The sequence below is a fragment of the Pogona vitticeps genome, chromosome 10 (genome assembly GCF_051106095.1).
Source record: "Pogona vitticeps strain Pit_001003342236 chromosome 10, PviZW2.1, whole genome shotgun sequence".
NCBI lineage: Eukaryota > Metazoa > Chordata > Lepidosauria > Squamata > Agamidae > Pogona > Pogona vitticeps.
Window position 1 is genome coordinate 25,726,863 of NC_135792.1, and position 59,987 is coordinate 25,786,849.

The window sequence follows — 59,987 nt, forward strand, 5'->3', positions numbered from 1 at the left end:
TATAAAAAGTGGTGGCAGTCTTAAATTAATTAAAAACCGCCATAGCTGCTTCTTATATAAAATCCTGGAAACATTTCACTGGTGAGGATGCAGAGAATTCCCCAAGAGATCGTAAGTCGGCCTCAGAAAATTCCTCTTCCCGGGGCACCAGGAAAACAACATCATTTGTAAGTTAATCTAGGTCTAGCGAATGTCTGAGTCGGAGGCAACTACATGGCACGTAACGAGGACAACAAAGTTGGGTGCAGAATTTGTTCTTGATTTAGAATGAAAAAGCCAAAAAGGTGTGTGTGGGGGGGGGGAATTGTTCTGCTGATAAATTTATTATAACTAGATCTTCAAATGGTTTATTGTTATATGAACCTGCTGACCGACCATTAACAAGGAACTTCTTCTGGATGTCCAGAGAAGAAGGGGGGGGGGAGAAGGCGCAAGGTGGCCGGCCGATCTGCCCCGGAGGAAAATCCCTTCCTGACCTCAAAAGGGGTGATCTGTGCTACCCTCAGCCTGGTGACCCCCTTCTCTCCCACGCTTTGGTCTCAATTGGTGTCCCGCTGGTCCTTACCCCTTGTGGATCTGAATGACAAGGCTTCCGCCTGGTCCTGATGAGAAAAAATAAAGACAGCCCCCAGGTTCGTGTGCAAAATCCAACCCCGAAGATGATTAAACCATTTAATTCATGAATTATGTGTCTTCGAGTCGATTCTGATTTAAGGCAACCTTTTCCGGGTTGTTGTTTTTTTTAGGTCCAGAGTACTCAGAGGTGATTTACCATCCGCACCCTTGGTGGAGGACTGCTCTACGACTGTGCAGGTTTCCCCAAAGCTACGCAGGCTGGCTTTTCTCCCGGAAGGCACCATGGGGGATATTAAACCTCTGAGCCAGAGGCCTAACTCTCTGAGCTATCCAGCCAGCGGTAAAACCTGTACTGGGCCACTAAAAATACAAGAAAGGGGTGAGTTTTCAAGTATCCTTTTAGGCTGGGCTTTGCAGAACCTGGAAACAGAAGGAGAAATCGGAAAGTGAAATCCTGTCTTGTTAGTTTTTGTTTTCCCTTAGTAACATTTCTTGAACACTAGCTCCCTCTAGTGCTTGACTTGCACGGGACACCTGCTGAAAAAAAGCATAATAACCATTACCCTCTATTTGGCTTCGCTGCACTTTCTTCCTGTCTACCATGTTGCTGAAGCAAAAATAAAGTACCACAGATTGTATCTGAAAAGAGATGAAGGATAACACAGCAGACACCAAAAGTCTTGTGGTATATTATGATGAGAAGGTTTTATTTGGCATAAGCTTCAGTGTACTTTAGCTCAGTTCTTCAGACGTAGCCGAAGGAGGCGGTAGTCCACGAGAGCTTTTGCCAGATGAAATCTGCCAGTTTTAAAGGTGCCACAGGATTGTTTGGTTGATTGCCTGCAGCGCCCTAAAGGCTACCTCCACAAAGTACAGTGGGCTGCCTCAGTTGTCCCCTGTGTTGTTGGGAGAAAGCAAAACAGCGAGAGAGCATATATATATATATGCCACTTTCAAAAGTCAAATGAGGGGAAGGAGAGAAAGAGAAATGCAGGACTGGATAGTGCCTGAGAGGGCAGCTGGCTAAAGTCTGAAGGAGGGCCAGAGGGAGCCTTGCCCCCACCAGAGTTTCCCTCTCCTGCTTTGTGGCCTCCTTTGGACCCACGAACGGGGCAGGTTTCCTGCGACACCTCTGCCAACCCATTCAACCAACTCTGCTTTGTTGCCAAGGTCTTTTTCCTCAGGAAAGGGCTTGGCGCCTGTTTAGCAAAAACATGTTTCCACCATGAGTCATGTGGGGTCAATGCGCGCAACATGAGCTCCCCATTCAATCCAAACCGGTGTGAGTCTCTGTGCCACTGAGCCATAGCCCTGAGCAAATAGGCGGGGACCGGCATGAACAAAAAACCACGCCTGCAGACTTCAGGTGGGAGGACTGAGGACTTGGCAAGAAGGAGCAATGGCGGAGGCCCATTTCTGTAGCGTCCTGGTCACTGGGGCCAACCGGGGTATTGGACTGGAACTGGTGAAGCAGCTCCTGGGGCTCCCGAAACCGCCCCAGTGGGTTTTTGCCACTTGCCGGGACCCGCAGGGAGCCGGAGCACAGGTGAGCGCCGGGGAATCTCCATAAGCGTCTCATCTTTTTTTTAAAGGAAAAAAATTCTTACAGACAGCAAATTTTAGGATGCGAGAAAAAAAACCTGAGCACTCCCCTTGTGTTGTCCCTCGTGTTGCATCGCCTCCCTTTGCTCCTGCTTTCCAGGTGTCACCGTGAGGGTCTGGCCTCCCTCTTCTAGTGCCGCTGTTTTCTCCTCTGGCGAGGCACCGTGAATTTGCTTTTCTGCAGTTGCCGTGGCTCGGAAGTTGTTTTCCTCCCCAGGGTCTTTGGAAGTGAGATGTTTATGCAAAAGAACAGGACGGATAGATACACTCTCTCTGTGTGTATATGTGATAGCTATGCTGAGAGTTCTGCCAAATTCCGTGTGTGTGTGTGTGTGTGTGTGTGTGTGTGTGAGAGAGAGAGAGAGAGAGAGAGAGAGAGAGAGAGAGAGAGAGACTACGACACCTACAATCCCTTGACCATCATGGGCATCCTGATGGGAGAATGACTGGGGTCGCAATCCCAACAAATGGAGGGGGGGGGCCTTTCCAAAAACTGATTTAAACAGTGAGCATTTCTTGGCAAGGTGGCTTCTGCAGTTTCTCGTTCCAAGCTAGAGACGGCCCTCCGGTCGGTTAAATCTCTTTCAGGGACGCTCAACAGGTTTTACAAGTTGACCCCCTGATGTCGGAAGTAAGAACCCCAGAGTCTGGTGGGAGCTTCCGCTCAGGTAACTCTGCGTAGGATTTTAGGAAAGGTTCGGTTTTTAGCCGCCCGTGCTTTCCGAAGAAGCGTCTAACAACAGTGTCAATGCTTTCTTTGAATATAAATATGAGAGGAGGAGGATAATGTGCAGTCAAGTCAATTCTGACTTATGACAAAGTTTTCAGGTTTTTCCTGGTAGAGAATGCTCAAATGTGGTTTGCAATCCCCTTTTTCTGTGGGATGCCCTGGGACTGCGCAGCTTGCCCAAGGCCACCCGGGCTGGCTCTTCTCCCAGGAGGCCCAGTGGGGGAATCGAACTCGCAGCCTCTGGCAGCCAGATATCTAAACCACAGACTTACCCAACCAGATTTATATAAATATGAGAACAGGAGGATATAAGAAGGTTCATTCACATCTTGAGAGTGTGACCATGGATTTCCCAGAGCTTGAAAAAAAATTGTTTTGGGAATACAGTTCCCAGAAAGGCTAAGGGATTCTGGGAATTGTAGTCAAAAAAGTAAAATGACCAAGCTCTGGGATTCTTTTGGCAGCTGTGGCCTGTCCAAGTTGCCACGGTAAGCTCCTTCACTTCAAAAGTTACCCTGATGCATCACATCGCTGCGTCTTGTAATCGCAGAAATCTCTTTTTGGTGCCCAGAAGGGGGATGATGGGTTTTGTTTTCCTGGTATTCAGTCAAAAAAAGCAACCATCCTTTTTGGCTTTATTTTATTGGGGGAAGACAGGCGTCTGCAGAACAAATGTGTATGGCTTGCCAACGGTGGAGTAAATCCTTTAGCAATTTTTAAAAACCAGATTAGTTAAAGTTCAATAACAAGTCAAGAAAAATAAGAATTGGAAAGGAAAGTTGGAGGGTCATCTCTTTTTCCAGAAGAATTCAGAACTGCTATTTTCCCTGGTGTTTTTTTTTCCCCCTCCAGGAACTGAAAAAACTGGCTTCCAAACATGCCAATCTCGTGATACTGCAGCTGGGTAGGTACAATCCGTCATTCTTATGCATTGTTCACAACTTGAACCAGATTCGCTCCTGGAAGCTGTCGTCCAAAAAACCCTAAAACGTACAGCTTCTTATCCGGCTGCTGCCTCGTTCGCTGGATTTTATGGGAGTGGGAGGGGCGTATCACGTCCTTCTTTCTGCCTTTGTTTCCCTGTTGCTTCCTCCGAAATTTTCCCAGGTGAGGGGGCAGCCGTCCAAGAGGAAACAAGGGGTGTCTTCTCACGGCCAGCTTGAGGAGCACAGCTTTTGAAAAATGCCCAGGGTGGTGCCAAAGAGGTGCCCGGCAGCCAGGGTGCGCCTGCAAGTTCTCTCCACCATTGTTGGCATGACTTTGCTCTGGGTGGTTCGATGTGCAGAAATCACGGTGCTCTCCGGCACCATTTAGGGCAGGAAAGATCATGGTTCCTTGATTCGGTGCTCCTGTCATAACTCGTTCGGACTCTCCGCCCTGGTGGTTATCTCTGTTCTTCTGAAGCCTTAAGTTCCTCCTCCAGCCTCTGGAGAGGTCGGGAGTTCAAAATGGCAGAGGGGAAATTTGGGAAAAGAAAAGGGAACCAGGTTGGTTTAAAACAAACAGGAGGGACAGGAAGGCAACCCTTGCAGGCAGAGCTGAAGGGAAGAGAGGGCCAGGGAGGGAGGGAGGGAGGGAGGGAGGGAGGGAGGGGAAGGTAAAGGGAACTCGGTGACATCCCATTATTCTCCGGTTGTAGACTTGGTGGGAACATCTAAGTGGTCACTGTGTGGACCAGCTGGGCATTGGTAGAAAAAGCTGCATTGAATGCTAATGGAGAGGAGGTGTGTTGTTGACGCTATGGGTGCTGGTCAATAGGCGTTTGCCAGGACCAGTGTTTCTGATCTTCAAGACAAAGCTCATGTTGAAAATCTACAGGATGCTCCACCCACCCTACGAGCTCACTTGTGAGATACTAGGGGAGCCCTGCGGGAGCTGATCAAAGGCCCGCCTAGCCCCACGTTCAGTTCACAAAGGCTGACCATCGGCTGTTGTGAAACCCACACACGTGATGTGAGCACATCAGCCCTCTCTGGTCGATCCTCCTCCACTGCTGCTTTTCAGAGGCATGCTGACTCTAGGGCAGGAGCAAGCCAGCGACAGCACCGCCTAACCACACCAAGGGCCTCATCCTAGCTGCCCGTGGAAGGTGGTCTCACCCCATAAAGAAAAATCCCGTTCTGTTGTTTCGGCAGAGGCTACAGATGAAGGAAGCATCAAGGCTGCAGCCAAGGAAGCCGAAGCCCGCCTGGCAGGGAAGGGGCTAACTTTGCTGATAAACAACGCTGGTGTCATGCCACCAAGCACCCTGGATTCAGTGACCCAGGAGGACATGCTGAGCGTCTACCATATCAACGTTCTGGGGCCAATGGAGGTGACCAAGGTAGAGTCATGTCTCGCCCTTTGTGGGCTAGGGATGCTGTTTCTTAAGCTCAATGGGGTATCCCTATGGTACCGCTTCCCCGATGGAGTATTTTTAGGGTAGCAAAGGCCGTGATCAGAGGGGGCATCAAACAGCAGGTCCAAACGGCACTGTTTCTAGTGCAAAATGTGAATTTTGGATTCCGTGTTGGCCACCAAGGGTGTTTCTGCAAAAATTGACTCTACCCGGGGAAGAGAATCGAATTGCACCCATGCCGAGAAGCCTCTGAGAACAGCCACCACCCCCTTTTCCATAGGTGACTCTGCTGCCCTGTGCGGTGAATAATGTTTCAGAGCCACTGTGCAGCTTAAAGGCCACACAGGTGGCAGGACACAGAACCCCCATGGCCGCCCGTGCCGGGTGATCTCAGCTAGCTTGTCTTCATGGGGGCCCAATTCTCAGCTCATGTGTCATCAAGTCGATTCTGCCTTCTGGTGATCCCTTTTTAAGGGTTTTCCAGGTAGAGAGGACTCAGAAGTGCTTTACTCTTCCCTTCCTCTAGGGGGCAGTTCTGGGACTTCTTGGGCAGCTGGCCCAAGGCCACCCAGGCTGGCTCTTCTCCCAGGAGACACACAGTGGGGAAACCAAACTCCCAACCTCTGGCTCTGCAGCCAGAGCGAAACCACTGGACTATACTAGCACTTAATAGCTTCGTATTTCCTCCATAATTAGCCATTTCTTCCGCATTTGATGAGATGGGCTTTTATTGCAGATGCAGAAGGGCTTCTCCTCTTTGCAATCCGTAAGGCTCCCTGCACGTTCGTGGCACGACCATCAAAAGCTCGGGAAATATGGTTCTGCTCCTGGGGATTTTAGGATTTGCAGTCCAGAAAAGGAACATTTCCAAATTATAAAGTTAAACAAACAAACACGTATGGTCTTTGTACAAAATACAGAAGTAAGAGTAGGTGTGCACTAGGGATAAAAGATGGGGGATCCTATTGTTAGATCATGCAAATATCCAAGCCCGGCAGATTTCCAAATTCCTGCAGGCGCCGCTTGCGGAGAAGCAGAAAGAGAAAAAGGCAAGATCGTGCCGGGCAGAAAGGGAAGCTTTGGGGCCCTGCTCAAGCCGTCTTTGCCGGTGCAAGAAGCGACTCAGTCCAGTTGTGCATTTCTCCGTAGGCGTTTCTACCCTTGCTGACTGTGGCCGCCCAGCGGAGCAATGAGAAGGGTCTGAGTAGCCGCCGGGCGGCGGTTATTAACATTTCCAGCATCGGTGGCTCCATTGGGAACCCTCCCAGCTTCCAGACGTTTCCAGTCATCGCTTATCGCTGTAGCAAGGCAAGTCCACGAGAATATGCGTCTGTCCCACTTCATGAGAAACATGACAGCCCTAGAAGAGGGGTTCCCAGCGCTGCTTCTCCAGATGTTCCCCCCATCCTCACCCTTTGACCTCTGTTCCTCTGCTTTTGCCTCTTTCTCCAGACGGCGCTAAACATGCTCACGCGGTGCCAGGCGCTGGAATACAAAGGCCGGGGCATTCTGTGTGTGGCCATCCATCCAGGCTGGGTGAAAACAGATTTGGGAACAGACAAGGTACCACCTCTGAGTATTAGACCCAATGGCAGAGGGTGGGAGAGGAGTCGGAAACACAACTTTAAGGTCAAAGAAGGGTAGCCTTCTTTAGATGCTGCCGCTGCATTGGATTCTAAACCCGTGTTTCTATTCATGTTTGAGCAATCATCCTTGCAAATGAAGCCTGTGTTTATCTCCCAGCGGCCAATCACAAAACTGGGCAAGCTCATTTGAAAACTAAGGAGTCCTGAAAAACATTGCTAAGAAACTCAGATGTCTCTCTGCATTTAAGGAATTCCCTTTCCTAACAATGAGCTGTCTATAATGGACAGTTTGACTCTTATAGGACTTTATATTTACAGGCAGGATACTAGCAGCATTGTTTGAATCGATACTATGAAATCCAGCCTTATTTATCCAAGTGACCAGGAAAAAGGCTCATCGGGGCCCGTCCCATTGATACATTCCCATTCTTGGCACTGTGGCACAGTTCTCTTTTGTTCCACAATCTAAGACTCTGCTCCTTGACTGAGCAGGTGCTAGCTTGTTTCAAAGTGCAAGCGATTCATCTTTCATTGTGAAAAGCTGGCTCTTGAAGAGTGCTTGCCGTAGTACTTCTGCCCCTCTGACTCTCTGACACCTTGATGATTGTAGGTGACCTCAGAGTACCCCACCACCATCACCACCACAGTAGACTGCGATTTCTCCTCTCCCTGCCTCTAGAAGAATCGTAGCACCTTAAAGACTATCAGATTTATTTCAGTTTGAGTCTCCCTGGAAGCGGCTACGGTGGGTTTATACTGCAGTGGCCAGCTGCACTCACAGAGACGGAAGGGGGGCCTCTAAGGCCATCAAGCCTGACCTGTTGCTCAAGGCAGGAATCCCAATCCAAGCAGATCAGACAGAGGGTGGCCCAATTTTCTCTTGAGGGCCTCCAACGTTGGGAGTGCTCACCACCTCTGAAGGTTTTTCATTCCATCGTCATACTGCTCTAACAGTTAGAGGTTTTTTCCTGCTATTCAGCCTAAATGTGGCTTTCTATATGCCTGGAGCCCATTATTACCTGTCCTATTACAAGGTCTGTGCGGCATAATTCCTTAGCGAGTGGCCCGTCAGGTGACAAAGAGCTTCTCAGAAAGTAGCCGGTCTGGTCTTTGGATGTGCGGCCAGAGCTGTCCTTGAAGGCTTCCCAGTTTGCTAAAAATGGTCTGTGTTTCTCTGCTGGCATAATCCTGGAGAGCCAAGGGTTCCCTCCATGGCACGACGAGATGGCCAGACAGGCGTTTAGCGCAGGAACCTTTCATCTACTGTTGTCGTTGTCGGTTGTGTGTGTGAGAGTGGAGTGGAAGCACCCCTCCAAGCACCCAAATGGTGGCCTGCGTGGCCTCCGTCTCTCCAGAAACGGCTCACCCCTGATCCGTATGGCGTTTCCTCTTCACTCATGGGCAAAGCAGCTCCGAGCCAGCAGCGAGAAATCAGCAATTTTGACAACTTCACGCGGCTGGCAAGAGCGGGTGCTTCTCCCGCCCACCTCCATGTGTCCAATTCACCGGTGGGCAGATTGGTTGGCCGTCGTAGCTGCTCTCGCGGCCCTCTTCCTTTTAACGCACCCTTTTATTTTGATACACAGGCAACGCTGGATGTGGGAGACAGCGTGCGTGGGATCCTCCACGTGATTTCCAGCCTCTGCGAAGAACACGCCGGCCGGGTGGTGGACTGGCAAGGGAGGCTGGTGCCCTGGTGAAAGGCCCCGGAGGTGGCGTGGCCCACAAATGAAGCCACCGCTTTGGCTGGATTTCCCCACATGGCATGAGAAATCCCTGCAGCGCTACTAGAAATAAAAGCCGTTAGAGTTCCCTTTGCAGGTCAGATTGGCTGAATTTGTATGTGGGTATGGATGCACAGGATGACTCACAACGGATCAGGTGCAGTTCTAACCCTGAAATAAAAAGGCAGTTACAAAGCACGGTCTGTATCGCTAGCTGCCCTTTTTCAACTTTTGTCCTTTCTGGAGCACAAAGGAAACCCTTGCTCGCGCCAGTAAATCAATCTGAAACTTTAGAGAGTCATGATTGGTCACAGTGCACAGTACAGCAGGACCTCCATATCTTTAGATTCACTTATCCACAGTCTGAAAATATTAAAAATGTCAAAAGAAAAATCCTAGAAATATATAGTATTTCTAAAAAGATGGAGTTATTAAAACTGGCCACTAGTGGGAGCCAGAGACCATGTTATGCACGACGTTCCCTATTAAAACAGTGTTCGCTATAATCTGTGTTTTTCAGCATCTGTGAGACAGGTTGGAACCGATCCTCCACGGATATGGGGGTTCTACTGTACTAAGCTAGAGGATCACATGGTTTCCTATGCGATAAGGCAGTTCTCTGTGCTTGTATGTATTGAAATAATATATGCTTTCAGCCTCTGTAACACAAAGTAATTTACAACTCGTAGTCAGAATATGTGTAAGTCATTCATGACTCATGAAAAACCTGCCTATAATAATAGAGGATCTTTCTGTTTCAGCTAGAGCTTGATGTACGTATGTATGACAGCTGAAATCTGTCATACGTACTAGCAGAATCTAGCAATGTGTGCATGGCAATGAGTGGTAGTAATAAGAATTCTAAATCCCTAGAGCATGCAGTACCATCTTCAGTCACAAGGTGGCAGGCTTATCAAATCAGAACATAGGTTTACAGTGATTCTGAAGCTAGGGAGAATATTCCATGGGATGAAATAAGGCAGTCACCTTCAGCTCTGACAGACAGAATGGACATACAGTACCTACCCCTAGGGAAGCACTGTAGAAATGCATGATGACAGTAGTAATTTCCTGGGCTCAGAAGCCCAGATGTGGGATAGCAGAGGTTATGATTTGACTCAAAAGGGGCTAGGGATGGGCTTGGCTCTGATAGCTACATATAGATGCTTGAAGTCCTTCATGTATCACACTGCTCTAATATGGAAGAAGGCTGGTTCTTTAGTAACTACAAAATACTTTAATTGCCACAGAGAACCGAAATATCTGCAGAGGTTGTTCACACTGGTATCTCTAGGAATACGAGCTGAGAAATGTCCTTCCAGAAGATGAGTCTCTACTTGATTGTGTTGCCAGTGAGAGCCGTCAATAAGATATAAAAGACACAACGCTCCCATTCACAAGGGATCAGTCAAGATTTTATTAGCTAAAATACCAATGCCAGAATCAGTAGAAAAATAAAAACTGATTAGCACTTCTGCCATACAGGTGTTTGTTCATATGTGCCACCCCCGTTATAAGAAAGCCAAGGCTCAGAAAATGCCTCGAGACCACCGTATCTTCTTTCCATCCCTCACAAAGCTTTGGATTCACAGTCACGAGTTCTTGAGATCTCAGTGCAAATTCCACCCTTAGATGCCCTCTTACGCCTCGGTGGAGATCTTCGCCACAGGAAACACCCTTGAGGCATCCACAGCCACTGCCGCCCTGTGCGTGTCCTTGAAAACCAGCAGGTTGAGCCTCCACAAATGTCAGCAGTGGTCTCTCGCCTGGCTTTTCCATTTCTGTTGGCAACGGGGGTTTCCAGGAAGGTGTGCTGGGTCCCAACAAGCTTCTAGCTTCCCTATCGTGAAAGAGTTGCAGACATCCTTGTTCTTATGGACAAGTGATCTTCTCCACCTTGTCCGGACAAGGCAGGTCTCTGAAGCCCGGTAAAATTACAATCCAGGCTGCTAAAGATCAAAACGAAGAAATTTGATCATGGGGTAGGAGGAGAGAAAAGGAAGGAGGGATTCCCTCTCCCTTGACAAAATCTAGGAAAACTAAAACCGAAGAGTAAAAAGTGAGAGAAATTAAAAGGCTGTACCAGCTTCTTCCAGATCTAGGGGAAGGTTGGAAGTTGGTGAATTGCAACCACACATTGCACCACCCTTCTTAGGACACAGCTGAAATATCCTACCGCGGTTGTGACCTCCGACTTCTTAAGCCCAACAACTGCATATACCATACAGCCTCTTCCTGATTATTCATTCTCTCTGCAGCCAGCAACAGCAGATCTTAAGCCCAGAGAAGTTAAAACACTGTAGAATTTCCACTCGTCAGACATGGTGGCCAAAGGCTCATCGCACGGCCCCCCATTCTGTTACAGCAGCTGAACAGCGACAAAGAGTAATGGGGGAAACTGTACAAATGATGGATGGAGGCGAGAGGCTGGTTTTGGTATTCGCCTGTTTAGAGTGGATGCAAAAATGCAGGGACAACTTCACTTCCAACTGCAGGCAGAGGAAATCTGATTCAAAGCACCATCCATGACATGGTTTTCTTTGGAAGGAAACATTCTCTAAATTTGGAAAAGGTGGTTTTTAAGGAAGCTGTTCCTGCTCTGTATTCTGAGGCAGGGCAGTCCCATCTGAGGGGTGTCTCATGGTGAGCCCCGAACATCTGAAGGGCCTTGGCATGACCTCAAAAGAAAGTACCCCAGGATTCTTTTTTCTGGGGCAGATGGGTGGCACTCAAGAGACGCAACGCTTCCAAAAATCTAATAATAAAATAAAAATAAAATTCTCCTAGAGCAGCTTGGGAGTCTGCAGACGGTGGCACAGCAGGAGGAAGAGGAGGAAGGGGTGGCCAAAGGTTATAAGACTGGTCCCTAGAGGTGGGGGGCAGGCTGCCCAGGCACTTGTGTGGGAAAAACAAAAGCAATCCAAGCTTCGTCAGCAGGATCGTTAGCGCTCACATACACACACGCACTTCTTCAACTCTACACAAAACCCAAGCAGAGTGTCGTTCTGATGGTCACAACAAAGAAGAGTAAGACAATGATTGATCGTGATAACTCTTCACAGAAATGGGGCCAAAATATCTGAGAGGGATTTTACACAATATAATCGCAGAGGGCTTTAATAACACAGGAGCACCCGACACTCTCAAACTAATAATCTTAATAGCAATGACTGGAATTTGCCAGGTTCTCACGTACAAGGAACACCGTGACCATCCACGAGATTCAGGGGAACTGAACTTCATCATCCATTTTGTGTTTTTGAGGTAGCAACAGATTGTTTTTCTGAGCCATTGCTGCAGTCCAAACACAGCCCTAAAGGAAAACCAAAATGCTTGTTTCGAGGAAGAGGACGCCGCCAGAATTTCTTCTGCAGTTTCCAGTTCACATTCATCCGAGTTCGTTAAAGTGCATCTCTCCGACAACAGCCTGATTAATGCGTGGAATTTCTTCAAGGGGACCGTTCCAGGAGAGAATCTGTGACGGGTGTTTCAGGATCCTGTAGCGCAACCCCTCCACTTGTTTGTTTAATCCACCCTCTCCAAGGGGGAAAAACACACACACACACACTCAGGTTGGCACTTGAGGTCAGGGGGGAAAAAGTTGCAAAATATAAATACAGAATTGGTTTTGATTTCAAACAAGAGATTAAAAGCCTGTTCAGTGGCACAAGCAAGACGAAAATGCTTCGAGTTTACATGGCAGCACTCTGGAAATATTTAAATGATGCAGACCCTCGTACGTCTAATTTGCATTTGTTTTTTCACTAGAACCTGCCTGCCATTTTGCAATCAGACCTCAAGGGCTGCTACAAAGCCACCGCATCTTTGCTAAAACCATGTATGTGTGTTGAATAACGGCCTTCTCGGTGACTTTTAGCTGCTCAACTGTAGACAAGAAGCGGTTCTTCCAAGCTGCAAGAACCTGTTTGTGGAGGGAAAATTAATTTGGTCTGCGCTCACATTCCCCCGAGCAAATCTCAGTGAAGTGAAGCATCACAAGAACATGACAAAGGTTTTCCGCAGGTCCCTCTTCCTCCAGAGAAGTTTTCACGCAGCTTTTCCCCATGGATCTCAGGCTTTTGAATTCAGCACAGCGCTGCGCTTTTCTTGTTGGAGGCCAATGTCCAGGCTGACGCTAAAGAGTGGCTAAAATCCGCAAGAAGGAAATCAGCACCACACAGACGGTCTGGCCCACCCCCAAAATCAGGGCCTCAAAGGGGATCATCTCCTTCCCAGCAGATCTGTAGACACCGGCGACGGCAGCGCCTGCACCAGAGAAAGAGAAGGAGAGAAAGCATCTTCCCAGACAGGCGGCTCATCTCCCACGGGCCTCCCATCATCACATACAATAAAAACGGGTTTCCAGGGATCAAAACTGTATATTTGGGAGACAGAGATTCACACCCTCCGGGAGCTGGGGATGATACTTTTGAGTACCAGACGCTGGGTGGGGGACAGAGAGGATTTGCCGCCCTGCAGGGAGAGAGGTATTATCTACAACTGAGGACGGCTTGGTGGGAGAGGAAGGGTTAACACTTTATCCTGTTCATTGATTTTTTTCCCCCATGCGGGTGGACGTCTAGCATCAGAATTGGCTGAAAGTGAGGGGCTCCGGGAGTAGGGTGATGGGGAAGATCTTGCCTGCCATTCCTGTTAAAATTGCCCTCTCGTCAGCCCCAGGCATTGGGAACATGGGGTTGTCTTGATACTGGCAAAAATCCTCTTGCGTAGCTAAGCCAGCATAATGCTAACGACACGTACCTTTTGGAGTCAAATTGCCCCAGTTAAGAAATCACCTGTTGTCCAACTTAAGTCTGCAACAGAGAAGGTCTATGGTGGTTCCTCAACTGGAAGCAACTGGCCTCCAAAAATTACATCACTAGCATTCTGCCAGCTTAGCTACACAAGAGGATTTTGGCTACCTTTGGGAATGCAACTCCACAGGGCCTGCTGTGGAGGGGGGGGGGGAGATGATGGGAGTCGTAATCGAACAGCATATGGAGGGATGATGGAAGTAGCAGTCCAGCAACATTGGGGGGGGGCACAGATTTCCTCCTTGCAATCAATGTTTTACTCAGTGTTTCTTTAAGAACATCCATCTGCAAGACACCATATCTGCCCCTTGTAGGTTTGCAAAGTGAGGGAGGCCACTGCGCCCCCGCCCTCCCCTCAAATCCATGGAGCCCACTCACTTGTCAAGGTCCCGGCCGCCAAGGGCCCCAGGATGCCCATGAGGAAGATGCTGACGGAGACGAAGCGGCCGTATCTGTGCTGCCGGAGGGTGAAGAGGGCCAGCAGTCCCGCCGGGACGTGGAAGAAGAGCGACGACACCAGGGCCCACAAGAAGACCCCGTACCACATCTCTGTCAGGAAAGAGAGGGGGGGGGTGAGTGAGGGGCAGGACCCCCGCAGGGGCCACCAGGGGCCAAGCGGGCAGAAGCCCATCCCGTGCCCGCCCAGAGGAGCCGGCTTAGTTTGGGGGCACCCCTCCCGATGCCATTCCTTTCCTGGGGGAGGGAAGGCGACCCTCTGCTGAGGAGCCAGACTGTGGCCATCAGCCTCTTTGGAGACCAGCAGGACCGGGTGTGTGCGTGTGTGTGCGTGTGTGTGTGTGTGCGCGCGCGCGCGGGGGGGGGGGAGAGACCAAAGCCGTGGGGCTACCTGTGCCCCCCCCACACCTGTGTCTCCCTCCCCCCCGCCCCACATCCCCCCCCCCGCAGCCCCCCCTGCGGCCAGGGAAGGAGGGCTGGGGGGGCTTCAGGAGGGGCTGGTCCAGCCGAGAGGGAACCCCCCCCCCGCCGCCATGGCAACCATAGGGAGGACGCTTCCTTCCCTCCCTCCCTCCCTCCCCGGGCGGGCGGGCGGGCGGGCAAGAGGCGCCCCGAGCATGGGCAGAGGGCACCCACCGGAGAACGGGCAGAGGGCGGCGGGGCAGGCGGAGCCCGTCAGGTTCCCGGCCGGCACCAGCCGAAGGCTCAGGATCTGCTCCACCAGCCCGCCCGCCTCCGACGACGACGGGGAGGAGGAAGAAGAGGAGGAGGAGGAGACCGGCCCTCCATCGCCCACCCCGCCGCCGCCGCTTTCCGCCATGCTGGAGGCCCTCGACGAAGACGACGACGACGACCTGCCCCGCCGGCGACCCGGGAAGGGCCATAGAGCGGGCCCGGAGCCCAGAGCGTCGCCCCCCCCGCCCCACGCCCCACCCGGAAGGGCCGGGGAAGGCCCGCTCTGCGCTGCCGCGTCTCTCTGGTCGAGCCCCTCCCCCCGGATCCGGGGAGGGGGGCGTCCTCTTTTTTGAAAAAAGAAAAAGAAAAAGAAAAGCAAGGGCCCGGAATCCTGTTGCTTCGCGCACTGGGTTGCATTCAGAGGAAGCCATATAATCTGATCTAAAGTAATGCAATGCATGATAGCATCACATAACCTAATATAATGCAATATCACGCAATGCATTACCTGTATATTATATTATGTTATTGTTGTTTAGTCGTTAAGTCATGTCCGACTCTTCGTGACCCCATGGACCAAAGCACGCCAGGCCCTCCTGTCTTCCACCGCCTCCCGGAGTTGTGTCAATTTCATGTTGGTAGCTTCGGTGGACACTGTCCAACCATCTCATCCTCTGTCGTCCCCTTCTCCTCCTGCCTTCACACTTTCCCAACATCAAGGTCTTTTCCAGGGAGTTTTCTCTTCTCATGAGATGGCCAAAGTATTGGAGCCTCAGCTTCAGGATCCGTCCTCTCAGTGAGCACTCAGGGTTGATTTCCTTCAGAATGGATAGGTTTATTATATTATATATAATTATATATGAGAGCTGGGCCATAAAGAAAGCAGACCGCCGAAGAATTGATGCCTTTGAATTGTGGTGCTGGAGGAGGCTCTTGAGAGTCCCCTGGAATGCAAAGAGAACAAACCTATTAATTCTGAAGGAAATCAACCCTGAGTGCTCACTGGAAGGACAGATCCTGAAGCTGAGGCTCCAGTAACTTTGGCCATCTCATGAGAAGAGAAGACTCCCTGGAAAAGACCCTGATGTTGGGAAAGTGTGAAGGCAAGAGGAGAAGGGGACGACGGAGGACGAGATGGTTGGACAGGGTCACCAAAGCTACCAACATGAATTTGACCCAACTCAGGGAGGCAGTGGAAGATAGGAGGGCCTGGCGTGCTCTGGTCCTTGGGGGTCACGAAGAGCTGGACACGATTTAGCGACTAAACAAATAAAAACATAATTTAATATAATGCATTTTATTATAGCATTATATAATGCAATGCATTATAATATAACCTAATATAATATACTCAATGTATTAGACCAGAAGAGAAGCGTGTCGGCCTCTACTACATTCAACTGATGGGTGCCCATTCCTAGGCCTCCTCTCTATGGTTGGCGCGTGAGGCGCTCTTGCCGGCCCTCCTCTATCGTAACGCGCGGGGACTTCTTGCGCAGCGTCAGGGGGCGGGGTGAGCGGGACGCGCACTTCCGGCTTCCGGGGGCCGGGCGAGGAGAAGCCGGAGCTTCGCCGGAAGCGCCATGTCGGACTCGGAGGATTATTCGTCGGGGGAGGACGAGGACTACCTGCCGTCCGGTGAGGAGGCGCGGCCTCCCTCTCTGTCTCTCCCTCCCGGGGTCCTGGGGGGTGAGGAGGGGGAAGGGGCCCCTCCGGCCATGGGCACTGACGGGAAGGCGCCTCCTTTCCCGGCTAGGCCGCGTCAACGGCTGCCCGGGGGGGGGGGAGGGGGGAATGTCTCGGCCTTCCTACATCTGGGGTACGGGGCGGGAGCCCCACGTGACCGCAGCCTGGCGGAGCCCCCCACCCTCCTGCCTCCCTTTCTCGGACTACACTTCCCATCTGGGGTCGTAGGGCCTGCAAGGGAAGGGGGGATGTTGGGATGTGTAGTAGCCAAGCCCCTTCGGGCGAGGCGAAGTCAGCTCCCCGCAAGTGGAAAGCTAGCAGGGCAGGCAGAACGCAAACAACCCCCCCCCCGGTAGGCTGGCTTTCTAGCTGCAAGGAGCCCTTGCTCAGAAGTTTTTGGCTTTGAGGGCTTTGTTTAAAAAAAACCACCTCGCCATTCCAGCCTGGATCAAGGAAGCCTCCCTTTTTTTTTTCCTTTTCGCAATCTCGGGCTGCTCCCCCAGTGGCAGATGATGGCCCTTGTGGTGGCCCAGCAGCCGCTGGTGAATAATGTCGGGGTGGAAAGTGGGGGGAGGGAGATTCGTACTTACGCCCACACATAGAGGCAGGCAAGCATTCATGTCCACAGGGTTTCTCTGGCGAAGAGGCAGGCAAGGGAGCAGGATGTGTGTGTGAGGGTAGGCTGGCCTATTCGGTAGGCACCCGTTTTGAGGGGGGGGGTTGTGTACTGAAGATGAATTGGTGTCAACAAGGGATGATGTGTAGCTGGCGGTACCTTCTCCGGTTTGTGGATATGATTTCCGCCTTTCCCACACGGTGGCCTGATGTTCCCTTTAAAAGCCTCCTGGCATTGCTCTTGAAGCACCTGCCTTGGCCCGTCAGTTCAGTTCAGAGCGTTGGCTTTAAAAGATTTGAGGACTGAGCATCTTTAAGACCACTTCCTTCTGCAGATCCTCAGCAGAGGCCTTGTTATGTGTCCCACCCCCCACCCCCAAGAAGCCAGGTGGAGGGCTAACTGGATCAGGGCTCTTTCAGTGTCTCTGCAGCTTAATGGTTCAGCTCAGTCTTTGTTGAGTTTCCACCAGGAGCTAAGATTGGATTGTTTCCAGGGGGGGGGCTTTCATCTCTGGGGTAGACTTGTAAAAATGGCTTGTAAAAAGTGATTCTGCTTCTTTTTTGAAAGCTTCTGGAAATCCATCACAGAGGACACTCTCAGCTGTGCCCGTGTATATATGGGCTGTAATATCAGCCGTTTTTGTAGGTAGCTAATTCTCCTTTTTCCTGGCACTTCTAGAAATTAAATGAACCAACAAATGTTGCAAATATAGAAGTGTCCTGGAATTGGCTCTTCTCAAATGTCACTAATTGCTACTTTGGCCTTGACTCCTTTCAGATAGACACATTCAATCCAAATGCAGGGCACAGCTTCTCAGCTTTAATCCTTATGCGTGGAAAAGTAAACATCTTAGAATGTCTTTCCAACTTTAGTTTAGTTCAGAACGTTTGTATAGATTTGGGCTCCGTGCCGGTGAAGTTGCTGTTTACAAAAAGTAGAATTAAAGTAGCGTACCATGACCTTACATCCCACCCCCAGGGTTGGTTAGACAGTGACAGCTTTGGCTGTGAGTGAAACATTGGGCTCTTGGTTTCCTGCCAAAGGCAACAGTGTTTTTGCTGAGGCTTTTCCCCTTCGATAGCAAGCAAGCCAGGTCTGGGTGCTTCACAGGCATGACATGACTGTGACACACCCAGACCTACTGGGATATGTCACACAGTTACACTAAGCTGCCACCAACCATTCCCTTTAAGAAGTCACACAGACCAGGGATGGATTTTTAAACAATAAAAAGAATAAGGTTTATTTTAAATACAAACAGGGTAAATAAAACAATTAGGTGAATAACATAAAGTAACGTGGCTTGTTCTCACTCATACAAGCATACAGGTTGGTTCACACAGAACCTTAACTTAAAGCACAGACCCTGAACCTATCAGTTCTGGCTAACCAGCAGACACCTGAACCTATCAGGTTGGTACTCTGACACACAGTAGTACCCTGTCTGACACACAGACTCCACAACAGCTTCTTCTTCCCAGCTGCTGCTTCGTCACAACCCAGTGTCTCTCAGCATCCCCTCAGTGTGTGTATTTTCACCACACAGGCATCACATATTTATACAGTACAGCCCCTCCTCCTGATGTCCCGCCTTCCACTCCCCATAGGATGGAACTTTCCCTCCAAACCCATGACAGACAGGTAACATCAGTGCTGTATGTAACACCTCCCCTCTTTAAAAGTTGTTTTGTAGGGGGAAAGCTAACGTGCTTTTCACCAAAAAACAACCTGAATAAAACACAACAACAGTTATACATACCATATTATACTTACTCATACTTACATTCTAAGTTAAACCATAGCAATTAAGCATTTAAACATTTACCATATACATTACATCAATTTACCTTTATTTATACAAACCAAATTCAAAACCAGGTACATTTAACTTTTGTCATCATATTATACACATAGTCCATGTTCTTTCGCCGTCTTCATTCTTCAGGTCTTCTTGATAAGGCGTCAGCAACACAGTTCACTGACCCTCGGACCACCTTTACTTCAAAGTCATAGTCCTGTAGGTTTAAAGCCCACCTCATAAGTTTGCTATTGTGGGTTTTCATTGTCTTTAACCATTGCAATGGTGAATGGTCAGTACACAGAATAAAATGTCTTCCCCAGATGTAAGGCTTGGCCTTCTGGATCGCGTAGACTATGGCCAAACACTCCTTCTCCACGGTTGCCAAATGTCTCTCACCTTTTTGAAGTTTCCTACTCAGGTAGGACACTGGATGCTGGTCACCATTCTCATCCTCCTGGCACAGAACTGCTCCTACCCCGCTGTTAGACGCATCGGTGTAGATGATGAACTCCCGGTCGAAGTCTGGAGCCCGCAGGACAGGATAGTTGATTAACGCCTCCTTCAACCTCTGGAACGCAGCCTCACAGTCGCTGGTCCACGGGATGCGGTCATCAGCCTTCTTCCTCGTCAGATCGGTCAGCGGAGCCGCAATCTCGCTAAACCTCGGGATGAACTTTCTGTAGTAGCCCACCAACCCAAGAAATGATTTGACTTTTTTCTTGGTGTTGGGTCTAGGCCAATCACGAACAGCTTCTATTTTGGCCTCCAGGGGTTTTATCATTCCTCCCCCTACCATGTGACCCAAGTATTTTATTTCTGGGCTACCCAGCTGACACTTGCTGGCCTTTACTGTTAGCCCTGCTGCACTTAACCTCTGCAGCACTAACTCCAGGTGTATCAGGTGATCTTCCCAGGTATTACTGAAGATCCCTATGTCGTCAATGTAGGCCACTGTAAAGTCACTGAGCCCTGCCAAGGTCTGGTCCATCAGCCTTTGGAATGTGGCTGGTGCATTTCTGAGACCAAAGCTCAGGACTCGAAACTCATAGAGACCAAAAGGGCTGCAAAAGGCAGTTTTTTCTTGATCCCTGGGATCAATTCTTAATTGCCAATATCCCTTTACCAGGTCCAATGATGAGATGAACCGACAACCCCCTATGGTTTCAATCAGGTTGTCTAGCCTGGGCATTGGGTAGGCATCAGGAGTGGTTACACGGTTTAATTTCCTGTAATCAACACAAAACCTAATGCTCCCATCAGGCTTGTCCACAAGGACTATCGGAGAGGACCAAGGACTAGAAGAGGGGACGATTATGTTCTCCCTCAGCATCTCGTCCAGCTCCTTCCGCACCTTGTCCCTATAGGGTCCCGTTACTCGGTATGGGGATACTGCCTGCGGGGGTGCATCCCCTGTGTGGATCCGATGCATCACTCCCTTCACTATCCCCGGCTTGTTGGAAAACACCTGCTGATATTTACTAAGCAGCATTTTTAGTTCTTGCTGCTGGTCTTGGGTGAGTGCAGGACTGATCTTTACCTCCTCTGGGTTGTATTTTACTTCCCCTCTACCCTCCCAGAAGGGTAACTCCGCTTCCTCACTCTCAGCTGCTTTTATCGCGAATAAAACCCTCTGTTCCCCTCTGTAGTAGGGTTTTAGGGCATTCACATGAACCACCCTCCTTGCTTGGTTCTCCTCCTGCTCTATTAGGTAGTTCAGGTCTGACATCTTGGAAATGACCCTATATGGTCCTGCCCATTTGAGCTGCAGTTTATTCTCTCTGCAGGGCCTAAGCCAAAGCACTTCCTCCCCTGGGTCAAAGTGCCTCTCTCTAGCTTTGTGGTCATACCATGTTTTCTGTCTGACCTTCTGAGCTTGCAGGTTTTCTGCTGCCAGCTCTAGATTTCTCTTTAGGTCATTCATCAAGGTGTCTATGTATGTCACAAAGTCTTGTGGGTCATCCTGGGTGATCTGCTCCCAATTTTGTTTGATCAAATCAAGGGGCCCTTTCACCCTTCTCCCAAATAGAAGTTCAAATGGACTGAACCCGGTACTGGCTTGTGGCACTGATCGATAAGCAAACAAAAGGGATTGCAGCTTCTGGTCCCAATTGTTTGGATTCTCTGCCAAGTAAGCCCTAATCATGCGCATTAGAGTCCCATTGAACTTCTCAGTTAACCCATTACTTTCCGGATGATAGGCAGTGGTTTCCTTGTGCTTAATTCCACAGATTTGCCATAAGCGTTTCATGAGCTTTGATGTGAACGATGCACCCAAATCTGTGATTATCTCTGAGGCAAATCCCATCCTGGACATATACCCCACCAACGCATCGGCCACTGTGTTAGTTTCAATGTTAGTCAAGGGTATGGCTTCAGGATACCTTGTGGCATGGTCCACAATTGTTAGAATGAACCTGTTCCCCCTCTTTGTGGCCTTGGGCAAAGGTCCCACAATATCCACCCCTATGCATTTGAACGGAGTGTCAATCACAGGCAAAGGGCACAACTTTGCTTTGGTCCTGTCGCGGTTATTCCCCTGCCTTTGACACACATCACATTGTTTACAGAACCCCCTGATCTGCTTCCCTATGTCAGGCCAGTAGAAATTCTGTGTGATTCTCTGCTGTGCTTTGTTCACTCCTAAGTGCGCAGCAAACATGTCAGAGTGCCCCCTTTGTAAGATCATGGGGCGATACTTTTCAGGTACCACCAGCTGACTTCTGATCCCATCTCCCCCTTTTGAGATATTCCTCAGGGTTTCTCTATATAAAATCCCCTTTTTCTCCAGAAATCTCACTGGGGTTTCAGGTGTTAGCTGGGCGTCAGTCACCTGTTCAAAGCACTTTTGGAGAGTGGCGTCTGCCTTTTGCTCCTGTCCAAATCTGCTGTCTGTGGTTAAGGTTTCCACCACAGCTTCTGAACTCCCCTCTGCTACCGTCTCTGGCTCATCATTACCCCCCTGAACTGTCCCCGTGGTGGCTTGTGAGCGTGTAATCACTAGCACCCGTTTCACATGTTCAGCCAGGTCATTTCCCACGAGCACGGCTGCTGGCAGAGTCGATGAAATTGCTATCCGCCAATCTCCCCTCCAGCCTTGAAAGTTGACAGGTACCTCTGCTACTGGCAGAGAGATTACCTGCCCCTCAATACCTGCCACCTTCATGCTCTCATTTGGGATTATAAACTCCCGAGGAATAATATCTGGATGGCACAGGGTTACCTGGGAACAAGTGTCCCGCAGCCCCCTATACTGACGGTCAAGTATTCCTACGTCCACCCCGGCTGTCTCAAACAACTGAGAATCTGTTTTCACCAGCAAGCAGCGTTTTACCTCTATAAGAGGACCATTTTCCTCAGCCTGATCAGCATAGGTAGCTGTTCCAGACTGAGTAGCCATGGCAACCGGCTCCCTCAGTGACCCTGAGCCTTGCTCTTTCTGGACACAGAACACAGCTTTTGGCTTGGTCCCACTAGAATTCTGAGGCACCATTCCTTTTAGCTGCTTTAATTTCTCACACTCTGAGATTAGATGACCCTTTCCCTGACAGAAATAGCATTTTCTGGTGTATTTTGATTCTCTCTCATCTTGTTTTGGTTTTCCCTCCAAATTCTGAGGTCTTAGTTTCATGTCTGAGGGCTTCCCTTCACCATGGGCCCCTCCCCCTTGCTGGCTTTTCCCTGGTCCCTGAGAGTACTTGTTGTAGGTTTCTTTGGGTTTACCTACAGATTTCCCCTCACCCAAGGGCTTTCTTATTTGGGAAATAAAATCTGCGATCTCTGCGGCTTGTGCCACAGATTTTGGTTTCCTTTCCCTCACCTGGAATTTCAATTCCCCATGCAGGACTGAATAGAACTGTTCCAGTGCTATCAAATCTTTAAGCTGCTCATAGGTCTCTGTTCCTTCCTGCGATAGCCATTTCTCAAGCAGCCTCACCAATTGGGCCCCCACTTGGGTAAAAGTCTGTTCTGGTTTTTTTGTGAGGGACCTGAATCTTTGTCTCAGCTGCTCTGCATTTATCCCATGTCTGGCAAACACCAGTTTTTTAAACTCTGCAAAATCTTTCATCAGTTCCTCAGGCATCTCGGCATAAACCTCAGCCAGGCTACCACTGATTAAAGATCGCATGATGGTCATCTTCTCAGTTTCCCTCACTGAGAAGTCCACAAACGCTCTTTCCACTAAGGAAAAGAACACCTCAGGACAATCTCCCTTGTGGTACACAGGGAATTTCTTCAGGTCAGCTTTAGACAGTTGGCCTCCCTCAGAATCCCTATTGTTATTATTGTTCTGGTTCATCAGTTCCAATTTTTTTAATTCAAAGGCCATTCTTTCTTTTTCCAGAGCAATTTTCTCTCTCTCCCTCTCCATTTCCATTCTCTCTCTCTCTAATCTTTCTTCTCTTTCCAATCTCTCTATTTCAAATTGCCGCTGTTTCTCTCTTTCCCTTTCCTCCATTTTTTCTCTCTCTAACCTTTCCTCCACTTCAAATTGCCTCATCCTCAGTTCATGCTGTTGGGCTATGAGCAATTTTCTAAGTTCTGGGTTCTGCTCTCCTGTGCTGTCACCCTGCACTGAGCCAAATTCATCCTCAGAACCTTGGTCAATCTGGGGGTCTTTCACTTCACTCATGTCTGCTATCTGGCTTCGAGTCAAGGGCATAATCCCCCCTCAGAACAGGCTGCTTTAAAAAGTCAAGCCTCAGAATAAAACGACCACTTTTTTTCCTTCTTGCCTCAGAACCAGCTCTCCCTAGAGATTGCTGCTGTTCTTCAGCACTAACTTGCAACAGTATCGAGTCAGAGCCTACCCCCCTCTGCTGGGCCTCTCAGCTGGCAAGCTAGATCACTGTTACTACGCAGTTTTGCCTCAGCTTTTTCCCGCCAAAACTAGGCTGCCTCAGAGCACCTTAATCTAAGTCTCCCCAGTTGGCACGTTCTTCTACTAGCGCACCTCCCCGTGAGGTACACCTAGAAGATTACCTACGCGCCTCAGACTGTCCCTGACTAGACCCCCCTTGCTCTAGGCACACTTGCCAAGGCTTTGCTGGACCGCTGGACAACTGGACCAGTCGTATCCCACACGCTGGACACCAATCAATGTGACACACCCAGACCTACTGGGATATGTCACACAGTTACACTAAGCTGCCACCAACCATTCCCTTTAAGAAGTCACACAGACCAGGGATGGATTTTTAAACAATAAAAAGAATAAGGTTTATTTTAAATACAAACAGGGTAAATAAAACAATTAGGTGAATAACATAAAGTAACGTGGCTTGTTCTCACTCATACAAGCATACAGGTTGGTTCACACAGAACCTTAACTTAAAGCACAGACCCTGAACCTATCAGTTCTGGCTAACCAGCAGACACCTGAACCTATCAGGTTGGTACTCTGACACACAGTAGTACCCTGTCTGACACACAGACTCCACAACAGCTTCTTCTTCCCAGCTGCTGCTTCGTCACAACCCAGTGTCTCTCAGCATCCCCTCAGTGTGTGTATTTTCACCACACAGGCATCACATATTTATACAGTACAGCCCCTCCTCCTGATGTCCCGCCTTCCACTCCCCATAGGATGGAACTTTCCCTCCAAACCCATGACAGACAGGTAACATCAGTGCTGTATGTAACAATGACTTCCCTATTGATGCAGGTGAGGAGTACAGTGAAGATGACGTGAGTGAATTGGTCAAGGAGGATGACGTGGAGGAGGAGAAGCAATCCAGCGGGAGGAAGTGTAAGAAAAATTCCAAGGGGATCACATGTCGGTAAGCAGGAGTTTTCTTTGGTGTAAGAATAAGTGAGTAGATGGTAGGAAGTGTCTTTTGGTCCTGGTTTATGACAAAATAGCTGTAATATCAGCCATTTTTGTAGGTAGACCCACTGAGCAAAGTGTTGGTTCCCTAGAAAGTTTTGGCACTGGGGGAATATGCTCCTGGTAAAAACTCAAGAAGTGATCCTATTGTAAATTCCCCCTTCCTCCTCTCTCTCTCTTGTGTTGTTTATCCTCAGGAAAAGGAAAGATGGTGGCCTCTTTTTAGAACCAGATGGAGAAGAATCATCAAAAGATGACAGGAGCGAGGGTGAAGACAGTGAGCCGGGGGAAAGTAATAATGTGCACACAGATGAAAATGAGCAAAGGAAGAAAGAAGATGCGCTGTGGGCCAGCTTCCTCAGTGATGTGGGCCAGAAGCCTAAAGCAGCTCCTACGAGCCAGGTGCCCTGCATGCAGAAAGACAAGGTAAGGGGGGGGAAAAAGAAAGAAAGATATTATTTAAAGGGATGTTTGGAATATACTTCTTTAAAAAGACACACTGTGTTGTTCTTGATTGTGCAGCAGTTGCCCAAACAAGTGCCTTGAATTCGGTCTAGAAAGCAGTTGGCCTTGAATTGATATCACTTCAGATTTACTTGTGGCTAGAAAGACCAGTTTGTTCTCAAGGCTGGGAGTCGGAGACTTTCCCAGAAGAAGGGAGCGTCTCCATGTGTGGGTATTTACTGTTGAGGGTTTAGAAATGCCACCCTTTGTTAGGAGACAAAGGGTGGCTTTTGCTTCCCAGCCCTATAAATCAGACACAACAATTTTCAGTTCAAGGTGCTGATACTTGCAGACAATAATAGTTACAGCAAAAAGTGTGTGCATGCACATTGCGTATACAAAACACTCAGAGGCATACAGCAAGCTGATGAGTGCTGAGCAGCGTCCTAAATTGCAACTAGAAAAACTTGAAGGGAATTAAATATTGGAGGATGTGATTATTTGCAGTTTGACACAAAGCGCACTTGCCTTGGTGAGGTTGTATTAAGAAGGCTTTGCAGTTGAAAAGATATGAGTGGTTGTTTCAGGTGAAGTATTAGAAAGAAGTGACCATTGTGAGTCTCAGTGCACATCATTGGCAACAACCACATGCTGCTAATCACTTCTCTGTGAGATGGTGGGCTTGGGTGGAGCAAACCTGCGAAGCTGGGGAGGCCAAAACACTTCACTGTGTTCACAGCCTGTGTCAGTTGTCCCCTAAATCACCTTGAACATACCTGATTTCACCTGATTTGGAAAACGAAATGATCAGGTCTTGTTAGTACTTAGATGGGAGACCACCAGGTCATACCAGGAATCTCCAGGCAGGGCTAAGAAAGAATCAGAGACCAGCCGCCAATCTATTCTAAGAAGACTAGCTTGCGCCAGCTCCGTATAAAACAGCTTTAGATATTTGTGTTATTCTCCTGAGATGGCTGTGACTTGTCAGGATCCACCCAAAGTCCTTTGAAAGCTTGGTGAGCAACTGCTGTGGTCACACAATCATTGGTAGCCTTTTGCTGTAAAGTAAGTTCACTATGACCACAGCCCTACACCTTCCCAGATTTCCATGTGGCTGAGAGGAGGTGGTAATGTTGGGTTTCTTATGTGGCTAGCATCTGTAGGAGACGTTTGTGAAACTGGTAAATAATTTGCTCATCCCATGCTTCTGGTACATTCTTCCTCCTGTGTAAAAACAAACAAACCCTCCAAGGCTGAACAAAAATCAGAACGTGAAGTGTTAAAACCCCTTGATGGGGTAAAGATGTATGTCTTACCACCCTCCTTTCCAGGACAGAAGCCAATCCTTAAATGGAAGGATGGATTTATTTTAGAAACAGCCAGTAGTTGTAAATAGACTGTATTGATGGTTGCACTGGGTCATTCTACTGTCCTTTCATTTGAGGTGGGCAAGCTTTTGGACTGTTCCTCCAATAGGTGCTGTCTTTCGGTTTCGTGCATACTGACCAGAAGCAGTTCACAAACTTACCTAGGCATGACATTTGTTGAGTTGTGGAAGGTGGGTTCCAGACCACGCTTGGTCAGAGATAAGTTACTAGAGAAGTCGGCTACCTCTGGGAAGATCAGTTTAATGAAAGTGGAGTTTGAAAAGAGCAGAGGCAGCCTTCAAGAACTGTTGGCATCTGGTCGGGTACCATGGACCTCGATAATAGAACTGATTGTCATCATGTTTTGATTTAGCCGGCAGAGGAGAAGTCGTTGTCCAAGCCCCAAGAGGTAAAAAAGGAGCCCGAAAAGAGTAAAGTGGCCATCACTCAAGTGTTTGACTTTGCTGGCGAGGAGGTCAGGTAGGTTTGGCTTGTTCTGCCCCGGGGGGGGGGGGAGGATGGGTATTCCTAGCATATCTGAGTAGTTGTCACTTGATGTAGGTGTTTGGCTGAAAGGTACCTCAGAAGGAAGGGAGGCTGGGTTTCTGTCTCATCGAAAAGAGATAGAAGGGCCCACAAGGCAAATACATTATTTAGTGTTTTTTTATCATGTGCAAATCTAACAAAGAACTTAATACATCCATCCATGGACACAGTGCCTCTTTCCGTCAGGCCCCTTTTGAATACATACTGCATTTATTTTATTTATTATGCCCAGTTCCCCTTGGAAAACTGCATTGATGCTTTGGTTAGTACATGACCCTTCCCTTTAGTCAATAAAAGTTCCTAAAAATCCCAAAAAATATTTTTGTTTGTCATCCCTTTATTAAACTTCATATTGCAAGTTAGTTTATCATTAATAGCAGTGTCCCATACTTTATACCATTCAGTTAATTGAAATTCATGCTTTAATAATAAAGACATTTAAAAAAAAAAAAAAAGACCCTCCAAAACAGCAGAACAACAAACCAGATAGTTATATGTTTTTCAGATGCAAGGAAAAAACAGCATAGGGCTGCTTTTAAAAAAATCAACGTGTGTGGCTAAGTGCATACAAAGGAAGCTTTTCTTGATGTCAGCATGTCCTAAATGATTGAGGTTATTGAGGTTTTAAAAAGTGCATTAAAAATGAACTCTTTTTTTTTCCTCCGTGGGGTTTTCAGTGCCGACAATGCAATTTTGCTTCAAATTGCCATTCCTTCTTTTTGTTTCTTTACGTTCACATGACAAGGGCCTGGATCTATGATTTAGCCCTTTGAAGATTGAAAAAGAATCTTTGGTTCTTTCCTGCCCATCCCAAGAGAAGTTGGGTGGCTGTTTTTCACACTGGCGAAAAAATGTAGTTGTTCACTCTACATCCATTTTGTATTGCTGGGATGGTGTTTGCTAAATGGAAAAGCAATTATTCCAGCTTTTTTTTCTTTTGCTTCGGGCTTTTAGAGACCTCACAGCATAAATTATGGAGAAGAGCTAAGAGGCAGAAGTGTGCTATAAGTATCTGCCATTAGCATGGTGATTTCCTCTGGGTTGCAAAGCTAAGCAGCAGTAGGCCTGGTTAGTAATTGGATGGGAGGCCACCAGAGAATTAGGGCAACTTTGCTGGGGAGAGACAGTAGCTCAGTGGCGGAGCACAATCCCCAATGTTGTTCCCAGCATTGCCAGGCAGGGACCAGGAAAGAATCTCCTGAAATCTCGAAGGATCCACTGTTGGTCAAGAGTTGACAACATGGGGCTTGAGAGATCAGGGGTCTGAGTTGGTATGTGTCAGCTTCCCATTGTCAAAGTCTGTCCTGGTACGAGAAATTATAGGGATAATGGCACTTGGCCATTAACCTTTGATCAGGTGTAACTGGGGGGAAAAGGCCCCAGTCTTTTCTGTCTCGCTACATGTAGAATCCTAGAATCATGGAGCTGGAAGGAGCCTCAAAGGCCATGAAGTCCAACCCCCTGCTCAAGGCAGGAACCCAAATTTAAGCAGATTGGACGAATGCTTCCAGCATCGGAGTGGCTCACTACCTCTCAAAGGAATTCAGAGAGCTTGAAGAAAGCTGGCTTTTGCCTTTGTGACGAAAAAGGTCATCGTTGGGAGGGGGGGGAGTATACTGACATTCTGGCTTTTACAAACTGATCGCCACCTGCATCCCTTCTCTGCTTTTTGCTGCGTGCTTAGGAGTGTCCGTGCTTTTCATGTGCGGCTTTGCCATGGTCTCCTTTCATTCCGACAGGGTCACGAAGGAGGTGGATGCTACGTCCAAAGAAGCCCAGCTATTTCTGAAGCAGCAGGAAGAGAAGGCCGTGGGCCCAGGGTCTCATCCGACCGTTTCTGGGTAAGTCCCTGCCTTTTTTTCCCCGTGACATGGTGCCAAAAGTCACACGACGGTCAGAGTTCTGCTGGGTGGAAGTAAATTGGTGCACCCTATAAGCTGACGGAGACCCGAGAACCTCTTTTCAGGGGACTTTGTTAGCATCCAGGAATCAATCTATCTAGAGGTAATCCTTTGACTCTTGTTTTGGGGACACGTAGGAAGGAAGGGGGTTATTTTTACTGGAAGAAGGATTCAAATCCACATCAGCTTTCAGCCACTCTTTTCCCCCAGCAACCAGAAAAAAAAGTGAGAGATCCTTAGGGCCTGCTTCCAGTCTCATCAAGGGTGCAAGTGGGCCTTGGTGGCATTCAAAAACAGAGCCTGCTGCTTCCATCGCTTCTTGCTCCAGTGTAATGCCTTTTTCCTGCCCTGCTAAGCTTGAACCCTGCCCTTAAAAGCTGTGATGGCACAGGCTCGGTGGGTCTTCCTGTCAGTTTCTAACTAGTTTCTGCTCCTCAGACATGTGGGCCCTTAATTCCCAGCAGAGGCTGATCTGAAAGTTTACCAGCTTGAGAGTCCTGCAGGGTGAGCCCACGGGGCTGAATCGGGGACTTCAGCAACCCATGGAAATGAGCAGTCTCGCACCGGAAGACGCTGGGGAAGAAAGCCCTCACCCTGAAAGCCCAGATATTTATTCATTTAATTTATTTCCAATATTCTTACCGTCCCTTTCTCCTTAAAAGGACCCAAGGCAGCTTAGATCATTAAAAAGACAACAGAATCTAAGCATGGTGAGCCTATAAATATATTAAAAGTAGTCAAACAAGTATTATGTTAACTATCCATGTTGGTCCATAGGAAAAAAATATCTAAGCTCCTCTATAGGCCAGTCCTTTTACTAGGACAAAACAAAGCATCACAAACAAGCGAGCGAGCTTTTGAGGTTCTCCGGAACGCTTCAGTTGATGGAATGAGAAGCCCAACTGCAGTGGGGAGTGTTGGCAGAGAAGCGTCGTGGTGGCCTTCTCTGAATTGTTATCAGCATCGGCAGATCAAGTGCCTTTGGAAAATGTGGAGGAAGCCGGTGGTTTGTTTTCCTTGCCACTCTCTCCAAAAAGCAAAGTCCTTCCCCGTGTGGTTTTGCTGTCCTTGGTCCCTGTTCCTCGTTGCTGAAGGACAAGCCAGGAGTGAAGGGAAGAAACGCTTTGGTTTGCATGAAGGGTTGCTGCCAGCTGGAGCCACCCATCGTGCTGTAGGAGAGCCTGCTCCTCCTCAGTGTTGTGCCCGGTTGGTGTTTAGGTAGCTTCCGTGTCTCATTTCTAGACGGGTCTGGACCTGTGGCAGAATCTGCCCTGTGCAATTCAGTGCTCTGGTCTGGAGTGGGAGGCGTGCCGTGGCCATAACAGTCTGGTCACGCTCAGAGTTACTTGAGAATGAGCCCCACGGGATTCCGTGGTGTTTACCTCTGAGTGAACACAGTGGGGGTCTACTTTGTGTGGGGCAAAGGAGGTCCGGGGTGAGTTCTCCCTAGCAGACCTAGCAATCTCCAAAAAGTTCTATCTTCAACAGCCCTGCTTAGCTCTTGCATGCTCAAGCCTGTGGCTTCCTTTAGGGACCCTGTCCATCTCGTATTTGGCCTCTCTTCCTGGTGCCCTTCCACCTTTCCCAGCATGATGGCCTTTTCCAGAGGATCCTGCCTCCTTGAAGCAGGACAGCCTCAATTTCAACATTTTTGCCTCCAGAAGAGAGTTCAGGCTTGATTTGCTCTAGGAGGACCCGCTTGTTTGTCTTTCTGGCCCTCCAGGGCACCTGCAATGCTCTCCTCCAGCCCCATGTTTCAGACGGATCCATTTTTCTCCCCTGTCTGCTTTCACACCCCTACACAATGATCGGCAGTACAAGAGTGTGGACGGTCTTGGCTTCTCGTGGCACATCCTTACGCTCAGCGACCTTTTCCAGTGCTAATAAGAGTCAGGATCACCTACCTGCCTTACTGACGGTGGCCGCCAGAGGGTGGTGGGCCCCTCCGCCATATGAGCCGGGCAAGCACTTGTGGTCCAGGTGATGTCATATCCTCTACAGATTTAATAGCTGTTAGCGGGCTCTTTGTTAGGCTGGAGCGGGCCTCCGTCCTCTGCCCTGGTGCCCCGCCAGCCATTGACGCTGCCCCGCAAGTAACATGAGCCCAGCGAGGATGAGAGTTTCCTGAAATGCCCAGCCTTGCATCTTCCCCTGTCCAGTCTGCTAGCTCACGTCAGCCGACTATGCTTAGGGATCAGCCGCCCTCCCGCCTTCTCACTCGGGAGAAGTGGGTCTCTTGTTGAACGAGGAGGGCCCCTTAGCAAAAGCCCCAGCCTGGGGTCGGTCTTAAGCTAAAGCCAGACCCTGAGTTCCTGAGCCAGAACTGACACTCTTCAAAGGCATTGCCTGGGGCTGGCAACTGGTTCCTGTGCTCCTCCTTCTTCGGAAAGGAGACTAAGCTGAGCGAGGAATCTAGATGGAAGGAATCTTTCCATTCTGAGTGAGCCCCCCCCCTTGTTTTTTTGTTTGTGAGTGTGTGTATTCTTGCCCTTCAGCCTGATGGCCAGCTGCAGAAGCCATTTCCTGTCATTTTAAGACATTGTGGCGGCTTTGCCTTCCTTTCTGGGGGGGGGGTCCAAGTCACTCCCCTCCTCCTTCTCTTATCCCAGGCGTTTGGGCCCAGCTGTTCTCCTAAGACGATGATGCCCCTTGACGCCTTGCCAGATGTGGACAAGGCAGAGCAATTAGCCAAGAGGAGGTTAATTGGTCGGACCTTGGAGGAGAGGAGGAGCTCATGCAAGGAGCATCTGTCCCTCATTAAGCGGTTCTGGCCTTTGCAGAAGTTTAGAGCCCAGCTGCAAAGCGCCAATCCTGCGGGCACCAGCCAAAAAGCGAGATTGAAGCGTTGCTGAAAAAAATGGGTTTTGGAACCGAGCGCCCCTCCTGGGCCTACACGCCAGTTGCCCTGAAGTTTTTACACGTTTGGAAGAGAACTCGGTCCGGTGCTTCAGGGATTTCTTCGGTTCCGGCCACGCGTCCAGAGGCAGGGCAGCCAACCAACCTTTCATTGGATTAGCGTTGCTGCTCCAGAGGCAGCATGGAGTCCATTGTCAGCTGGTGAGAGTAAAGCTGGAGAACTTCGCTGTACCCGACAGGAAAAAAGAGGCTTGCCTTCCACAGCCACCGAATCTTTCAGAGGAAACAAACCTCTCTTGTGCTCGGTGTCTCATCCTGCCTACAAAGGCTGGCTTCTGAACTAGCAGGCTATCTAGAGGAAGGTCCCTGCTTGCTCTTTTTCGGACTACAGGTCCCCAAATCCCCCCACCGGCTTGGATATCAAGGGAATCTTGGGAGTTGTACTCAAAACGTAACCTTTCCAACCTCCTGTTAAGATCCTGCACGTGGTTCATGCGCTGTCCGTGATCCTTTGTGGCTCGTCTTAGGCAGGAAAGCGGTTGGGCTTCTTTTCCATTGAAGACACGATTCCCAGCTGGCTGGGCTTTTGCAGTGGACAAGCATGAAGGATGGCTTTCTTGGGAGACTGCATGAAGGCAGAGGGTAGCAAACCCCCCCCCCCGCGCGTGCCTTTTGTTTCCTGGAGAAGAAATCTGTGCCGGTCCCCTGGGTGCTCCATGTTTTAGCACCTGGGTCCCGAAAGGCGCATCTTGCGAAGTGTGTGTGTTTGGGGGTGGGGGTGGAGTTCAGGCCTTCCCTCCCTCTTAACCCTCTCTGAATGATTAATTGTAACTGTCAAGCCCCATATGGCGTTCAGTGGCCAGGAAGGAACCAGGGAGGTGAAAGAGATGTCAAGCATAAAGCAACCTTAAAGGAGAGACCCTCTGCCACTGGCCCCCATTTAATTCTCCCCTCTACAAGGAGGCCGAGGGTGTTGACACCAGGTGGCGGTGCTGGGGGGCAGAGGGGTGTGTGTGAGAGAGACTAGGCTGCTTCTGCGGCTCCCCTCTGCCCTGGTCATTCACCCACTTGGACCCATGGGAAGAGCCTGGAAGGGTGCAAGCGGGCGGCCGGGGTGGGAACAAGGGCTGTTCTGGGAATCGGCATCAGCAGTGGTTCACCCGAAACCATGGTGGCTGGCCGAGGAAGAGGCGGCGCCAATGGCTGAGGAAGCAACGCCTGCCTCTCCGGGAGGCTGGAGAGTTCGTGGGAACTTGGCCGTGCAAGGGGGGCGGGTCCCTGTGTGTCGTGGCCGCCCTCTTCTCTTACGCTCCGTAACGGAGGTGCAAAAACGGTGAGACCCAAGGAGTGAGCCCTTTTCAAAACAAAAGGAAAAAAAAGAAGAAGAAAAATCAAAGAGCTTCCGGTGCGGAAGTCCTGATCATCCGGTGTCCTGATCATCAGGGTCCTTACCGGGCATACAGGTTTAAAAAACACTTTTTTTGTTTGTCCCTTGTTGTTTAGGCAGGCAGCGGGAGAACACAAATCGTGAGGTAGAGGGGCACCTCTCTGCCTTGAATTCAAGGGTAGCAAAGAAATGGGGGGGGGGTGGGATCATCCCTAGAATGCCTGATTTTGGGTCAGAAACTTGAAAACTGAAGAGATAATCCTCCCTCCGTGATTCATTGTTTCCTTGTAAAACAGCCTGAACTGAACTGTGTGTACCCTGCCCTGGGGTCCCCCCCCTCCCTCCCCACCTGCACGACAACACAAGTCATTTCCTCTCTGGCTTCTCAGCACAGCCGCGGATCTGTCAGAACGGAAGTTATCCCAAGAATGCAAATAATGCTTTGTCTCCTGTGACTGATCTGCGGTGCCCTCTGCTCCTAGTCACACGGTTTTGTGTGGCGCAGCCTTGGGAGGGGGCTGCCTTTTTGTCATTTTAAGAGGGGGATTTCCCACCGAGCCCGCGGCTGCTTGGCAGGGCTTTGCGCCACGACCGGGCTTCATTCAGAAACGGCCGTTGGTGTTGGGAAAATTGGCACCAGAAACCCCCAGTAACGTTTGGCCTGCAGGGACGGGTCTGGCTTGGCGTTGTAGAGCAGTTGTGGGTGTCACTGGGCCTAGAAAGGGCCACTCTTGGCTTTTAAAACAAGAGCAGGAGCAGGAAGGGCCTCGGATGGACACTTAAGATGTTAGGGTTTGGGGGAAATGGGTTAGGGTTAGTGGATGGAGCAAAAACCCCAGCATGTAAAATGCTACAGATGGAGTGGAAACAGGGTATCTGAAACCATCCACGGACTGCCCACGGTTATCATTAGCATGCCAAAATATCAGAGAAAGATCCTGGGTGGCAGGCCAGGTCAGTAGGATACGCCAGGTCACATTTGTACAGGGCTGCCATGGGGGGGGAGCGGTTTGAAGGAGGTGGATTAAGAGCTATTGTTATGGAAATCCTTCCTGCATTCACTCTGGTGCCCTCTCATGAACTGCAGGCTGAGAACCAGGGCTTTGACCTGTAGGTTTTCTCAACCCTGCATACAACTCTGTAGGGTACGGCCATGTGATATCCTTGTAGTCGTGAATGGGAAGGAGGGAGACCTACAAGCCCTCCAGGGTATCCTTGGCAGCAGAGCAAAGATTTGAGCTTGAGGGTTTCCCATTTTATGCACCAGAGCCTGAATTGCTGGACTGAGAATGGCTTGGCCATTGCTGCCAGAATTTTGGTTTTGGAGGAAGTGCTGAACTCTATAAAGACGCGCGAGTCCCCTTGTCTGCCCGCCGGACTTCGCTCAACCGGCCTTGTGTTCGGCTTCCTTTTTTCTCTCAGAGTGAAGCGGCCGAGCGGCCTTAACAGCCTGCTGGGGAAGATTGGTGCCAAAAAGCCGAAGATGAGCACGCTGGAGAAATCCAAGCTGGACTGGGAGAGCTTCAAAGACCAGGAGGGCATCCAGGAGGAGCTGGCGGTCCACAACCGAGGGAAGGGAGGGTAAGACCCAGCAGCCGTCCGTGCTTAATAGGGGCAGCCACCATGCCACTTTTTCAGGGCTCCGGCATCTTTGGAAGGCTCTCCCGGAGCCTCGAGGCTTCACCTGAAGGTTTCGAGCTGCTTTCTGGCGGTTCCTTGGCCTCACACCACACTTCCCGAGGCCAGGCTGCCTACTGGGTCTGCCTGCTGTGAACTCCTCTGTTTCTGGAGCCACAACCGGGTCTCGTTCTGGCCTGGCCTGATTTTGCAATGTGTGTTTCTGGGCGAGGAAAGAGATGCCGCCCTCCTGAGTTCCCTAGCTTTGTTTTCATGGTGGCGTGATGTGGGGGGGCCTATGGGGAATGCGCCGTTGGTCCCAGTGGAGAGAAAAAAATGACAGGTGCCCCAGAAATGCACCTGAGTTCATTAGCACTTATCTCCCTTCTTATTACTCCAGATTATTTATAGCTTTCAATTAGCAGAGTAATTTGAGTTATTTTTTGGGGGGGTGAGTAACAAGAAGGAATTTAACTTCACCTGATTCCTTGCATCGCTGCTGTTAATTCAACAGAGAGGGTTTGCTTGTATAGCAGGGGCTTCGAAGAGGGTTCGAAGGCGACCCTCTGAAACATAACTCGGGTTGACATTTGGGCCGAAACAAATGAGGATGCAGGCTTCACCAATACAATTGGGTCTTAAGGGTGGAGGGACCTTTGGTTTGGCTACGGTAATGTTTTTTAGCTTCATAACTTGCAAATCAGAAGCTTACAAAGCTGTAAAATGGGGACCGGTCCTCAAATAATAAAGCACCAGATTCGTTTTATCGGCTGATTCTTCAAACACCGAACCTGTGAGATTGGGGGGGGGGGGGGAGAAGCATTTCTGCAGATTTAATTGAGAAGCTCCCATCTTGCTACTTTCTGTATGAGCTTCCTGGGCTGCACAGGTGCAAAAAGTGGAATTGAAGGCACACGAGGCCCCGCTGCCCCCTGTAAAGGCACTTCACCCGTGGCCCCAGATGATTCGGTCCCTCTATTGACTCCCATGTCCATTTCCTTGCAGGTACCTGGAGAGGAAGGCATTTCTGGAGAGGGTGGACCACCGGCAGTTTGAAATTGAGCGGGACATCCGCCTGAGCAACATGAAGCCCTAAGGCTGGCACGGAGTCCCAGCCCTACGGAGACCCTTCTGATTTGGCCTGTCCCCAGAAGACAGCAACTCTTAGGACCTTACCCGGATTTCCTTTTCCACCCCAAAAGTAAATAGGCGAATTGAGGTCACTGTGGCAGGTGATTCACCTGCCCGGGAGGGGGAAGGGGGTCCAGTGAGCAGCAGGGTGCCAGCGTGATTTGCCTGGTGGGGAGTGGGGGGGCTTGTCCGTATTGACTGGATCATTAGCGGGCTGTAGAGCCTCTTTTCAGGTCGTTAGGAAGGGCAAAGCAGCCCCGTTAGCGCCCAACAACCTGCTGGTGCCTGCTTGGTGGGAGCAGAATTCGGTGGGCATCAGCACCGGGATTCCTGCCGTCGCAGGATCTTACCAACCCTCTTGTGCGCCAAGAGGTTGTTTTGAGGACACAGCAGTTGACTTTCCAGGGAGAGCCAAGCTGCTCAGCAAGTGACACTTCTAAGAGGCTTCCTCTTCTTAGTCTGGAGTTTCCATTCTTCACCTTTTTTTTTTTTTAAAGCCTTTTCAAGTTCTCCAGGTCACTGAAGCTGGGAGAGGAAGAGGCGAGGCGAGGGGAGCACCCTCAGCAAGCCAGCATGTGCCAGAGGCCTTCCTCCCTTTGTTCCTCTGAGTAAAGTGTTAACTCCCAGTTAGTGTTGGTGTTTTGCTTTAGTTATTGGCAGCATAAGCTACGGAGGTCCCAGACAGGACCGGGCTCGCCTCCTTCCTCCAAATGAAGCAGAGGCTGAGCGTTTGCTAGAGGCAGAACGCATGTTCCCGGCCTCATAAACCCCTGCTCCCATGCTAGGAAGGCAAACGGAAGACGTGAGGATCCGGCTTACAGGGTGAGATCTGCCTTACAAATAACCATCTGACGCCTCTCCTCTTTGCAGCCTCCAGAAACAAGGTCACTTGGAGTACCACCTACGTTTTCTGGAATCTGAAACATTTCCAGAAAGTTTTCCAGTGTCCTAAATAGAGCATGAGCTGACTTACATTTACTCAGCAGAACTTTTAAATGTCCCAACAGCGTATAAATATTTGAACTAAAATATTTCATCAGAGAAGAAAAAAATCAAAATGGGGCTTAAATATCACATTCAAACAAATGACCGGTGTTATTTGGAAATTTACTGTCTTAAACTACTTCAGTTGGTTACAACATGTCCTTCTGTTACATCATTTGTTTAAATTTAAAGGAAGAAGCCACTGAAATGTCTTGATTTACTAATTTTAGCATATCCGGCAAGTTTGTGCGATGCGCTGTAATCGTCCATTCATCTACTTCCTACAGAGTTTAATTCTCTTCCTCTGATGTCATTTGGGCTTTTCCAGTTTTGGTGCCACTTTCTGCAGACTCCGTTGTAATTGTACTATTGAGTTCAGTTTCAGATTGACGCAAGACTTATTCTCTCTTTTTTGCTAAATAAGTCCCTTGCTTGGCTAATTCAAGTTGTGGCTGGTTGCCCAGAAGGAAGAGTGTTTTCAGGAATATTGTATGGTCATAAATTATTATCTTCTGTGCATTATTACTAGGGATGGGATTTTTGGATTTCCTGGACTACAAATCCCATATTTTCTCATTCTAGGGATTATGCCGGAATTAATGGAAGGCTTTGAGGCTCAGCTAGGCCTATCTCTGCCTAGCTTCCTGTTCAGAAAGAAAGCTCCCAGCTAGCACCTGGGCAGGAACAGGAAGTGTGGGTGGAGCTGGTTGAGGCCATTCCTCCCGGGTGAGCCACATTTAGGTGTCCATAAGATCGGTGTATAAATCAGAACTCCCTGAATGTGGAATCTGGGGATTTGTCATCCAAGAAAACAAACAAAACCCCACCCCAAATTATTATTAATACATTTTATGGTCTTTTTTTTATGCCATGGAGAATTTTCTACGCTGCATCACTAGACTTGCAGTTGTTGCTGGATGCTGGTTTACATGCCTGCAGAATGTCGATGTTGCTGCATTGGGAGGATCCTGTAGTGGTGGATTTCCTGCTTTGTCGGGGTGTGGGGGGGGGAGACTTGGCAATTTCATAGCAACCTTTAAAGCCATAGTTCAGGGGTGGAGAACCCATTGACCCCGGCTGATTGGACTGCAAGCAGTTGAGATGATGGGGAGTGGTGGCACTGGGACTCTGAACCATGGCCCATCCGTGGTCTGGGCACAACATAGTTTGATGGAGGCCTCTTGGAAGAACTTGATCACCAGCTACGCAAGGAGATCCCTTTGTTGCTCCTGTTGGCACTAACATTGAGGCTAGACCATCCAAAATGGGTTAGTGATGGTGGTCCTTACTGTGGTGGTGCCATTCGTGACTCACCTGTCCAGGTGAACTGGTTCAGTCCCAGTTTTATCTGATTTTCAGTAAATGTGTTTTTTAGTCTCAGGCTAAGACTGAAATCTAACACACACATTGGCGATTGCATTGCGCTGATACTTAACTATGATCTTATTGCACACATTTATTTTTACGATTTGAATAATTGCCTTGTGAGCAGAACAGTGGAAAAGTGACGGGGGAAATTTATGGATAGTTATATTAAATTCTCCCAGCCTTGCATGGGTGGGACATGGCCTCCCGCTTCATCTTCTTCCAGCTGGCCTCTTTGGCTTTCAAGAAGCCCTCTCGCAGCCAAGCCGTGTTTGCGATCAACAGAAGCTGCCACGTTGTGTCTGACCTCTGCTTTTGCACCCCCAGAGCTTGGAAGCAACAAGTTACAAAGTCCTCATTCCTCCTAATTAAATCATCTGTTGACAGTAAGCAGGATGGAAGGATGTAGCATTACCATTGTAACTTCTGATCAGATAATCATTCCTTTGGCAGGGGCACAATTGGAAACATTTAAGTTACTTTGAGAGCTCGTAGTTTCATAACTTACCACAGATGGAAGATGATTATAATGTGTTTTAAGTGCTGCTCCAGGCTGCCCTGTAAACATTTAAGCAGGCAGGAGGAGGGCATGCTTACTAAGGTAATCCAGCTACTTGTAATATTCATATTTTCAAGTGAGTAGCTGAAAAGGAGCTATTACTCTTTTGAGAAGCAGGAAGATCTATAGTTACTCTTTAAGATTGTAAGTCTGATGGTAGCTAACTGTAATTCAGGGTGAGGTTTGGCACAATGTAAAATCAAGCTTCTCCATGATTGGGTGTCCTTTCCTGGGGTTGGGTATACAGGTTGGGTATAACCAACATCACCTTAGGGGACGTCAGAGTGCCTGCAGGATGGAATATTTTTCTGGGTGCCCTCCATTTCCATTAAGGCCAAGACAACCCTCCAGATCTGAGCCAGTCAATTTTCCACGTGCTCCCGTTGGGGTTGCCTTTTCGATCGGCAACTTTAATCCAAGATGAAGTCATTTGAAGCCATTCTCTTCCAACTTTTGATGGCAGGCTCTTCCCTCGCCCAATTGCTACCGTTGTCTCCTTTGGCGGTCACATCACCTTATTGGAGCGCAATGCGCTAAAACATATGTGAACCCTTGTAGTTGTAATATCACACATGGGCATGACGGGGCGATCGGAGTGTATGTACAGCCATGAGTGTGAGAGAGGGAAAGAGAAAGAGGTTGAATCAGAAATGCTCTGAATTTACTCCATTCATTTAGTCTGAACTTTATAAGAGTTGCTGAAGATGCAGGTCTTGTTTTGGGAGATGTGAGTTCAGTTCCTACAAAGTACATTTGAAAACCTGGAGTGGGTTTACAGCACGCCTGAAATGGGAGTCATCCACCTCCAATGGGGGTGTTTGTATATGAGGGAAATGGCCTTAATCCAGTGGTTCCCAACCATGGGTTACCCAGAGGTTCTTGGACTACAACTCCCAGAAATCCTGGCCAGCACAGCTAGAGAGGAAGGCTTCTGGGAGTTTTAGTCCAAGAACATCTGGGGGCCAAAATGCCTCGATCCATGACCCACTTACTGGATCTCTCCATTGGGGGCAAATCCAGATTTCTGAATCTCACCATATGAAATAAAACAACCTTTCTGAGTGTAACTAAATTCAGGGTGATGCTGGCTTCTCCCTAATATTATCTCACTGGACGCAAGGACACTTTCCTGCAGGGTGGGTGGAATTCTACTTCCTTCTGCCATTAAGCGTAGAATCCCTTTTCTATAATCGAGAAGAGGCATCAATAATTTGTGTGGGGAGGCCCATTTCAGATGGCCTCTCCATGCACACGTTACCCTACAAGTACCAGCTTCAGCTTCCTGGTGTCCACAAAATAGATCAGGAAAGGGTAGGAAATTCATAATTTCTAATATGTGCATGCAGTGGGGAGGGAGTTTTTTAAAGTGGATTTTGGTATGAGTTGTTTTTTGTTAAAGTCTGATACCTTAGATCATGCACTTTTTCCTGTGAAGGTCAGAAATTAACGTTGGCTATACCCCATTGATTTCAGCTGGGCCGCAGCGTCCGCTCCGGACGCCCTTGGTTCTTATTGGAGGAAGAAGCCGGCGGTGGCCGCTTCACCTTGAACGTCGAGCACTGAATGCCACGGGAAGAAATGCCAACTTTACATTTTCTTTCTCACCCAGTTTGGCAAAGGAAGAGGAGGAGGGGGTGGAACTGCTTTGCAGCTTTGCGCGTGGCAGTCCTTCTAATTAGACGCGTTTTCATAGTGAGAATCAAGCTGCAGTTGATGGATCAGGACAGGTTTGTGGGCCCAGCTCCCTTGTTTTGGCTCTTGGTTTTTCTAAGCTACGCTCCAAGGTCTGCCAGGAACTGGGAACTGTGCCGCTGGGCTGGCGACCGGAAAGCGCAGGACTCGGCGGTTCGGTATGAGGCTGCCTCCCGGCAGCTCAAAGAGCGATGCCTCTGAACCATCCCCTAGCAACTGAGCAGCCTCCAGGTGTGCGAGGCTGCTGCTCCCATCAGCCCCAGGCTGGCCGTTTGGGGATGATGGGTGAAGGCAGCAATATGGGAGATGTTGCTCGAGCCAAAGGCTGTTCCCCAGGCTGTAGTTTGCAAGCTAGGTTTTGCAGGCAGAGTCAAATACACCATTTTTGAATAATGTGCCGACACTAGGAGCCTGGTTGGCTTTCAAAATAGCTCTTCCGCGATTCTTAAGTGCCTAGAGGAAGTAAGTAGGGCCTCCTGGTAAATAAGGTCGGCAAACAGAGCCTTTCATATTTTTTTTCCCTTAAACTTCGATATAAAATAAGCATAAAATACATAAATCACCCTTTCGTCTCTGTTCCTGAGGGATCCTTGAATGGATCTCGGGTGGCCCCAGAGATCAAGAAGCAGCCAGCCGAGGGACTCCCCTTCAGGCGGAAAAGATGGCGGACCAAGGAGATGACGGCCGTGTTAATTTGACCTCTTTATCGGGGATGAGTGGAGGACGAACTCGAAAACAATTAATTGCCAAGTGCCCAGAGGGAAATACAGTGATTAGAGGCTGCGGAGGTACTTTTATTAGGAACTAATCATACTAGACCAGCCTAGTTTCCCCTCTTTGATACAATAATTGGTTCAGCAGACGAGGGAAAAGCCGTTGAAATAAAGAACATGACTTCAGCTAAGCGGCTCCCTTGTGGTATGCGCACACCAAAGATGGCACGGTGCAGGCCGAAAGAGGCAAGTTCAGCTGGAGTTGGAAAATCAACCGCTGGTTGAAAAGCAGCGCTTAAAAACGGGAGGGTGAGAGTAAAAAGAACAGCAGAAATAAAAATAAATAAAAGGGGATGATAGGAACTGTAGTCTCACATACCTGAAGGGTGCCCTGTTGGAGATGGGCTGTACTAGCCAATGGGTATTTTGAAATATTCCATGGGTTGAGTCCAATCTTGGTTACTGTCTTTAGAAAAGAACAACTCATAATTGCTACATTCGATAGTGGAGGATGATGGGATTTGCAGTGCTGACCCAACGGAATGCGCCCTCCGGTCATCAAAAATAAATTGGGCCCACCTGGCAGAGCAGGCTTTGTCTGTAGCTTTGTGAAAGCAGCTGTAGCTACAAGGCTTGGTGTAAGTGACCGGAGGGGGCGCAGCGCTGTTGACGCCATCCGTAGGGCTCTGCCGAAATTGTTCCGTCAAGAGGATGTCAAACCTCACTAGGGAAGATCAGCAAAGCTCTTTGACGGAGTTCATCAGTCATCTGTGATGTTGAAAGGTAAACTCGGAGGGACAGCGGGGAGCCAAGGGCGCAGGGCTGGGCGGTGCTCAAGAAGGAGGCATCTCTGCCCAACAAGTCCAACCAACGGAGCTTCATTAGGAACATGATATTCATTGCGCTTGTCAAGCAGGAGCGTTGGGCAAAATGACCCTGTGGCCTTGGAGGCTTTTCAAAGGAGGAGGAGATGTGTCATTTCTACTGTGTTTCTCTTTTCTGCTGGGCACGGGGCCGGCGTGACCTTATGGCAGAAGCACGGCATGCTTTGGGAAGAACAAAATACAGCGGCGAGGAAGCAAGGCACATATTGAATCTTCAAGGGGACTGCATGTTCATCCAAAACCACAGGAGAGGAAAGGAAACAAGTTCCAACCATTCCTGGTGGTTTAAAATCTACCCATAAAAAATGGGAAACAATTCTTTATCCGTTAGAGCAGTGGTTCTCCACCTCGGGCCCCCCAGATGTTCCTGGACTCCGACTCCCAGAAATCCTGTCCAGCACAGCTGGCGAGTAAAGGCTTCTGGGAGTCCGAGTCCAAAACACATAACAAAAAAAGGCTGTGTCTGGCATGCAGGTTTGAATTGGGGGGGGCATGACAGTGCAGTGGAAGGAGGGACCCACAAGCCAACCGCTCAGACCCCGTGCTGTGTGTTACAGCCTTGGCCCACCCTCCCCTGAGCCTGGCTTGGGGAGCCTTTCAGATTCAATGGGGGTCACACAAATATGGGCTTCTGTGGGGCCCCAATGCCCATCTCTCTTGCTTCCTCACAATGGCTGAGAGGCAAGCAAAAGGCTCTGGTACTGGGGGACTGCAGAACAGAGCAGATACACAGACGCAGTAAAAAAAAGTGATAACAATACAGCGTCATCCTGGTGGAACCTCCTTGGGGAGTTGAGATCAGCACCCTGGACAGAAACCTGGTGTGGATTCCCAAGTCATATCTGAAGGGGTGTATCTGGATCAGCAAAAGCTCACACTGAAATAAATCTGCTAGTCTTCCAAGGACTACGATATGTTGCCTTGTTATTGTTTCACATTCTTTTCCCCATTTGCTTCCACCAACAGGGTCCGATAAGAACAACGAAGCTACTTGCCTTTCAAAACGTTATTAATGCTTGTGGACTTTATTTACTCTGTATATTTGTTATTTTGAGGCAAACAGATCATATCAGGTGTATTTTCTCTCTTGCCTTTACTGGATTCACATGTAGATTGGTATTCTTTACCTTTCTTCCTTCTCCTCTGACGGCACTTCCTGCTGCTGCTTCCTTCTAGCTAGACTCATTTGGTTCCTCCATAATGGGCGAGCAGGTTTGCATCCATAGGAACCCAGTTGGGGGTGAGGTTTGTTTTTTTTTAAGGGTTGTTGGTGGTTCTGTAACCAAGCTTAGGGCTGTCTCTCTCCAGCATTAGCTCTGAGCACTTTTTTCCTGAAACCATCTTGATTAATTCTGCATTGCAGTTATTCCTATCTCGTAGTCATAGGTTCAGGACCAATTTCCTGTGCTCTTCGAATGTAAATACAGCATATTCTTTGTCAGCCAGGAGCCCCTCCACGGATGCTTATGAGTGTGTGTTGGGGGGGGGGGGCTCAGGCAGATGTATCCACGTCCATCTTTTGCAGAACTGCAGTCTTCCTCTCCGGCTTCTTTTCCTGACCTTGGGCATGGAGCGTTCAGGAAGCTGAAATGTGTCAGATAGTATTAGGAAAGCAAGCACCACTGCCAGGGTGTCGGAGGGGTCAGGGTGCCTCCTGCCTGCCCTCTGCCTCTCTGGCATCACGCGATCCAGGGAGTCTTCCGTTAACCCTTTCCCTCCGCAGCTCAGCCCCTGTCTTTTCTGCCCGGCTGGGCTTCTTTCCTGCTGATGATGGCAAAGCTTTCCGGAAACACCTTTGGCCATCTGGGCAGCTGCAGAGTCGGGAGAAACGCCTCGATTTCCCATCCCCAAGGTCTGGAGTCAAAAAAGGAAGCCCCACAGAGGGATGGGGCTGGGAGGAAAATTGGTTTCAAATGAGTTAAGAGTCCGTCCCTTCCCTGTTCAAGTTCAGATGCCAACAAAAAGGCCTTCTGGGATTTCGTCAGCTTCCCAGAATTCCTCAGACAGCTGGGGGGGGGAGGAAACAACACCCCATTTACTGGATGTATTCAGATGGTGTTGAAGGCTACTGGGGCTAGGAGCATAAGAAAGCAAGATGGCCCTTTATTGGCTAAGGCCAATAATATGAGGAAAGCAAGGACCAGCAAGAACAAGGCCAGTTGGGCATAGAGCAGTCGCTCAACTCCTGTGCCCTCAAGATTTGGATTCCTCCAGATGCTGCTGAGTAAAAGCGTCCTCTCGGATCCAACGTTTCTGCCAGGGTCCCCTACCATTGCCCCCTCCCTGGCTTCTGGAGCTGCAGTGCAGAATACATGAAGGGCCAACACTTGAGGGACCCTCTTGGAGGCTGAATTTCTCCGTCCGGAAGTCAGCGGAGGCTCTCGCTCGAATTCTGTGGGCTGACTCCACAAAGCTTCTGCACCTCATCCAGTTCCTTGGCCTGAGCACCTCATCGGCATGACCTGTAATGGTCTTCTCTTCCCGGTTGACCAGGTGCCTGACTCTGGGTTGCCTAGAACCACACCTGTTGTGTCACGTCCTGATGTCTCCACACCTGTCCCACCTGCGTCCTGTCTTGGACTTAACCAGAACCCCCAGTTGCCCTGCCGGTGGCCATATTTCAAGGGCCAGAAGGTGGCTCTCCATTTAAAGGGCTTCTCAGCACCCACTTGGCTGAGAGACAAAGACCTAGAAGAAGGGTGAGTCTCCCCAGCAAGGTCGATGCTACCCATCAATGCTTAGCAGTATCTGGAGCGCTGACTGGGCAGGAATGTATGCCCCATGACCAACCTCTTTCCCCCTGACAGTGAGATGTTTGCATTGATGCCTGTTCTTGTTAGCATATACTCTTTTTATGCCACACCATCTCATTTGTCTTCTGCATGTGCATAGGTCTTTCCCTGTTGGGACGTGGTATGTAAAGTGACCCTCCTCTCCGGAGGTAAAGCTCACATTTGAGGCATAATACTTTCACTGAGCAGTGGGAAACTCTCCACCCAGTTATTCCCAAACACCCGGGAAATTGTGGTTGTTTCCAACAGTGGCTGTTTATCATGCCATCATCTTGCTTCGCCTACGGAATTTTACACGAAGCTCAGATGTCACCAGCTTCCTCTTGTAACTCCTGTGTTTTTCCGTGACTCCTTCTGTCTTCCTGCTCATGCATGCGCCAAAAAAATACATTAAAGAGGGGAAAGCAGTATGCTAGCCCAGCTGGGAATCTTCCATTCCAAGCCACACTGAATTGTTGTAGCTCAGCACCGGCTCTGCCGTTGGGCAGAGTGAGGCAGTTGCTTCAGGCAGCAAGACGGCAGAGTGGTATGGAAGTCTCCCCAGGGCTTCTCTTGAGCCTCCTGGCTGTTTGCTGTAGCATACAGGGCAACGAATGCTAAGCAACCCGTCTTGGCGCTCCTGAAACTCGGCTGGACCTTGGTGGTGGTGATGTGCTGTCAAATTCCCTCTGACTTAAGACAACCCTACAAACAAGTGGGTCCACCGGGAATCAGCCAGTGGTGAAGGCATCTGGGAGTTGTAGTCCAATAACACGTGGGAATCCCTGATCTACAAGGTATCACGAGTCCAGAATCCTCTATACACCGGATAAGAGATGTAGAAGCCGTTCTCTCTCTTGGCTGTGGTGTCCATCTCATGACCAGCTGCACAACGTTTTCCACTAGGATTAAGCGACCAGTTGCACAACAGACCCAGGTCCGTGATTTCCACCGAATGCATTTTATTTTCTCCCGACAAGATTCCCAGCCTAATAACAAAGGCTGAAATCTAACTCAATGCTGGAAGAATAAATGTGGGTACCTTTTGAAAGGTACGTTTCTCTTTGGTTTAATTCTGCTATCCTTTCTCTTCGTCCTTCAGTTTTACCCCATCTAGGGTGCAGAGGGACCATTGGCTGTCCGTTCTAGAGCCTGGGAGTATGCGGGTGCAGGTTCAAAAACTTCCTCCACCTCCAATCACTGCCAAAAAGGGAACTTCAGCTTCTGATAGATTCTGTCGAAATGGGCCTTCCTGCCAAATAATTCTTGGGCTGGGAGAATGATCTGAATGCAATGCCCCTTTGGAGCAGCTACGTTTTGCACAGCCCCTGTTCCAACCGATCCTTTCTAGAGACGAAAGGCTCTCTCGGGCTCTCTCTCTCTCTCTGAGAAGGCAACCGTGGACTCCTTCTTGCGATTGTCAACTTCTTCTTCACCATGGGACGTCTTCTATGGCAACAGTTGCCAGGGCAACCTGGAGGCAGGAGCCTGTGAACTGGTCCACTTGTCTGTAGAGATTACGCTAACGGGCCAAAGGGCTCCGGCTGAAACGTTTCGACACAGCACTTCTGGCTCCCCAGAAGCAGAGGAAGGAGCAAAGTGCCCCAGTGTTGCCTGGCATTGCTTGGCTCTCGGGGCGGCCCTGGGCAGATGGCCCCCGAATGTTTGCAGAATATTTACACTGCGTAGGATATTATTCGTCCCCCCCCCCACAGCTACCCCATAGGTCTGTGACGCTATGTAACAAATGAGGTTCGAGGGGAGAGTGACTTTTTAAGAAGTACCCAGGCCTTGCCGACGTCTTCTTTCCAGCCGGATCATTGCCCTGGTTATCGATGCTTCGATCCTGCGTGTCATCTGTAGCTTTATATGAGAGCCCTGTCTTGCATTAGTCTTCCCCTTCACTCCAGGGGGGGAAAAAAAAGAACAGGGAGAAAGGCTCCCGGCTTCTCTAGATTGTCCTGTTCTGATACCGCAAAGGAAAGGCAACAACTAAGGAATTTGAAAAGATCCTTAATTTTATTTATTTATTTGTTACTTCTATTTGGGCAGTTTACAAAAATGAACAAAGCAAAACAAAGTGAAAGCTGTTTAAAATCGAAATAGCAACTAACCAAGAAAACGTAGATGGCGCTAAAACTATAGAATAACAAAACGGCGGACAAAGGCAGTCAGCGAGGGGGTCCGGTGTGGAAAGCCACCCTGAAAAGCCACGTCTTCCGCCAATGTCCACAGGGAGGGGGCCAGGCAGGGCTCCTCTGGAAGCTGCTTCCTCGAGGCTGGAGCCACCGCCAAGAAGGCCCTGCCTCTTGTAGAAGACTTACGGGCCTCCCTCAGGGTGGCCACCCAAAGGTGCCTCGCCTGTGATGATCTATGGGTCTGACAAGAAAATGATTTGTTTGAAATGTGGTGCCAGGGGAGAGCTTAGCAGGTACATACATTGGTCCGCCAGAAAGAGAGGGGGTCCTAGATTGAATCAAGCCAGAACTAGCTCTTGGGGCAAGAAGGGTGTAACTAAGCCTCTCCTACTTTGGGCCCATCATGAGAAGACAAAGGATTCTCTGGAAAAGGCAATCACACTGGGAAAGATGGAAAGCAGCAGGGAAAGAGGAAGACCCAACACGAGATGGACGGACTCCCTCAAGGAATCCACAGGCTTCAGTTTGCAAGAGTTGAGCAGGGCTCTTGACATAGCTTTGCATCCGCGGCCATGCCAGTAATGACCAAGAGACAAAACCAACAACCGCTCCCCTTGTTACTTAGCAATGAAACGAGAAATTGGGGTGAGATGGATTAAGCTGAAACATTCCTGTTCGAACGCCTCCCCAAAAATGCCCATAAAAGGGCACTTTTGACAGTAACTGGATTTCTTACATCCAAAAAGGGACGCCTCCTCGTGTTTTCATCCTTGGGTAGAAAGCGCCACGTGTGTTTCCCGTGTTAAAGTTCCACCCATTTGGGTGTCGCTTGTTGAATTTGTTCGCCCAGCGGGACCTGTTGGCTTTGCAAGTCCCACCGCTGGCCAGCTGGCCAAGCGCAGCCAAATAGGTGGCAATCCTTCATGATGGGGGCAGGATCTGTGCGATAACGAAGGGACAGGCCTGGGTGGGTCCGCTGTCTCCTGGACGTCCTTGGAAGACCGGGAGGAAACGGAAGGAGCATCTGGTCTGTTTCACTGCCTCGAGAAGGCGTGCCAAACTCAAATTCCCACCATGGCAAGGCAGAGGCTGGCAGCTGTGACTTCTACCGGGAGGCAAGAGACAGCCACTAGCTTCACCCGTCCCTTCCACGCCCGGTCGGACCGTCTCCCTCAGCTCCATCTTCTGGAGCGGTTCCAGACAGCTTGGTTGCCCCCCCCCCAATAAAACCCGGGCCGGCTCGTCAGTTGCAAGCAGACATGCGCTCAAGGGCCTGGGTTGAGAGGCTGCATCGTCGGAGTGGCACCAGGGCTCGGAGCCAAGGGTGTCAGGCTGGCAGAGCCAAGCCAGAGATTGGGAAGCGATTTTTTTCTGGAGATGAGCAGCTTTGCCTTAGACAGAGCCAGCCTCATTTCCCATCTCCCCAGCAGGGTCCATCCACTCCGATCCATAGTAGGTTGCCAGGATCTGGGACTCCCGGGGATCTTTCCTTAGGGTGGCTGGATTTCAGAGCCTGGTGAGGCCAAACTGGCACCCCTTATGGGCAGAAGCCAGGAGCCAAGGAGGGTGACAGTGGCCTCTGTTAGCCATGATTAGTGGGCAGCAGATGGCCCAGACCACCGTCCCCTGGCTGCCCTTGGACGATGTGGATTGCCACACAGGGAGAGAAAAGGAAGAGGGGGCAGATGGCTGTGCCCGTGGAGAGGGGAGGGCAGGAAACCACACCCACCATTCCTCCACTATCCTGCTCAGCCCCTCTGTCCAATCTGCAATGCCCGTGGGGGGAAAGGAGGGGGAATCCTTTGAGCTTAAGGCAGATGGTGGCAGAGAATTCTGCACGTCATTGATCTCCACCACCACTATCACCATGCTCCGTATTTTTTTAAGCACCCATGTGAAACAGAGCTGGCATATAGTCTAGCAAACCTGGCATGAACCCTACATCTCTAGCAGCTTCTGGGGCCACCCAGTGTTGACATCTCTCCTTGGGGGTCCTAGCACCTGCTGATTCTTAATGGGACATACAATTTAATAATAATAATCATGTGCTATCAAGTCGATTCTGGTATGTGGTGACCCTTTTCAGGGTTTTCCAGCTAAAGAAGGCTCAGATGTGGTTTCCCATCCCCTTCTTCTAGGGGGCGCCCTGGGACTGTGAGCAGCTGGCCCAAGGCTGCACAGGTTGGCTGTACTCATAGGAGGCACAGCAGTGGGGGAATTGAACCCCCAACTTTGGGCTCCATAGCCAGAGACCTAGAGTAACTCACCGAGCCTTTTGAGCCAGCTACTTACAATTTAAAAGTCTGCCATTCTCTCTGCCATCCTGTTGTTCTGGTACTTTGTGGGATATATTTTTTTGGGGGGGCTGCTCCTGCTTTGTGCTGGCCAGTTTCTGCAGGGCCCTGCTGTCCACAAAGCTCCAGAGCAAACTCAGAAGAATACCCTCTACCACCTAGAGCCAGCCTCTTGGCATGCGATGTTAAAGAGGACTTGAGATGGCATTCAAAAATTGAAGCAAGGCTCTTCACTAGCCTTCTTGGTGAGATGCTAGCTTTCTAGGTGCAGGGAGTTCCATGTGTGACGGAGCATGCCACCATGGAAGCACGCTGGAGCAGAACATCCAAGAAGACTTTGAGACTTGACTACGTCACCACAAGCTAGCTCCTTGGTGGAGATACAAGGTTGGAATAGAGATGGAAAGGACAGGAGATGAAATGGAGATGGTGGAGAAAATTGCCCACGGACCCTTTAATGCCTCCGATGACTGGCAATGCCTGTTCACCCAGAATGCGCCCGGTCACACAGACTCGCTGAACACATTTCGCTTCTCATAAAGCTCAGGGAACTCGAACCAAAGGCCAGACCCTTAACGTTGGCAGCCGAGGTGGAAAGTCCAACGTCCTTCCCCAACTGCCTTAGGTCCCCCTCGGCCTTAGGGTAGGGCCAGCCCCATCCTAGAGGTTCCTTTGCAACTCTGCTTTCTCTTGTGAAGAGAGACAAGCAGGATGACACGTGTCTCCCCCCCCCACACACACACTCCCTGGTCGTGTTGCTCAAGATTATTTCGCTCATAACAGGCTGCTGTGTTGCTGTTTCAGACCTTAGTGAGCTTCCTGCCCTGTTCTATCAGTCATTTCCTCTCTGCATTCTTTAACGCTGGAATGAGGCTTACCCCAAGCCTAGTAGCAAAATAATGCGATTTCCCGAATTCTGGACACACGCACGGCGACCAGCACCACCTAAAATGGCCTCGGCGGTTTGTGCCACACGGTCACGCTTCCGACTCATGCTCCGTTTGTTATCCAACATAAGCCTTCAATCCTTCCCAGGAATGCGACCGGCCGCCGAGTCATCTACTGTATTCCCCCCACCTCGTTCTCAGAACTGTTTGCAATATTTAACAGTTGTTGGAAGGGGTGCCTTTGAATCTAATTTTAATGTTCTTTTTCTGTACAGCCAAAAGGGATATAGTTGGAACCAATCGCCATTGTACTGAGCACAATGAAGGGCAGGAATTACAAATAATTCTCTCATTCCTCTTGCATGAACTGGGTCCTGCCAGCGTTCCATGCTTCCTGCTTAGAAGTGGAGTGCTAAATTTCAAGGTATCCTAGTCCTCATCAGAGCTTTGCAGTAATTAACTACAAGTAAAGTGCTTGTCAGTAACTAGTTACTTTTGGATAATGTATACTGTAACTAGTAATCACAAAGTTATTTTAGGTGTAACGAGTAACACCTCACTACTTTGGAAATTTGTTTTTAATGACAAAGCATTTTGAGATGAATTTTCACAGCCATTTTTCAGGTCTACGCCATTCTGTTTTCAATCCTCTGGGGCAAGAGAAGTAGATTTTTCTACTTCCCTTTCCTTGTACTTTGTGTTTCCAAGGTGTACTATCAAATTGGGCCACCAGAGAGAACCAGAGAGTATTTCCTTGTAATTTTCCAGCCTGTCAGCTGCAAGAACATGGTCAAAGAAGGTCAGAGCAATATTACCAATAAGGCCAAGCTAGTTCCAAGAAGTAATTAATAACAACGTCCTTTCAAAATGTATCATGCCACCTCCAGTCCTCACAGCCACAACTATAACAATAATTATGTGCCATCAAGTCAGGTCTAACCTATGGTGACCTTTTGTTTTCAGGGTTTTCTAGTTAGAGAGGTTTACCACTCCCTTCTTCTGTGGGGTGAGGTGCTTTGGGACTGTGCAGCTTGCCCAAGGCCACCCAGGCTGGCTCTGCTCCCAGAAGGCAGAGTGGAGAAGTGAATTCCTAACCTCTGGCTCTGCAGCCAGATGCTTAACTCCCTTAGATATATGGCCAGTTATAACTTCATGCTGTCATCCCATCGAATTGCTTGCTTGCTTGCTTGCTTGCTTGCTGCTACTGCTGCTGTTGTTATTGATGATGATGGCGATCATCATCGCCATGTGGCATTCAGTCAATTTTGACTTATGGTGAACCTTTTCAGAGTTTTCCAGGTAGAGAATACTTGGAAGTGGTTTCTCCCATTCCCTTATTCTGGGGGCATCCTCGGCTTGTGCAGCTTGCCCAAGGCTACCCAGGCTGGCTCTTTTGGGAGGCACAGTGGAGAACTGAACTCTCAACGTCTGGCTCCATAGCTAGACATCTAACTCACCAAGATATCCTATCAGCTATAATAACCGTGTGCTGTTAAGTCAATTCTGACTTATAACGGCCCTTTCCGTGGTTTTTCAGGTGCAGGAGACTCAGAAGTGGTTTCCCGTTCCCTTCTTCTGGGGGTGCCCTGGGACTGTCCAGCTTTCCCAAGGCCACCCAGGCTGGCTCTTCTGGGAGGTACTCTGGAGAACGGAACTCCCAATATCCGGTTCCCATCACCCAAAAACGCAGGAAGTGTTGGTTACATCCCTATGGGCATTTGTGTGCACTTCACACACAGAGTCTACTCTTTCTATTACAACAGGGACAGAACAAAACAAAACAGTACATTGTTGCTAGGGAAATCCCACCCTCCAGCGTAGACACTCGGAGCCGTGCAGCGAAGCTCGGAAAGCAGCTGAGCGGGTTGCTGATGTCACCGGTGCAAGTGATATCATTCTTCTTGTTCACGGGAAAAAGCCCTGCATCAGCCCCTCATCATCTGCAGCCCAACGCTGTTTTCAGGAGAAGCGGGGGTGCTCCCAGACAAGAACCTGCCTTGCCCTTAATTGTGGAAGTTCCCAGGAGATTCAGAAGAGGGTTCTTTTCCCTTGGCAGCCTATTTGTATTTTTTTAACTCTTTATTTTGTCTAGATTGGGGCCTAGCAACATCATCATCGGTTCTGTTGAAACCCATAAAACATGTACAAATGTTGTTTGGCTCGAGTGTTTGAGGACGGGTGCCCTGCTCTTCTGAAGCATCCAAGGAAGCCCACAGCAGTCAGGGCAAACGAATGCCAGAGAACGGTCCCCAGTCGTTAAAGGGCCACCAAGACACTGAACGGTTAAATTCAGCACTGCATTCCTCCTGTTAAGTGAAGGGCTTGAAGTTGCTTTCGGAGCTGGTGTGGAAGGTGCTTTGGAAACCAAGCTGGAAAAGGAGGATAGAAGTATCGTTTCATAGGTAAATGTTTGTAAGGTGCAGTCCCGGGTGCAGGCTCTGCTCCTGGCTTGCCCTCTCTTCCTTTCAGCGGCTTGTGACCTTTTAAATATTTTGTTCCCGATGCTCCAGAAGGGGATTCAGAGTTTCCCTTTGCTCAGTCTCAAACCTGGCCGTTTCAACTTGCCATTTGTCGTTATTGTTGTTGTGATGTGCCATCAAGCCACCTTGATAGCGATCCCATGAATGAGCGATCTACAGAATGCCCGGTCTTTAACGGACCAGCTCAGCTCCTGTATAAACTCAACCCTGTGGCTTCCTTTAAGGAGTCAGTCTACCTCGCGTTGGGTCCTCCTCTTCTCCTGCTGCCTTCCACTTTTCCCAGCATGACAGTCTTTTCCAGAGAATCCTGCCTTCGTGTGCCCAAAGTAGGATAGCCTCAGCTTCAACATTTTTGCTTCCAGATATTGTTCAGGCTTGATTTGATTTAGGACCCACTTTTCTGTCTTTCTGGCAGTCTGGGGTCTCCACAAGGTATTCTTACAGCACCATATTTCTAATGAATTCCCATAATGAGGACAGAGGCATATTTTGTAAACCGTCTGCAATTAGAAGAGGAAAATCCTTAAGGGTTGGCAGGGCTGTTTCAAGGGAAAGCATTCTAAGGAGAGGGAATTCTTACCCTTCTCACATTGTGAATTGGTCCAGAGCCGCAACATAAGCTTCTTTCATTTCCTGGACTTTGCAAATCAGCTTGGTTTGGTTTGTGCTTGGTCTTCGGGACGTCGAGATGGGATTCCCTTGAAGCCTGGTTTCTTTGAAATGAAGAACCATCGTTGTGGCCTCTCTGCAGCAGTAATATGCCTACAGTCCTAATAATGGACTATCCATGCCTAACATCCCTTTGGAGTCAGATCAGGATGGGGAAAACAGGTGGGTTTGGTCCTACCTCCAAAAATAGGTTCAGCACCATGGAGAGCTCCTTTCAAATTCAGGCTAAAATCTGGAGTAGCTATCCTGCAACCCACCCCAGTGGAGCTACTTTCCAGTAGAGGATGGTCATCATCAGCATCCTCAGTCTCTACCAGGCAGGATCTGTGATGGACCTGCAGAGATGTTCCAGGATGTTTTGAAAAAAGGGAAAGATATACTATTGTTCCCTTGTGGAGATCTATGTGAAAGCAAGCATGATCCCCAGTGATCTTGGCCCCAACTTTCAGCTCTGCAAGCCAATGGGCACAAAGGCACTGGATGGATGTAATAAAACTCTTGGGGAGTTGACGCTACTTATCCAAGTATACAGTATTTAACAAAGAGATCAGAGGAATATTGATCGGCATGAACTCCACGTTATGGCACCATTTCTGGTGGCTCTGCTCTCTGGGTGTGAAAGGGCGGGTCCTCCCCCACGTCCGCAAAGAAGCCTAGTACGGATCAGTGCTTAGCGCTCTCCACAAGGCCATCGCGGCTGGGAATATCTCGGGGAAACTGACCAAAACAGCTGTCTTTACATGGCAAGAGCAGCGGCAGCAGCTGGTGGGGGAACCGCCAGGCTGGGATTGCAAGCTGAGCTGCAGGGCCCCGTTTCCACCTTGAGCCTTGCAAATGGAAAATCCAAGACCCGCTGACAGCTGTTCCCTATTAGGGCAGGAGAGGCGAAGTGGAGGGAACGGCTGGCTCCGAGGACGAATTCCAACCTGACTGTTGCGGGGGGGGGCAGTTCGAGAGAGTTTTGCCTTTCTTTCTTTCTTTCTCTCTCTCTCTCTGTCTGTCTCTCTGTCTCTCTGTCTCTCTCTCTCTCTCTCACACACACACACACACACACACCCTTTCATTCCCGTTCTCCCTCACTTGGGCACAATTCTCTCTCTGGGTGCCATGGCCTTCCAGAAGACGGATTTGGATCCAAAGGCCTGGACTTTGTCAAAGTTATGTTACTTTTTAAAACATTTATTGTATCTATTTAAATTTTTTTATGCGCCACCTTTCTCCAAGGCGGCTTACAGTATATACTGTATATTAAAAAAAAAAAGTTAAAGCTAAACAATACGTGATTGCAGTATTTAAAACCAATGAACAGATATCATCTTAAAACCTATTAAAAGTTCAAGTAAAATAAGAGAACAAATTAATCCCTTTCAAAAGTCCACCAGTCATTTAGAGGAAAGTCTGCCCTGAAGAGAAACGTCTTGGCCTGCTTGCGGAAGGAAAGCAAAGAAGGGTCCAAGACTGGCCTCCAGTGGAAGGGAGTTCCAGAGTCTCTGGGAGCAGCCACAGAAAAGGAAGGCCCTCTCCTGTGCCTCCCCTCCAGACACACCTATGAAGGACTGAGAGAAAGGCTTCCCTGGATGATCTTAACGTCCGAGCAGGCTCATCAAGGGAGATGTGGTCTTTCTGGACTACAACGCCAAACAGCCTGGTTGGGGGATTTTGAGGGTTGTAGTCCATGCAGGAAGCCTTTCATAGCTCTGTGAGGCCCAGAACAGGTTGTGTAGAAGGAGAATAGGGAAAGCTGCCAGCCAGCTGGGGGGAAAAAAGTAAGAAAAAAATTCTGCCTGTTCCAGTAGCTTGAGCAAAGGATCGAGAGACATTTCCTGGCACGGAGCTAAACTGTGTTGGCTGCTCTTTGCTGTCAGTCAGGCTGAGGTTAAAGAAAGAGGTGGAGGAGCCAGTTTGAGACAGCTGATGCTCCCGTGTGGTGGGGCAGGAGAGGGTGCCTCGGGGGGGGCACCCCTCACCCAATCTCTGCCTATTCCCCTGATCTTTATGGAAGAGCCCCTATGAATATTTGGTTGCCTGCCTTAATCATCACAGCGCTGGCTGGGATTGGCATAAGACTTCTCAAGCCGGTTCTTCCTCCTGTTGTGGCAGAGTGGGGAATCGAACTCCCAACCTCTGGCTCCACACCCAGAGACCTAAAGCACGGAGCGATTCAGCCCCAAGACTTCCTATTTGTATGTAAATTCACAGATCACAAAATACTGTAGCTTTCCAATGTTTTCGCCTTCCAAAGGAAACCAAAACCAAAATGTGGTACATGTTCTATCCTCGATGCTGGAAGAAGGGGATCCACCGGCACTCCTGATGCCCCAAACACACCTGGCTCCCAACGGCTAGCGTCTTCAGAATGTGGACACTCAGCACATGCCAGCCAAATCCTTTGCTCTAGTGCCAGTATGGAAATCACCAGATGGGCAATATCGAAATCAGATTGATTATATTCTCTGCAGCCAAAGATGGAGAAGCTCTATACAGTCAGCAAAAACAAGACCTGGAGCTGACTGCGGTTCTGATCATCAGCTTCTCATAGCAAAATTCAAGCTTAGACTGAAGAGAGTAGGAAAAACCACTGGGCCACTCAGGTATAATCTAAACCAAATCCCTTATGAATACACAGTGGAAGTAAAGAACAGATTTAAGGAACTAGATTTGGTGGACAGAGTGCCTGAAGAACTTTGGATAGAGGCTCGTAACATTGTCCAGGAGGCAGCAACGAAAACCATCCCAAAGAAAAGGAAATGCAAGAAAGCAAAGTGGCTGTCCAACGAGGCCTTAGAAATAGCAGAGAGGAGAAGGGAAGCAAAATGCAAGGGAGATAGGGAAAGTTACAGAAACTTGAATTCAGACTTCCAAAGAATAGCAAGGAGAGACAAGAGGGCCTTCTTAAATGAACAATGCAAAGAAATAGAGGAAGATAACAGAAAAGGAAAGACCAGAGATCTGTTCAGGAAAATTGGACATATTAGAGGAACATTTTGCGCAAAGATGAACATGATAAAAGACAAAAATGGGAGGGACCTAACAGAAGCAGAAGACGTCAAGAAGAGGTGGCAAGAATACACAGAGGAATTATATCAGAAAGATGTGGATATCCCGGACAACCCAGACAATGTAGTTGCTGACCTTGAGCCAGACATCCTGGAGAGCGAAGTCAAGTGGGCCTTAGAAAGCCTGGCTAACAACAAGGCCAGTGGAGGTGATGGCATTCCAGTTGAACTATTTAAAAGCTTGAAAGATGATGCTGTTAAGGTGCTACATTCAATATGCCAGCAAGTTTGGAAAACTCAACAGTGGCCAGAGGACTGGAAAAGATCGGTCTACATCCCAATCCCAAAGAAAGGCAGTGCCAAAGAATGCTCCAACTACCGTACAATTGCACTCATTTCGCACGCTAGCAAGGTTATGCTCAAAATCCTACAAGGTAGGCTTCAGCAGTATGTGGACCGAGAACTCCCAGAAGTACAAGCTGGATTCCGAAGAGGCAGAGGAACTCGAGACCAAATTGCTAACTTGCGCTGGATTATGGAGAAAGCCAGAGAGTTCCAGAAAAATATCTACTTCTGCTTCATTGACTATGCGAAAGCCTTTGACTGTGTGGACCACAGCAAACTATGGCAAGTTCTTAAAGAAATGGGAGTGCCTGACCACTTTATCTGTCTCCTGAGAAACCTATATGTGGGACAGGAAGCAACAGTTAGAACTGGTCATGGAACAACTGAGTGGTTCAAAATTGGGAAAGGAGTACGGCAAGGCTGTATATTGTCCCCCAGCTTATTTAACTTATATGCAGAATACATCATGCGGAAGGCTGGACTGGAAGAAACCCAAGCCGGAATTAAGATTGCCGGAAGAAATATCAACAACCTCCGATATGCAGATGATACGACTCTGATGGCAGAAAGTGAGGAGGAATTAAAGAACCTTGTAATGAGAGTGAAAGAGGAGAGTGCAAAAAACGGTCTGAAACTCAACATCAAAAAAACTAAGATCATGGCCACTGGTCCCATCACCTCCTGGGAAATAGAAGGGGAAGATATGGAGGCAGTGTCAAATTTTATCTTCCTGGGCTCCATGATCACTGCAGATGGAGACAGCAGCCCTGAAATTAAAAGGCGCCTTCTTCTTGGGAGGAAAGCGATGACAAATCTGGACAGCATCTTGAAAAGCAGAGACATCACCTTGCCAACAAAAGTCCGAATAGTCAAAGCTATGGTTTTTCCTGTCGTGATGTATGGAAGTGAGAGCTGGACCATAAAGAAAGCAGACCGCCGAAGAATTGATGCCTTTGAATTGTGGTGCTGGAGGAGGCTCTTGAGAATCCCCTGGACTGCAAGGAGAACAAACCTATCAGTTCTAAAGGAAATCAAGCCTGAGTGCTCACTGGAAGGACAGATCCTGAAGCTGAGGCTCCAGTACTTTGGCCATCTAATGAGAAGAAAAGACTCCCTGGAAAAGACCCTGATGTTGGGAAAGTGTGATGGCAAGAGGAGAAGGGGACGACCGAGGATGAGATGGCTGGACAGTGTCTGCGAAGCAACCAACATGAACCTGACACAACTCCGGGAGGCAGTAGAAGACAGGAGGGCCTGGCGTGCTCTGGTCCATGGGGTCACGAAGAGTCGGACACGACTAAATGACTAAACACACAGTGCCAGTATGTGACCTGCCAAATGGGGAAGTTGGAGGATTGACTCCAAAATAGCAAGCAAATCAATGTACACCCTGCCAGCTGGGGACCTGCTTTTGTAAGGTGCCACAAGGCTGCGTTGTTTTAGTTAAGTGCATCTGCTAGAAAACAGAGGGATCCCCTTTCTTGAGTGCTGATGGCTAAGGGGAAAATGGCTACACCATTTTGCAAATGCAAAGGATGGTGTGTGTGTGTGTGTGTGTGTGTGTGTGTGCTTGTTTTTGCAGGCAAGGTAGACAGTCACTCTCAGAAATCCAGGGTCAGCTTGTCCGTGCGAGCTGGAGTTTCTGTGGGACCTGAAGGGGAAACGTTTGCACACACAGCTTGTAAGAGCCTTCTCTCCTTGTGCCCTGAATCTTTCAAGACTGAGATATTGCAAGAGATCATTATACTTGGCCAAAGGCACTTCTGCAGTAAGGTTAATGCCTTGCTCATTTTTTTTCCTGCAAGTCTCTGCCCAGCCCATGCACACAGGGGCTGACTCCCATTTCCAAGTTGTTGTGAATCCACTCCAGGTTTTAATGTTCACTTTATCCAGGGGGCTGAACCTATTTGGGGATAAGGCCCAGCATCTTGAATAAATGCCTGTAAATTGTAGCTAAAATGTGACATGGATCCGTGGCACCTCTGAAGCTGGAGTCCTGAGCTGCCACTGCATACACATTCCATAACATGATCAACCCCTTTTAACTGGGTCTCATCCATAACATGGGGGTGACTGCTTCTAAAGTTGCTTTTTGGTGTTCCTTTGCATCTTCTTATAAATATTTCTCCTTGAAGGTATGACGCCTTGGGGTGCAAAGTATATTTGCCCCACACGTTGAGGTTTAACTCCTATTGTGCTTCCGGGCCAGGATTTTACTGTGCTTCATTCACAAAATCAGGTGGAGACTCATACATTGAATATATCTACACTGTGCAGTTACAGGATTACGATGTCACTTTCACTGCCACGGCTTTTTTTCCTGGAAAATCTTGGGATTTGTAATTCATTGGGGGATTTAGAATTCTCTGCTAGGAAGGTCTAGTGCTCTCCCCCTGAATGACAGCAGAGAATTTTAAGGGTGTGCTCAGGCGGCGAGAAAGGATCACATCTGGAAAGCGCACTGGAAAAGCCGGCTTTGCCGGGAGAGATCTCCCTTGAAGCAATCCTTCCCTCTGTACAGAAATTGCTCCAGCCGAGTTCCGTAAGAGAGGGGAGAGGAGGGAGATGGGTGCAGTTCTTAAAAAATAAAATCAGCTGTGGGCGTGCACATGCGGATCTGACCCTGGCCACCACTGGGTCCCTCCTCTCTTGACTGCCAGGAAGTTCCAGAGTCTCCCGAGAGGAAGAAAGAGGCAGCCCGCCAACTGGATGCGTGCCAGCTTTGTCACAGAAGCAGCCTGCCTGCATGGCCCGCTTCGCAGGGGAGGGCGTTCCTCCAAGGAGTTAACAGACATGACCTGAGGGTGGCCGTAACAGCCTCAGCCGCTGCCCGTGGGCTCCAGCGTTCAGTCCCCATTCCTGGGGCTCCATGGCTCGTTCTGAGCGGGAGGTTTTTTCCCCCCAGGGAAGGAGACAAAGCCGCACTTGTTGACGTCCAGGGTCGTTGCTGGCTTGGCTTTTCTCCTCCTTTACATGGCCCGGGCGCTAGAAACTGGGCAGGCCTGTGTGTGCCCACTGAAGAGCCATTGTGCGTCCCTTGAATGGGACCACAGAGGGGCAGCGCCTTCAAAGCAGTGGGAGGCTTTGCAGAAAGTCCACGTAGGAAGAAGAGCCGACCAGCAAGGATGGGCGAAAGCCAGCCGTGGCCCGCTCAGGCCTCGCTCAAGGACGGGCTTTGATGGGCTCCCACCACCTGGAACAGCTTCTTCCTGGAGAGGGTCTGGAGAGCCAACCGAGGGTCAACCGCATTGTCACTTTTTAAACCAGGTGGTCGAAGTGGCTCGGAAATGCAGTTGTAGCCCTGAAATGTAAGGGCCCGGAGCAAGACTGTGCAAGACCAAGCATGCCTGGGAAAGCCCCACCTTTGACACGGCAAAAGGGCCTCTGTTATTTCCAGAGTTTCAGAGGAAAACTCACCTGCAGCAGCCTCTGAAATGGAAGCAGCCTGGACGAATTTTGCCCAACCTGAATGCCCAATTTAATTCCAGATGATAAGCGTGCAGGGGCCGCTTTCCAAGGCCAAAAGGGTGGGA

General features: G+C 49.2%; 3 protein-coding genes across 3 annotated transcripts; 2 read left to right on the plus strand and 1 right to left on the minus strand.

Annotated features, from left to right (window-relative positions):
* The first annotated feature begins 970 nt into the window (after nt 1-970).
* On the plus strand, nt 971-8,754 carry LOC110081264 (C-signal). The gene is made up of 6 exons (XM_020797840.3): nt 971-2,122; nt 3,761-3,812; nt 5,044-5,231; nt 6,396-6,554; nt 6,699-6,809; nt 8,419-8,754. The coding sequence occupies exons 1-6, from the start codon at nt 1,976-1,978 to the stop codon at nt 8,530-8,532; spliced, it is 771 nt and encodes a 256-aa protein (XP_020653499.3). The 5' UTR covers nt 971-1,975; the 3' UTR covers nt 8,533-8,754.
* A 1,195-nt stretch (nt 8,755-9,949) lies between these two features.
* Nucleotides 9,950-14,661, minus strand: TMEM170A (transmembrane protein 170A). The gene is made up of 3 exons (XM_072980848.2): nt 14,463-14,661; nt 13,749-13,919; nt 9,950-12,822 (listed from the first exon to the last, which is right to left on the minus strand). The coding sequence occupies exons 1-3, from the start codon at nt 14,644-14,646 to the stop codon at nt 12,692-12,694; spliced, it is 486 nt and encodes a 161-aa protein (XP_072836949.2). The 5' UTR covers nt 14,647-14,661; the 3' UTR covers nt 9,950-12,691.
* Nucleotides 14,662-15,995: 1,334 nt separating this feature from the next.
* Nucleotides 15,996-36,307, plus strand: CFDP1 (craniofacial development protein 1). Its single transcript, XM_072980412.2, has 7 exons — nt 15,996-16,139; nt 24,267-24,381; nt 24,626-24,854; nt 26,613-26,719; nt 28,525-28,626; nt 34,352-34,510; nt 35,552-36,307. Exons 1-7 carry the CDS (start codon nt 16,085-16,087, stop codon nt 35,640-35,642), a joined length of 858 nt encoding a protein of 285 aa, XP_072836513.2. The 5' UTR covers nt 15,996-16,084; the 3' UTR covers nt 35,643-36,307.
* The last annotated feature ends 23,680 nt before the right edge of the window (nt 36,308-59,987 follow it).

Bases quoted from the DNA above. Each gene is read 5' to 3' on its own strand.
- LOC110081264 (XM_020797840.3), top strand. From the start codon at position 1,976: ATGGCGGAGGCCCATTTCTGTAGCGTCCTGGTCACTGGGGCCAACCGG. The intron at 2,123-3,760 runs GTGAGCGCCGGG...TTCCCCCTCCAG, and splicing joins CGCAGGGAGCCGGAGCACAG to GAACTGAAAAAACTGGCTTC. The intron at 6,810-8,418 runs GTACCACCTCTG...TTTGATACACAG, and splicing joins CAGATTTGGGAACAGACAAG to GCAACGCTGGATGTGGGAGA.
- TMEM170A (XM_072980848.2), bottom strand. From the start codon at position 14,646: ATGGCGGAAAGCGGCGGCGGCGGGGTGGGCGATGGAGGGCCGGTCTCC. The intron at 13,920-14,462 runs GTGGGTGCCCTC...CTTTCCTGACAG, and splicing joins CGCCCTCTGCCCGTTCTCCG to AGATGTGGTACGGGGTCTTC. The intron at 12,823-13,748 runs GTGAGTGGGCTC...TCTCTGGTGCAG, and splicing joins GGCGGCCGGGACCTTGACAA to GCGCTGCCGTCGCCGGTGTC.
- CFDP1 (XM_072980412.2), top strand. From the start codon at position 16,085: ATGTCGGACTCGGAGGATTATTCGTCGGGGGAGGACGAGGACTACCTG. The intron at 16,140-24,266 runs GTGAGGAGGCGC...CTATTGATGCAG, and splicing joins CGAGGACTACCTGCCGTCCG to GTGAGGAGTACAGTGAAGAT. The intron at 24,382-24,625 runs GTAAGCAGGAGT...GTTTATCCTCAG, and splicing joins TCCAAGGGGATCACATGTCG to GAAAAGGAAAGATGGTGGCC.